The sequence below is a fragment of the Muntiacus reevesi genome, chromosome 2 (genome assembly GCF_963930625.1).
Source record: "Muntiacus reevesi chromosome 2, mMunRee1.1, whole genome shotgun sequence".
Classification (NCBI taxonomy): Eukaryota; Metazoa; Chordata; class Mammalia; order Artiodactyla; family Cervidae; genus Muntiacus; species Muntiacus reevesi.
In genome coordinates this window covers 89,813,913-89,885,340 of record NC_089250.1, presented here as the reverse complement: position 1 = coordinate 89,885,340, position 71,428 = coordinate 89,813,913, and the positions used below count along the sequence as shown (strand labels likewise).

Genomic DNA, 71,428 nt, shown 5'->3' with positions numbered 1-71,428 from the left:
TCAGTGGTAAAGAATCCTCCAACCAATGCAGGAGACAAAGGTTTGATCCCTAGGTAAGGAAGATCTCCTGGAGAAGGAAATGGCAGCCCACTCCAGTATTCTTGCCTGGGAAATTCCATGGACAGAGGAGACTGGTGGACTGCAGTCCATGGGGTCTCAAGAGTTGGACGTGACTTAGAAACTGAGCATGCACACACACTGTTATTATCTCCATTTTACAGCTGAGGAATATGAGTCTCTGAGAAGTTAGGCATCTTGCCAGAGTTTCCCTGGCTGGAGCCATGATTACAAGCCCATTCTGTTCAGCTCCAAAGCCCACACTCCTAACCTCCATACCACTCCAGACCCCAGAAGTTTTGTCAAATTTCTACCAAAATTCGAGGGATTCTTTCACAGAACTAAGTCAAACACACCTGATGTTACAAAGTAACTTAAGTGTCTAGTGACTTCCCTGACAAAAGTAATGCTTTTGGTGAGTGAATTGGACCATGATATTGTTTTGATTAGTCTTCAGCTCTCTCCACATAGAAGCTGCCCTGCCTGGGGGCTATAAGCTTCTTGTCCTTGGTGGTGTGTCCTTGCAGCGGCATTGGGTAAATAAAGCTGTCAGAATTTGAAATCACTTCTGCACAACATTCCATAGCTTCTTCTGATCTTATTCCTACCAAGTAACCAACTTACTATTCCATATAGACACTGAACAGTTTACAAACCTTAGGGATTTGTTCCCTGTCTTAATATGGGAGGCTATTGGATTTACAGTGACCACAAGTACATTCTAACACCCCATTGATTCCCTGCCTAAGAGAATATCAACTGGAGAGAATAACACTGTCATGGAGCCATGACTCTGACTGTGGTCAGGAAGAAGAAGCAGGGAGCTCCCCAGAGGGAAGGCAACGCCCAGTACAATTGTGGTCAGATTGAGAGCAAAGATGGAGCCAAAGCTTAGCAGACTAGAAAGGTCAAGCCTTTGGAAGAAAATAGCATCCAGGGATGAAACGGGCAAAACCATGGACTTCTCCAGGTAAGAATACTGGAGTGGGCAGCCATTTCCTTGTCCAGGGGATCTTCCCAACCCAGGGATGGAACCCAGGTCTCCTGCATTGCTTCCTGCATGGGCTACCCTTGTGACTCAGCTGGTAAAGAATCTGCCCACAATGCGGGAACTAAGATCCCACATGCCACAGGGCAACTGAGCCTTTGCCCCATAGTTACTGAAGCCCATGTGTGCGAGAGCTAGTGCACTGCTGAGAGAGAAGTCAACACAATGTGAGGCCCATGCACTACAACGAGAGAGTAGCCTCCACATGCTGCAACCAGAGACGGTCTCTGCTCAGCAGTTAAAACCCAGTGCAGCCAAAAATAAATGCAAATAAAAATTTAAAACTAAAATAATAATAATAAATCAATAAAAATAAAGTATCCAAATAAACAGCAATATTACCTCAGTCTCTTGAATAGGCACATGGGTTAGCCCAATTTTATCTTTCTGAACTCCTTTCTGAAAGGAAAATGCAGAGTAATAATATCGTTAGACTAGAGGGATGTTTTATAGAACCCAAGGACGGGAATATAGCTGGGTCTCAGGAACGTGCCAGGCTGTGGGACACTCAGAGGCACCCCCTCTCTTTGCTGTGTCTGTATTTCTGCTTTATTCTTCACTCTCTGTTTCTGGGCTTTTTCCAGGACAGCTCCTTAACTTGGGTGTTCGAGGCCCATCTAGACTCTTTCTCTGGATTTCAGTTTTAGGACAAAAAGATTCTGATCAGCCTAGTCTAGTCTGGCACCACCCTTGCCGAAGTTTGGGTCAGGTTGTAGTAGCATGGCTGTGAGAACCTACCATGGGAGTTGGGGGCCCCTCCCTCAGTTTTACCATCTCTTAGGCCAGTCTGTGTTGCTGTAAGGATCAGATCAGAGAATATATATGAAAAGGTCCCTTGAAAATGAAAAGCACTACAGTTTTCATGGCTGAAATGTGTAACTGTAAGGAGGTATTGCTTTTGTGGTAAATTAGTTTCCACACATTATAAAGATAACCTGGGTATATAGAGTCTTGTAAACTGGAGTTAATTTGCTTCACCGAGGTTTTATTCTAAACACTTTGCTTGCAAAGGATGCCATGAGAGAGGGGAAGACTTTCCAAGAATGGGTCTTCTGATCTATAGAGTAGATGTTCAGGGCTGGGGGGCAGGGGGAGAGACAGTCAATATTTGGCATCCGAAAAGGTAACACAGGAAACTGCTAAGCACCAGCCAAGGATGTTTGAAGGGGAAAGTGGGTGGGTTTTAAGTTTCCTCTATAGAGTTTATCTTCCGGAAAAGAAGCCAATTGTACACCCTGGAGAGGATGCTTTGTGTTGCTAGAGATAATTGCTCCTCATTAACTTCGCCATAAAGAAGCTTTGGTGTGCAGGGCATAGAGGTGGATGTGACTGCTTTCTTCTCCTTAAATGCTAATTATTGTAGACCAGATGGTTCTTGAGCTGCAGATTTTTATTAAATTTCCTGACTTCTCTTACACTATCAGAAACAAACAAAAGGTAACTTAAAAGTTACCTTTTAAAGTAAAATATATGGTAAGTTTTCATTAAGGATATATTTCAGGGATTGCTATGCTTGAGATCATAGCATCTATTTTTATCTGATACAGTCTTAAATTCCATTCTACTTTATACTTAAGATTCAAAGGGCAAGGCAGATTGACTTTTACCTGTAACTTTCTGTGTTACCCAGAGTAAATTATGTAACTGATTTGTGCTTTTTGAGGAGAAGTAATATCATCTGTCTTGTCTTGAGTGTTTCTGGGACTTTAAGCATAAAAGTCATGCTGGAGCATAAAGTAACTCACAGCAGAGTGTTTTTTCTCTGCCTTGAAGACAGTGTATCATGGAGTTTTAATTATTAATGTGCTGTTCAGATGTGTCCAAATGCTTCCCTTTTAAAACAAAAAGGGCCATGAAAAATGGAGTAACTGGGATGACACTAGAAATTAAATATAGGGCCACTTTTCTGAGACCAGTAAGTAGTTTAGTATTTTTTTAAGAGGGATAATTATCTTTTTTAAATGTATTTTTTTATTTTTGGCTGAGCTGGGTCTTCATTGCCGCACTCAGACTTTTGGCAACCTGGGGCTACTCCCCAGTTGTGTTGAACCGGCTCTCATGGCTTCGGCCTCTCCTGTTGCAGAGCACAGGTTCTCAGCGCCCAGGCTCAGCAGTTGTGCCTCACTGGCTTAGTTACACCGAGGCATGTGCTATCTCTCCAGACCAGGAATCAAACCCAGTGTCCTCTGCATTGGCAGGCAGACTTTTACCCACTCGACCACCAGGGGTAAGTAGTTTAGAACAGAGAAGATGGTTGAGAAGGAAAGAACCAAGTAGGAATAATCAGGTTAAACACTAAGAAGATGAGTAAATAAAGAATTTTAAGAAAAGACGCACATGAACAGGAGAGTGTATGTGCACACACACCCAAAGGAAAAACTCAGTAACCCATTTGAACTTCAGAATTAAACAGAGAAAAGTTCCTTGTATATCTGTTGATATTTTCCACAGGAAAAAAATTATTTCCATCTAAGTTTTTCAGGGAAGGTTAAGGGAATGGATATTGTCAAACTGACAGCCAGTCAGTTGGTCTACAAAAAGGGAAAACTTAGTGAGAGCCAGAAAATAGCAGAGGAAACACACCTGGGAAACAATATAGACACAGACACCACTCTTGAGAAGCTTCTTGTCTCGAGGAGAGAGATATACAAACAAAAACAACAGGCAATGATAGAGATATAAAGAATAAGACAGAATACTTCAGGAGCTTGTTAGAGAGGCACCTAACCCGGAGGGGGCTTTCCTGGTGGCCCATATGGTAATGAATCTGCCTGTAATGTAGGAGACGGGGTTCGGTCCCTGGGTCGGGAAGATCCCCCTGGAGAAGGGAATGGCTACACACTCCAGTATTCTTGCCTGGAGAATCCCATGGACAGAGGAGCCTGGTGGGCTACAGTCCATGGGTCACAAAGAGTCAGACACAACTAAGCGACTAACACTGGACCTGGAGGGTGGGGGAGCCTGGGAAGGCAGAGAGCTGCATGTTTAATGGACCAAGTGAGAAAAGGGAGCATGGACGCCAGTATTCCTGACCTCCCCTAGACTGTCCATCAGTAACTGTGACACAGTTGTGACTTGTGACACAAGTCTTCACTGGCAACTGTGGTTAAAAAGAAAATGCTTTGAACTTGAAGTCAGACCAGTTTTAGATCCACCATTAAAAGCTGTAAGACCTTGAGTGTCCTCATCTCAGTTTCCTTGTCTGTAAAATGGAAATAATAAAATATTTCCATGATTCTAAGTGACTGCAAGATGCACTATCACTTTAATAAGAAATTGTCAAGGTAAGCGTGGACAGAGAAGTATGTGTCAATTGTAATATACTTATTGATTTCAGCAACATTAAAATATAAAACTATATTCATCATAAAATTAAGACAATGTGGTGATTTTCCATACTTGTTGTGAGGATTAAATGAAATTATATACAAGGATATAATTTCCAGACATCACTGGTGGTCCAGTGATGAAGAATCTGCATGCCAATGCAAAGGACACAGATCAGTCCCTGGTCCGGGAAGATTCCACATACCGCAGGGCAACTAAACTTGTGCTCCACCTCTACTGAGGCTATTTTCTGGAGCCCACAAGCTGCAACAAGAGAAGCCACCAAAATGAGAAGCCCGAGCACTACAACTAAAGAAAGCTCATGCAGAGCAACAAAGTCCAGTCTAGTTCTGTTGCTCAGTCATGTCCGACTCTTGGCAACCCCATGGACTGCAGCACGCCAGGCTTCCCTGTCCCTCACCAACTCCCGGAGCTTGATCAAACTCATGTCCATCAAGTCAGTGATACCATCCAATCATCTCCTCCTCTGTCGTCCCCTTCTCTTCCTGCCTTCAACCTTTCCCAGCATCAGGGTCTTTTCCAATAAGTCAACATCAGGTGGCCAAAGTATTATAGATTCAGCTTCAGCATCAGTCCTTCCAATGAATATTCAGGGCTGATTTCCTTTAGGATTGACTGGTTTGATCTCCTTACTGTCAAAGCGACCCTCAAGAGTCTTCTCCAACACCACAGTTCAAAAGCATCAATTCTTTGGTCCTCAGCCTTCTTTATGGTCCAACTCTCACATCCGTACATGACTAGAAAAACTATAAATTTGACTATACGGACCTTTGTGGGCAAAGTGATGTCTCTGCTTTTTGATATGCTATCTTGGTTTGTCATAGCTTTTCTTCCAAGCAGCAAACTTCTTTTAATTTCATGGCTGCAGTCACCATCCGCAGTGATTTTGGAGCCCAGAAAAATAAAGTCAGCCACTGTTTCTATTGTTTCCCCATCTATTTGCCATGAAGTGATGGGACTGGATGCCATGACCTTAATTTTTTGAATATTGAGATTTAAACCAGTTTTTCAACTCTCCTCTTTCACTTTCATCAAGAGGCTCTTCAGTTTTCCTTTACTTTCTGCCATAAGAGTGGTATCATCTGCATATCTGAGGTTATTGATGTTTCTCCCAGCAATCTTGATTCCAGCTTGTGCTTCATCCAGCCCAGTGTTTCTCATGATGTACTCTGCACATAAGTTAAATAAGCAGGGTGACGATATACAGCCTTGATGTACTCCATTTCCTATTTGGAACCAGTGTGTTGCTGCATGTCCAGTTCTAACTGTTGCTTCCTGAGCTGCATACAGGTTTCTCAAGAAGCAGGTCAGGTGGTCTGGTATTCTCATCTCTTTCAGAATTTTCCACAGTTTCTTGTGATCCACACAGTCAAAGGCTTTGGTATAGTCAATAAAGCAGAAATAGTAGTTTTTCTGGAACTCTCTTGCTTTGCAAAGATGGGTTCAATAAAGGACAGAAATGGTATGGACCTACAGAAGCAGAAGATGTTAAGAAGAGGTGGCAAGAATACACAGAAGAACTGTACAAAAAACACCTTCACGACCCAGATAATCAAAATGGTGTGATCACTCACCTAGAACCAGACATCCTGGAATGTGAAGTCAAGTGGGCCTTAGGAAGCATCACTACGAACAAAACTAGTAGAGGTGATGGAATTCTAGTTGAGCTATTTCAAATCCTGAAAGATGATGCTGTGAAAGTGCTTTTCTCAACATGGCAGTGGATTTGGAAAACTCAGCAGTTGCCACAGGACAGGAAAAGATCAGTTTTCATTCCAATCTCAAAGAAAGGCAATGTCAAAGAATGCTCAAACTACCGCACAATTGCACTCATCTCACACACTAGTAAAGTAGTGCTCAAAATTCTCCAAGCCAGGCTTCAGCAATATGTGAACTGTGAACTTCCAGATGTTCAAGCTGGCTTTAGAAAAGGCAGAGGAACCAGAGATCAAATTGCCAATATCCGCTGGATCATCGAAAAAGCAAGAGAGTTCCAGAAAAACATCTATTTCTGCTTTATTGACTATGTCAAAGGCATTGTGTGGATCACAGTAAACTGTGGAAAATTCTGAAAGAGATGGGAATACAAGATCATCTGATCTGTCTCTTGAGAAACCTGTATGCAGGTCAGGAAGCAACAGTTAGAACTGGACATGGAACAACAGACTGGTTCCAAACAGGAAAAGGAATACGTCAAGGCTGTATATTGTCACCCCGCTTATTTAACTTATATGAAGAGTACATCATGAGAAATGCTGGGCTGGAGGAAACACAAGCTGGAATCAAGATTGCTGGGAGAAATATCAATAACCTCAGATATGCAGATGACACCACACTTATGGCAGAAAGTGAAGAGGAACCAAAAAGCCTCTTGATGAAAGTGAAAGAGGAGAGTGAAAAAGTAGCTTAAAACTCAACATTCAGAAAACTAAGATCATGGCATCTGGTCCCATCACTTCATGGGAAACAGATGGAGAAACAGTGGAAACAGTGTCAGACTTTATTTTTTTCTGCTCCAAAATCACTACAGATGTTGACTGCAGCCATGAAATTAAAAGATGCTTACTCCTTGGGAGGAAAGCTATGACCAACCTAGATAGCATATTAAAAAGCAGAGACATTACTTTGTCAACAAAGTTACGTCTAGTCAAAACTATGGTTTTTCCAGTGGTCATGTATGGATGTGAGAGTTGGACAGTGAAGAAAGCTGAATGCTGAAGAGTTGATGCTTTTGAACTGTGGTGATGGAGAAGACTCTTGAGAGTTCCTTGGACAGCAAGGAGATCCAACCAGTCCATCCTAAAGGAGATCAGTCCTGGGTGTTCATTGGAGGGATTGATGCTGAAGCTGAAACTCCAATACTTCGGCCACCTCATGTGAAGAGTTGACTCATTGGGAAAGACCCTGATGCTGGGAAGGATTGGAGACAGGGGGGAAGGGGACGACAGAGGATGAGATGGCTGGATGGCATCACCGGCTTGATGGACATGGGTTTCGGTAGACTGCAGGAGTTGGTGATGGAGAGGGAGGTCTCGTGTGCTGTGATTCATGGGGTCGCAAAGAGTCAGACATGACTGAGCGACTGAACTGAACTGAACTCTGCATATATGTTAAATAAGCAGGGTGAGAATATACAGCCTTGACCTACTTCTTTCCCAATTTGAAAGCAGTCTGTTGTTCCATATCTGGTTCTAACTGTTGCTTCCTGACCTGCATACAGGTTTCACAGGAGGCAGGTCAGGTGGTCTGGTATTCCAACCTCTTGTAGAATTTTCCACAGTTTGCTGTGATCTACACAGTCAAAGGCTTTGGCATAGTCAATAAAACAGAAGTAGAGGATTTCTGGAACTCTCTTGCTTTTTTTATGATCCAGCAGATGTTAGCAATTTGATCTCTGGTTCCTCTGCCTTTTTAAATCCAGCTTGGACATCGGAAAGTTCTCGTTTCACATACTGCTGAAATCTTGGAGGATTTTTTAGCATTATCTTGCTAGCATGTGAGATGAGTACAATTGTGCAGTAGTTTGAACATTCTTTGGCATTGCCCTTCTTTGGGACTGGAATGAAAACCGACCTTTTCCGGTCCTGTGGCCACTGCTGAACTGTCCAAATTTGCTGGCATATTGAGTGCAGCACTTTAACAACTTTATCTTTTAGGATTTGAAGTAGTTCAGCTAGAATTCCATCACCTCCACTAGCTTTGTTTGCACTTATGTTTCCTAAGGCCAACTCTACTTCAAACTCCAGGACGTCTGGCTTTAGGTGAGTGATCATACCATTGTGGTTATCACAGTCATTAAGATCTTTTTTGTATAGTTCTTCTGTGTATTCTTGCCACCTCTTCTTAATATCTTCTGCTTCTGTTATGTCCATACCATTTCTGTCTTTTATTGTGCCCATCTTTGCATGAAATGTTCCCTTGGTATCTCTAATTTTCTTGAAGAGATCTCTAAACTTTCCCATTCTATTGTTTTCCTCTATTTCTTTGCATTGATCGCTAAGGAAGGCTTTCTTATCTCTCCTTGCTATTCTTTGGAACGCTGTATTCAGTTGGGTATATCTCTCCTTTTATTCTTTGCCTCTCACTTCTCTTCTTTTCTCAGCTATTTGTAAGGCTTCCTCAGACAATCATTTTGCCTTTTTGCATTTCTTTTCTTGGTGATGGTTTTGATCACTGTCTTCTGTACAATATTTCAAACCTCCGTCCATAGTTCTTCAGGCACTCTGTTTATCAGAACTAATCCCTTGAATCTATTTGTCACTTCCACTGTATAATTGTATGGGGTTTCATTTAGGTACCTGAATGGCCTAGTGGTTTTCCCTACTTTCTTCAATTTAAGTCTGAATTTTGCAATATTCAAATGCTCAAATAGTCAAATGTTCATGATCTGAGCCACAGTCAGCTCCAGGTCTTGTTTTTGCTGACTGTATAAAGCTTCTCCATCTTCTCCATTCATTATATCAAAGAATATAATCAATCTGATTTCAGTATTGACCATCTGGTGGTGTTCATGTATAGAGTCATCGCTTATGTTTATAGAAGCAGGTATTCACTATGACCAGTGTGTTCTCTTGGCAAAACTGTTAGACTTTGCCCTGCTTCATGTTGTACTCCAAGGTCAAATTTGCCTGTTACTCCAGGTATCTCTTCCTACTTTTGCATTCCAATCCCTTATGATGAGAAGGACATCTTTTTTTGATGTTAGTTCTACAAGATCTTATAGGTCTTCATAGAACCATTCAACTTCAGCATCTTCAGCAATAGTGGTTGGGTCGTGTGTGTGTGTGTGTGTGCTAATTCGCTTCGGTCATATCCGACTCTTTGCGACCTCATGGATTATAACCTGCCAGGGTCCCCTGTCCATGGGATTCTCCAGGCAGGAATATTGGAGTGCCCTGCCCTCCTCCAGGGGATCTTTCTGACCCAGAGATCAAACCCACATCTCTTACGTCTTCTGCATTGGCAGGCAGGTTCTTTACCACTAGCACCACCTGGGAAGCCCAGTGGTTGGGACCTAGACTTGGATTACTGTGATACTGAATGGTTTGCCTTGGAAGCAACCCGAGATCATTCTGTCATTTTTTAGATTGCACCCAAGTACAGCATTTCAGACCCTTTTGTTGACTGTGAGGGCTACTCCATCTGTTCTAAGGAATTTTTGTCCACAGTAGTAGATATAATGGTCATCTGAATTAAATTTTCCCATTCCAGTCCATTTTAGCTCACTGATTCCTAAAATGTAGATATTCACATCTCCTGTTTGACCACTTCCAATTCACCTTGATTCATGGACCTAACATTCCAGGTTCCTACGCAATATTATTCTTTACAGCATTGGAGTTTAGTTTGACCACCAGATGCATCCACAACTGAGGGTTACTTCTGCTTTGGCTCAGACTCTTCACTCCTTCTGGAGCTTCTTCTCTGCTCTTCTTCAGTAGCATATTGAGCACCTACTGACCTGGGGAGTTCAACTTTCAGTGTCCTATCTTTTTGCCTTTTCATACTGTTCACGGGGTTCTCAAGGCAAGAATACTGAAGCAGTTTGCCATTCTCTCCTCCAGTGGACCACATTTTGTCAGAACTCTCCACCATGACCTGCACGGCATGATTCATAGTTTCATTCACTTAGGCAAAGCTGTGATCCACCCAGCGCAGCCAAAAATAAATAAATAAACAAAAATTTTAAATTTTAATTATATAATTTCACATTGTACTGTGAACTAAATATGTACATTACTGAAAATTCATATATTGAAATCCTAACTATCATCATAATATATTTGGAAGAGGGGCCTTTCGGAGGCAATTAGGTCATGAGGGTAGCTCCCTTGTGAGTGGAATTAGTGCCTTTGTAAGAAGAGATATGAGAACTTTCTCTGCTCTCCCCTTCTCCATGTAAGGATCCATAAAGAAGGCAGCTGTCTGGCATCGAGGGGGGGTATCTTCACCAGACATCAGATCTGCCAGTGCTTTGATCATTGACTTCTCAGCCTCTGGAACTGTGAGCAGTAAATTCAGTTGTTTAAACCACTCAGTCTATGACTTTTTTTATAGTAGACTTAACAGTCGAGGACATACTGTCAAGTGCTACAGTGGAAATATTATTATTTTCCTCACCATCTAAATGAGGCCCAGATTTTGACTTGAAATGGATATGCCATTCAATCTTGGGATCAAATGTCTTCATGAGAGTAATTTTTATTAAGGAAGATATATCATTCTTTTTTAAAATTTTTATTTATTTATTGGGGCTTCCCAGGTGATGCTAGTCATAAAGAATCCATTTGCCAGTGCAGGAAACACAGGTTCAACCCCTGGGTCAGGAAGGTCTCTGGAGGAGGAAATGGCAACCCACTCCAGTATTCTTCCTGAAAGAAATCCTACAGGGTAGCAAAGAGCTGGACATGACTGAGCACCACTCACTTGATTATTTGGGCTACACTATTGAGTCTTCGGTGGTAAGCATGGGCATTCTCTAGTGAGTGGGAGCTACTCAGGCTTCTCACTGCGGTGGCTTTTCGTGTTGCAAAGCACAAACTCTAGGCAAGTGGGCTTCAGTAGTTGCGCTTGCTGGCTCAGTAGGTGTGGCACATGTGCTTTGCTGCCCTGAGGCATGTGGGATCTTCCTGGACCAGGGACTGAACGCATGGCCCCTGCATTGGCAGGCAGATTCTTAACCACTGAACCACCGGGTAAGCTCTATCATTCTTCTTCTTGTTGTTGTTTAGTGACTAAGTTGTGTCTGACTCTGGGATTCCAGTCTTAACAACTATCAATAACATACAGAGACTTTTAGAACCAATGAATTCTATCCTTAAATTTTACATAGAAAAAAACTGAGGATCAGAGAAGTGAGATTATTTTTCTATATATGTATGGTACGTGACTCGAGACAGAAAGAGGACTTTTATAGTGATGCTGACAACTATTAGTGACTATGGTTATGTGCAGTAAGCTATTGGAACCATCGTGTAACCCCAGCTCCTACATAGCAGCTGAAGGATGCCAATCCCCACAGTGAGCAATGCCTCAGCAACAGCTGTACAAGGTTAAGCTGATTTAGATCATGGGATTGAGGGAATGGAAGGGGGCAGGTGGGAAGGGGGCAGGTGGGAAGGGGGCAGGTGGAGAATTCTTCACTTCCTTCCCATGGAAAACAAAATCATGCTCAGTTTGAGTGACAGAGTTACTGGAATTTAGTCCTGATCAGGCATATTTCCATTCCCCTTCAAGAGCTCCCAGTGCTCAGCCTGCCCCCCCCCAAGCAGTTTGCCTTGGTCTGAAAATGACAAAGCAGAGCGTGTCTTTCAGACATATGCACTGGCTGGGGATGGAGGGGGGCGGTTGGCAGGCAGGCCTGTTCACAGTAGAACCATAAGAGATTATTATTTCCTTTGTAGTCACCAGGTTGCTGAGATGGGCTGGGGTGAGTGACGATACTGTTAGCATCACAACAAATGCATCTTTGAATGATTCAATCACATAAGCTACCTACACCTAAACGCCCCACCCGAATCCCCCCACCCCACCCCACAGCAGTAGTAACACTATAACAACTTTCTTGAAGGCTTATCAAAGTATTGCAGGCAAGATGCAGCACATGGTGACTTTTTTATAGAAGGCAGATTAAAACAGGGGGGTCACCGTGCCCCATCTGGGGAGACTGACGCCTGGTTGAATCCTCCTAAGCTCCCTGCAGCTGAGAATTCCACTCAGGCCTTTTAACTCTGTGTTGCTCTGTGCGCTCCTCGCTGCGGGCCAGCTCTTCAACCTTAAGACAAACTGGAAGCTGGCTGTTCAACAGTGGCCAAAGCTGAACTGAAGAGTCACGGGATTTTAGAGCAGGCAGTAAGATATGCAATCTGTATTTAGGACAATTTCGTTTAGTTCTCTCTTACCATTCTCCTTGACAGATGCAGGCTCAGAGACTAGGAAAGCATAAGTAGACTGCTCAGGGTGGCAGCCACTGGTCAGGGAAGGAGATTCTCACCTGGGATCCTGACTCGGAGAGTTCCGTCAGGAGAACGTCAGCACGCCTCTCCCACGGGGGTCTACCTGCGCCGCCCCCAACCCCTTATCCCAGGCACCGGTCTCCCCAGGTGGCGGCGTTCTCCCGCGGCCGCCCCGCCCCCGTGGGCGCGCTCCCCGCCCGGTGACTGGCAGATACCGAGGCTCCCCGCCCGGCGCTGCGGCGCCTCTCCTGCCTTTGTTTGGAGCGCGGGAGAACCCGAGAACAGGGGGAGGCGTGACTTCAATATTCTCGTCGTTTTTAAACAAGCGATTTCCTAATTTGTGTCTGTTTCAGGCCAGCGTGAAGCGTCGGTAGGCAGAGCCGGCTGCGCCGCGAACACTTGCTCCTGCCAGCCCCTAGTCCCCGCGTTCCCCGGGGCCTCCCCGCCCATCCTTCCCGGCGGCGGAGAGACAACAGCTACGCAGACGAGCAGCCTGGCCGCGGGTGGGAGGCTCTCCTCGCGGCTGGCTGGCACAATGTGGAGATTTTTTCATTCATAAAACTAGCAGCTATGCTCGCTGCCTTCCCGCCTGCCCCTCGCCGCCCCCTCGGCGGCAGGGTAGGCCCGGGTCCGGGGAATGGGTTCCGAGGGCCAGCGAGCATAGGTGGCTCGTCTTCGCGTTTCGCCAGGAAGTCCCATTTCATAAATTTAGTGCGGGGTCCTCTCTCTATTAGACAACTAACATCGATCGCGCAGGAGCCCTCTCGATTGAAGAGACAAGACGGCTTGTGATTCGATCCATAAATAAAACCTCACCCTTTGACTCCAGGTTGTCCGACATCTTGCTGCTGCATTTTTCGGTCTGTCAGATTTAGGAAGCGACTGTCAGCCGTGCTATCGCTGCATTTGTAAACAACTGGCTTTCTAGGACCCTGTTTTTACCCTTTTATGGTGGCGGGTGGGAGTAAGGGGGAATGGGCAGGGGAGATGATGGCAGGAACGGGACGGGACGGGTCGTCGTACTAATTCAAGATGCAATTTCCATCCGAATAATAGATTGTTATTAACAATGATCCTCTCTGCGAACCCTTAAAATTGTCCCTTGCCTCCCCTAGCAGCAAGAGGCGAGCCCTCATTCGCCGAGCAGACTCCGCCTCCCTCCTCCTCCCCTTCTCCCCATCACTACTCTCGGCTCTGGAAATTACAACTCCTGTGCGCGCGGCGTCGGGAGGAGGCTGCGCGGGGAGGGAGACGAGAGGGGATTCCCGAGCCAGCCGGGCGCTCGCCCTCCGCCCGCTGGTTGCAGCGTCGCGCGGCCAAGGTCAGAGGCGCCGCAGGAGCAGAGGCTGCGAACCGAAGCGGCGGGTCAATCCTGCCCTCGGGGAGAGAGAGCCCCAGGGCGCGCTCGGCGGGCTACAGCAGCGGCCGGAGAGGGAGGTGAGAGAAGGTCTCCAGGTCGGCTCGGCCGCCGGAGGTAGTCGCTGGCGCGGAGACCCGGCAGGTGGAGGCCGCTGGGACCAGAGAAGCTCGAGAGGCACCTTTGGTTCCCGGGCGCTGTCCGTCGCCTCGTGGTGCTGAACCCAGCCCCAAGGCCAAGCTGCCTGCTCGCCCGCCTTCTCACAGATCTCCCGGACTAGGGGCGGGGCGAGGGCAAAGGGGGTCCCTGGACAGCTGCCCACTGGAACCTGGAACCGAGGGGCTGAAACAGGAGAGCTAGCGATCCGCAACCCAGCAGCTGGTCCTGATGTGGAGAGGAGACGCCCGCTGCTGCCGGCGGCGGCGCTAATGCTGACTCATCACCTAAAGCATCTCGCAGGCCACGGCGAGGGCAGCCGAACAGCCCCGGACTCTGGCCGCAGGTTGAAGCCTCTGGTGCAGGAGCCTCGCGGGCAGGAGGTGAGAACCCTCTTTTACCTCTTTCTCCTCACCTAATCGTCTATGGGCGGTGGCCCCAGGACACAGAGAGGGGCGTGCCCACGGGTTGCAAAGTAATCTTGCCCGTGTGATGCTCCCTCCTCCCATCTCATTGGTGCTAACCTCACTTATTCTGCTCTGCCCGTCTCCGGAGCTTGGGCCATTCCACCTTCCACCCTGAGCAGTTCTCCGCCGGCGCAGCGATGGAGGAGGAGCTGAAGTGCCCTGTGTGCGGCTCTCTGTTTCGGGAGCCCATCATCTTGCCGTGTTCCCACAATGTCTGCCTGCCTTGTGCTCGTACCATCGCGGTGCAGACCCCGGACGGCGAGCAACACCTGCCCCCGCCGCTTCTGCACTCTCGGGGCTCGGCGCTGTCCGCAAGCGCCGCCGCCGCGCCCCCTCTAGACCAGGAGGCGGCTGCGGGCCCGGCGTGCAGCGGCGCGGGCGGAAGCGCAGCTGGCGGCCTGGGCGGCGGTGCGGGAGGCGGCAGCGACCACGCGGACAAGCTGAGCTTGTACAGTGAGACAGACAGCGGTTATGGCTCTTACACCCCGAGCCTCAAGTCCCCAAACGGGGTTCGCGTGCTGCCCATGGTGCCGGCGCCTCCCGGCTCCTCCGCCGCCGCTGCTCGGGGCGCCGCCTGCTCCTCGCTGTCCTCGTCCTCAAGCTCCATCACGTGTCCGCAGTGCCACCGCAGCGCCTCCCTGGACCACCGCGGCCTGCGCGGCTTCCAGCGCAACCGACTGCTGGAAGCTATCGTGCAGCGGTATCAGCAGGGCCGCGGGGCGGCGCCTGGGGCGTCCGCAGCGGCGGCGGTGGCCATCTGCCAGTTGTGCGACCGCACCCCGCCGGAGCCGGCCGCTACGCTCTGCGAGCAGTGTGACGTGCTCTACTGCGCTGCCTGCCAGCTCAAGTGCCATCCATCCCGGGGACCCTTCGCTAAGCATCGCCTGGTGCAGCCGCCGCCGCCGCCCGCGCCCGCCGAGGTCGCCTCCGGGTCCCCGGGCGCTGTCCAGGGCGCCTCCAGCGGAAGTGGCGGCTGCAAGAGCCCTGGAGCCACCGCAGCCGGAGCGGCAGGGGGCAGCACCGCCCGCAAGTACCCTACTTGCCCCGAACACGAAATGGAGAACTACAGCATGTACTGCTTAAGCTGCCGAACCCCGGTGTGCTATCTGTGTCTGGAGGAAGGCCGGCACAGCAAGCACGAGGTGAAGCCGCTGGGGGCCATGTGGAAACAGCACAAGGTGAGCGCCCGCCGGGCGGGGCACGCGGACCACGGGTGCAAAGAAAAGGGTGCCCCCTCCCGTTGGCTAAATGAACTCCAAGTACTCTGAGCTGGTGTTGGAAATGGGAAGGGAATGGAAAGATGACATACTAGGTCCCCTCCCCCTTGAGGCTGTTTTGAATCTCCCCAAAAGTCATCCAGAATGCAGAAGCAGATGGCAGGACTCTTTCACTCCCAAAGTTGACTAATAAGTTACATTGATGACCCCTCTGGATTTATGGCACCTGGATTTATAGAGAGACTTTCTCTTACTGGGACTCTGGGTGATGGAAGTGTGGCAGAGTTGCAGAGTAAGCTCTTAGGAAGACAGCGAGGCACACTCATCTTCAGGCTGCTTTAAGCCATCTTCCCAGGGACTTGCCTGGGGATGCCACCTCCCTAGTGGGAAGGAACAGCCTCTAACAGGCAACTCGCATACACTTGTGGCTGCCAATGTATCTTCATATCTGACACAGAAGGAGAAAAGCCTTCAAAATCAGGTGAGGCCCTTGATCAGATCCCAAGGCATGAGTGAGGTCAGTTTTCCTAACAAACATTCACCTTAATTTCCTAATCAAAGGCCAGACTGAGCAACTGGACTCACTGATAAGGTCAGTGATCCATCCAGGTTCCTTGTTCAAAGATTCCAACTGCAAATTTGTATGTTTATCATTCAACGTCCTCTTTCCAGTAAACTCTTGCCCCGCAGAGAAGCAGGAGGTCTCCAAAGAGCCCAACAGGAAGTATGTATTCTGATAGAGGGGAAAAACCCAGGGAAATAGGGCAACTTGCCGTGGTTCTCTCTTCATATCATCCAACTGGAAACAGACAGAAAGGAGAGCACGGGTGGGAGAGAAGAAGGGGCCAACCGTTTATGCTAAGGTTTATTACATACAGTTGCTATACAATTTCTGCTACGGTGTGCCAGTTATTTCTGTCACTCAACATTTTCAAAGAGAAAAAATGAGGAACACTTCAGAAATCCACCTTGGAGAGAGAAATCTGCATTATAGGCCAGAAAAGAGAAATCTGGAGTAAAATCTCTAATTCTAGAGCAGTGATTCTCATTTGGGAACAATTTCACTCTCCTTCTAGGACATTGCCAATGTCTGGAGACAGGTTTGGTTGTCACACTTAGGAATTTGCTCCTGGCATCTGGGTTAGAGGCCAAGAAGCTGCTAAATAGCCTATAGTGCACAGACAACCTCCATCAAAACAGTAACCCATAAAAATATCAATGCTGTCTGTGGACTTGAAAATATTCACAACCTAAAAGTTGAGAGTTATGTTTTATTCAGTGGAAATTTTTAGGACTTCATGTCCAGGAGGCAGCAGCTCAAGAAACCCTGAGAGAACTGCTCCAAGGAGGTGATGGGAGGAGCCAGGTTATACAGAAATTTTGCAAACAAGTGCAAGTCTGGATATCAAAAGATTATCATTAATTAAAGAAAACCAGATAACCCAAGTTGAGGAATTTAGGGCTTTTCTATATATATAGAAAGATGCAAGAGTCTGGGCTCACTGAAATCATTCCTTTGATATGCACCTAGCTATTGGGGGCCAATTTCCTGTGTTTTCTTCACATCCTTAGTTTCCTCAGGGCTCACCATAGGGAGTGGTTGCAGTGATGGCTACTAGATAGCTGGTATTCTTTCCTTTCTGAGTCCCCTCGGAGTTCACCAGCTCACCATCCATGGTGGCTGCAGTTGCTGGTGACTGTGACATCTTTGTGCGTTGAAGTATTCTATTTCTCATGTCTCTGAGAGAAACCATGTTGTAAGTTACACAGACCTAGATCCAACTCTCAGGATTTGTAATTCACTTGCTATAAACATTTAGGCACAATTTTAAACCCACTGAATAATGTCTAACTCAGATAATTGTTGTTAGGTTAAGTATAACACTGTATGTTTACCCTCTAGCACAGTACCTAACTCACAGTAACCAATATATTATTATTATTATTATTATTATGGGCTTCCCTAGTGGCTCAGATGGTTAAGAATCTGCTTGCAATGCAGGAGACCCAGGTTCAGTCCCTGGCTTGTGAAGATCCCCTGGAGAAGGGAATGGCTACCCACTCCAGTATTCTTGCCTGGAGAATTCCAAGGAGGAGTCTGACAGTCTACAATCCATGGGGTCACAAAGAGTCAGACATGGCTGGCCGAATTATAGTCCTAATCTTTAAAAGCCCTAAACTTGCAGAAAGCTACAGGGCAACAGCATAAAGCTCTTATTTTGACCACAGTGACTTGGTAATCTGGAGAAAACACAAACTGGTAGCATGTTGAGTCCTAAAATAGCTTTGAGCTAAATGAGAATGTCCGCTCCAGTGAGTTGTCGTTCGTGTGACATTTTGTTGCATATCACTTCACGATGATTGTAGCTGCCTTGCTTATTTTATCTTTCAAGTGAAGAGACATTGTTTTACAAATAAAGAAATCTTCTGCAAAGAGGTTGTAATCAATTATCAAGACAAGGTTCACATTCAGATTTACAAGCTGGTAAATTTTCACAGCTTAGATAGCTAGAACTAATTTCGGATGTTGCCACCCAAATTTTTGGCTTAGTGTAGAGTGGAAACCAAAATGAGTTGAGGTGAATCTGCAATCTTAAAAGATTAAGTCTCTTATCTGGAAAAGTGAGTTGGATAACAAGCAATGGTTTCAAGAACCAAGATCATGCAGGGGAAACACTGGTCATCTTGATTTGGTGTCAACAGCAGTTTTACAACATTCCTATCTGAAGAAATATGAAAAGAATACATGATATTTGCTCAATAGAGTGGAACAGTTATCTGTAGAAAACACACCTATGCAGAATCTAAGTGTCTCAATTTAATATCACGTCTTCAGGGAGCTAAGACATACTCCTAGGTAAAGAAAGAATTCTATGAGATACTTTTGTGAAAACTTCTTTTCAAGAATGAGAAGAAGTCCTGCCATTCTCTTTCACCAGGTGCTGTTTTTCTATGGAACGGTAAATCATTACGGGCTCCTTATCATCTCACTAGGGGTTGGAAATCTAAAGAAAAGATAACAGAGGGAGCCCTGGTGGAAACTTTGATCTTACTTTGTGAGAAGGCATCTAGACCACCATTTTGAGCTGTGAAGGTGGCTACTTTTGTTTGTTTGTTTTTAAGATTATTTTTATCATGTGGAGCATTTTTTAAGTCATTATTTGTTACAATATTGCTTCTGTTTTATGTTTTGGTTTTTTGGCCCTGAGGCACATGGGATCCCTGACCAGGGATCAAACCCCATGCTCTGGAAGGCACAGTCTTAATCACTGGACTGCCAGGAAAGTCCCTAGAGGACTACTTTTGAAAGATACACTCAATTTCACACCCCCACCATGGCTGTTTGAGTTCTTTAGTAAAGCTTATTAAAGTCTCTGGATTTTGTTGTCATCGTCGTCGCTGTCATAGTCTGAAAATCCCAGGAGCCATGACGATCTTGGTACACTACCAGAACTAGAATCAGGACAGAAATATTTCTCTAATATCCCTTTGACTAGAGAAGCCTTAATCAAAGCTTTAATTCCTCTCTAGTGTGACTGGAGCTTGCCATCTAATTAGTGATTCTTAGGCAAAGAGACATGTAAGTGACACTGAAATCTATTTTGAAACAAGGTCGATTATCACCTCTCAAAAACAGTGTAAACACTTCAGGTCTTGGTCAAACACATTTTTAAATGATTCTCCAGGAAAAGGCTTAATCATTTCAAAGAATCTGATGTGAAGAAGCAACACAGTGCGAAAGATAGGACAAAGAAGGGAGGCTTTCCATGACAGCGTCTGTCTTTTGGCTATTGGGTGGAATTCTAATTCTCCTGAAACTAGGCGAGGGTCACTGTGGGATGGATGAACCTCTTGCTAGTGCGACATGTCGCAGAATATCAGCAGCCACTGTGATTCCTGCTGAGGGCAGGACTCTGAATTAAAATGGGTACAAGCTGATTCTTGAACTGAGGTAGGGACTGCTGGATAAGCCCTTCTTCAGAAGTCCTTTGAGAACCATGGACAAGAGAGGAGAATCAAAAAACTCTCATTGTACCCCAGGACTACTGTTCCCAAGGAGTCAGCATTTCACAAGAGCAAAGGAGACAGTAAGGTCTGAAAATCACAGGAAAGACAGGACTTTAGGTTACTGCCGTGTTCCAAGGATCTGCCAGGCTCCTCAGCAGCCTGGTCCTACCTTGTTTTTACAGAAGAGATAAAGAATGGGATTTAAACTTTAAAGCCTCAGAGGAAAGACTTTCTCCATTAAAAGATAACACATAAATGACAAAAGCAGAACATGTAATCATAATTGTATGTGATCATAAATATATTTATTAGAATATTTGTAGTACATTATAACACAGGGAACAAATGCTCTTTGTTAAGCATTAGAATTACAGGTGTAGAGATGTAGAAATTAAATATCATCCCCAAATTTCAATTTGCTGAGAAAAACAAATTTTAACATTTTGGAGTTTTTTTCTTCTAGAATTCTATTATATATTTATTTTATAATTGTCTTTTTTTTTTCTTTAGCAATACAATATGAATATCTTTCCTGTCAATTAATGTACATCATTTTGGACGGCTGCATGTTATTCCATTGTAAGGATGTATCCACACCCTTATGCTGGACTTTATCTACGTGTTTTCAGTCTTTTGCTGATAGGAACATTTTTCAAGTTAAATCTATGCCTATATCCTTAATAATCACTTTAAGTTAAATTTCTAAACATGGAGCTGGTATATCAAAGGAGATATGGCTTTCAGACATCTGATTAATGTTACCAAATTGCTTTCCATAAAGTTCATACCTATCTTTCCTCCCAATAGCAAAATTATATTAAAAATTTTAAATTCATGTTGACAAGGACCATGGAGGAAAACAATTAGATGGATTGTCTTGTTTCTAGTAACCATTGTTTGCTATTTTCATTACATTATTATTAGAACTATTTTTAAAGAGGATCACAGTATCTAGATTTTTATAACTACCTGTCTGCCCTCAAAAACTGGTTTAATATGCATAACTATTGCTTAAATATGTGCATGTGTGCTAAGTCACTTCAGTAGTGCCCAACTTTGTAACCCTACGGACCATAGCCCACGAGGCTCCTCTGTCCATGGGATTCTCCAGGCAAGAATACTGGAGTGGATTGCCATGTCCTCCTCCAAGGGATCTTCCCAACCCAGGGGTCAAACCCGAGCCTCTTAGGTCTCCTGCATCAGCAGGCAGATTCTTTTCCAGTAGCACCACCTATCCCCTCTTGAATTAAGGCCCATGAAAAGATCAAGTCTTCAGGGCCCATCTAAGGCATTTTTGAGTGGGATTGAAAGGGGGGAAAGAGATTTAGGTAAATAGAAGTGTTTGGCAAAAATCTTCTGGGAGGTCTGAAGTTTCCAGCTTTCTGGCTAATTACTGCAAGCTGAGAGTTACTTAACAGAAATCTCTCAGGGCTGTCAGAGCATGTAGCATGGAAATATATACAATCTGAGTGGAAACGTGGATTGTTTGAAATGTTGAATCTTTCACCAACTCTGGAGCTCTGGGAAATAAATTGCATAGGCTGGCTTCTGTTCCACCAGTCCCAGACTAGCTAAGAACCAATGGCAAAACTGCTTAGACACCTGGGAACACTAGCTGACTCTGATAAGCAGAGGCTGCATCATCTTCTGAAACCACCCTCTGTGTTAACATCACCACTGTCTTTAAAGCTACCAGGGCTGTAGCCTGCCTCATGCTTGGATTTAATTCTAGGCAGGTCAGTAATTCAGGAACAGCTACTAGAAAGAACCCCTGTGTTACAAGCTTTGAAGTATCTTCTTTCCTCATCTTTCCATACATCTGAAAAACAAAAAGTGTGTTTGAGAAAAAGCAAGAATCCATAAACTTGAATTGCTTTCTCTTCTCTTTGAAGGCTATTTATGGAGGATAGGGGTTCAGGAGAATTGGGAAGGACCTTAGAGACTGTGGAAGGACAACCCCAGATTACTACAGAAGAATGTGTTTCCTGGTGTAGTACTTGTGGTCGCTCCATGGCTAAGGTATTCTATTTTCAGCCTGCAGTGGGATGTCCTGTATCTGGATCTATATTGGTGGAGACAGGAGCTTGCTTGTAGATGCCAGTGAGATAGATTGTTTTAGAAAGGAGAGATCTCCTAATCTCTGAGACGGATTAGAGGGGCTGACATGCTGGCATACCGCCTGTTTCTGTAAGTAAAGTTTTCCTAGGACACAGCCATCCTCATTTGCTTACATTCTGCCCGTGGCTTCTTTGGGCTTTGGTTGCTTTTGGTAGAGTTAGGTGGTTGCAACCAGAGATCTTTAGCCTGCAAAGCCAAAAATATTTACTGTCTGGCTCTTTGGGGGAGGGGGGAGTGCCAGCTTCTAGACTCGGACCTCGTGACTCCAAGAGTGGTCTGCAGAGCAGCAGCGGCACTGGGAGCTTGCTGGATATGTGGAATCTTGAGACCCGCCTCAGCCACTGACTCATGATTTGAATTCAGCAACATCCCTAGTCGATCCAGACAGATGTTAAAGTTTGAGAAGCCCTGATGGGAATACTTTGGGGGCTCAAGGGTGCTGGGCCCAACGCCCTGTGCACATCATCTGAGAAGCAGTGTGAAGGGGACTCTAGGGGGGCTGAGAGGTTTGAACCAGAGTTTGAACCCTGGGAATCTTCAAACTCATCAGATTCTGGGTGTTAGGAGGGAGGCACTGTGGTGCTCAAAAACCACCTGAGCCAGAGATAGGCAGGAAGCTCTGAGGGTAGTGGTGCTGTCTGAGCCCTCCCCAGCCAGAGCATAGGTATCTTGTGAGAAGGGAACTTCAGACAGATGCTCTTCACTGCTTTCCCGGTCTGAACAGAAACACTGCTGTTTGTGTATCTGGGTTTCCTTTGGGTTTGTGTCTCAGTCCTTCTATAAAGAAGCAAAGAGGGTGCTTTATCCACTCTTTAGGCAGTTTTGAAGGGCCTGCTCAAAGATTGAGGGAGGTTGGAACTCTCAGAACCATGAAACCCAAAGGAGCAGGAGAAAATACAGGCAGATATTGTGGGGCTCTCATGAATTCACTCCTCCCTGCTTAGAATTTCCATTTTCCAGGGTAGGCTGTTTCCTAGCAGAGATCGTAACTCCAGCCTCCTTTGCAGATGAGGAACAGCAAGGTTGAGGGGATTGTCACAATTGCACAGCAATTTGTGAACTGATTCTGTAAAATGATGATCAAGTTTCCTCCTTTGTCCCTTTCGATTGACTACAAAAATGTAACAGAATACTTTGTGTATCTGAACAAAAACAGGTGGCCTATGGCATCCCCTAAAGAGTCATTAGGAATGGGAAAAAATAAAGGGTTGGCAGACACCCAATCTAGAAAGTGGAGCAGCGCGTGGGGCACAACCCCGCCCTCATTTGACTGCAATGGGTTACAGAAAAGGGAGATAAAAGGGTGAGAAGGAGACAGTGCATCTTCTTTAGAACAAATAGGATAAAAGAATTTGAGTGCTGGAGGAAATTTAAAAGATCAAATAGCTCTGTCTCTTCATTTTTGATGTGGCTACGGAAGGAAGAAGTGGTTTGCAGGAAAGAGAGAATAGGGAAGGATCCACAAGAGACAGGAACTGGTGAGGTGGAGGAGTCTAAATGACAGGTATAAGAGACTGGAATCTGGACCCCTCCAGCACTCATCCAGCAGGAGAATCTGGGCCTTGGTCACATGGCATCTGAAAAACATGTCCAGACGGTGTATCGTTTTAAAAAATAGGTCAAGGTTGTGTTAGGAAATTTAGGCAAATAATTTTACTTGTCCAGTCTCCAAATTCTTCCTTATAATTTGATATCTATATATTCTTGGTGATATCTATAAAACCATAAAACCAATAAAATATGAATAATCAGAAATGACAGTCCTCTTTGAAGCAGAGAATTGTGGCTAACATCACTCCGTAAGTCATGTGTCATCAAATGTCTGGCTACCTCTCAGCCGAGCTGTGTACCCACATGACTAAAAGTCACCTCTAGCACTCACTGAGGATAACTTAAAAGTTGATGACACCTCTTGACCTGTAATTCCTTCCTCTGAACCTAAGCCACTAATACGTATTTATTCTTCAAATGACCTAATTGCTTATTCAATCAACACTGAAATCTTCAATGCCGGCATCATGCCAGGGACCACTGTTAGCACCAAGGCCATGGAAGGGCATGTTTTTTCCTCCCAAGAGCAGAGATCTAGTCACAGGAGAGAGAAAATCAACATGTGCATAAACAAGTAAATACACTGGATAAATTTCTGATAACAATAAATACTACGATGGAAGTAAAAAATGTGATAAAAGGCAGTTAGGCAGACTTGTTCATGGGGAAAGTTGGAAAAAGCAAGATTTGAAGACTGGCTGAGAAGTAACCAGCCCAGCACAGTTCTGAAGACAGCTCACTTCACAGGGAAAGCAAGACCCAAGAACCTTTAGAGTACATGAAAAAGTGGGTAAGTGGCAGGAGCAGATACAGACAGGATCCAGAAGGTGTGGGGAACATATGTGATTTTATGTTAAATGTAAAGGGAGATGATTGGGGGACTTTAAGCTGAGGAGTGATGTTTATTTTTTTAAAGATTTTTCTTACTGCAGTTGGAAAATGTGTGGTAGGGGGATGAGGAAGGAAGACCACTTAGAGGCAATGGGAGTCACTTGGACCATAAATATGGACTTGAACTAGGAGGAAGGCAGCAGAAATGGGGAGAAGTTATTTTTGTTTGTTTGTACTTGGTCTTCATTGCTGCGCATGGGCTGTCTCTAGTTGTGATGAGCAGGGGCTCCTCTCTAGTTGTGGCGTGCAGGCTTCTCATTGTGGCGGCTTCTCTTGTTGTGGAGCACAGGCTCTAAGAGCATGGCCTCTAGGAGCATGGGCTTCAGTAGTTGAGGTGCAGTGGGCTTAGCAGTTGTGGTGCATGGGCTTAGTTGCCCCACAGCAAGTGGAATCTTCCCTGACTAGGGATCGAACCTATGTCCCCTGCATTGGCAGGTAGATTCTTAACCACTGGACCACCAGGAAAGTCCAGAAATGGAGAGAAGTTTATGCATTCATATGCTGCTTGGAAAAGATCCTGTTACTGGGAAAGATTGAAGGCAGGAAGAGAAGGGGATGACCAGAGGATGAGATGGTTGGATGGCATCATTGACTTGATGGACATAAGTTTGAGCAAGCTCTGGGAGATGGTGAAGGACAGGAAAGCCAGGCGTGCTACAGTCCGTGGGGTTGCAAAGAGTCGGACATATCTGAGTGACTGAACGGAATGCTGCTTAGTATTCTCTGAGCTTCTTTGATTCATGGTTTGATGTCTTTTACTATTTTTGGAAAATTCTCATCTATTATCTTCAGATTATTCATTTGCTCTGCTCTCTGCCTCTCTCTCTTACTGCTGATATTCCAATTACATGTATGTTACACTGTTTGATATTGTTCCACAGTTCTTGAATGCTCTGTTCTTTTCCCTTTAATCATTCTTTTTGTCTCTGTGTTACAGTTTCATTAGTTTCTATTGATCTCTCTTTAAGTTCGCTGATTCTTTCCTAGGCTGTGTCAAGTCAACAGATGAGTCCCTTTTCATCTTTCCTCTGCATCTTCTCAGTTGTCCTGCCTTTCCCCAGCTGTAGGAAGCCTTGAATGACCTGGACCCATGGCTGTCTCCTGCACCTTCTCCAGGAGGATTGGTGTTTTTCTTTTCCCTGTGTCCAGTCCTGTGGGGTCTGCACTTTGCTTGGGGTGGTAGGGGAAAGGGACAGGTTTTGCTGTTTGTCCCCAGTGGCTTAAGGTTTTTATTTGGAAGGAGATAAGGGTCCTGGTAGGGCTTTGTATTTTCCTGTGGTGACTGTCACGTCTCTCCTTCAAGTCAGCTCTGAACTACAGATGTCTCCCTTTTAAAATCTAATAGATCCTTTAGATTATGCAAATAGTCAGATTTCACTTTTCTTTTTGGTTGCCAAAATGCTTAGAGCCAAATATTTGGTGTGTACACAATAGATACAATTTGGTGTGAAATCTATGTTATAAATTTTGAACCTCATTTCCAGCTCCATTTTATTCTGCATCCTTTGTTTCTCTTTAAATAATGCAATCTTGAATTCTATAAACCCTTGAAAGCTGTCTTAAATCCCCTTTGAACTAAATAGATTAACAAATAATCAAGCAAGTGGCTTGCTTGAATAAAGCAAAAAAGGAAAGGAAACTTCAGAAAATATTGTTAAGAAAGTCCTCTACTTTTGAACAGTGCCCAGTCACTGTTACAAAAGCAAAGTACTGTTTTAAAATGTTCAGAACAAGAAATAGGGACCCTCCCAGACACTGGGATGCATGACTGCTCCTTTCTCCCTCTTAGTCCCTTACAATAAAGAAACTCCAGAATGACTATGCCTGGTCTTGACTGCAGGATCATTCGTCCTGTTTTACAACTTTCCTGTGAATATTACCACATATCTCAGCTTGTTTGGAGGGTGTGATTATCACCTCTCAAATTGGCTTCCTGTACAAGTATTTGCAGCTTATTCCTGATGAATATTTGTCTTCCACGTAGTTCAGCAGGGTTCCACTCCTGTAGCTTGTTTGGAGGGGCAGATGCTCAGAGGGGAGGTCAGGGCCCATTAAGGCCAGAAGACCTCACTGAGGGGCTGTCAGGAACATGAGAGATTTGAGATTTTAGCCTGTGTCCAAGCTCACACATGCATTTGCCACAGTTCACGGATGTGGACAGGAGGCGTGAAACTCCTGGGTGAGAATTGAAGACACTTTATTACTCACAGCAGTAGCAACAGAGTATCAGCATGTTTGTGCCATTTCCGTGAGCCCAGTTCCCCCAAGGTAATGTGAAGATAGCCAGATGACATCGGCACACACAGTAAATTGCCTTACAGAAGAGAAACATGAGCTTAGGGAAGCTGGATCTTTGGTAAAAGGCATTAGGCACAGGACTCTCTGCTCCAGAGGGAGACAGTAAGTCCAGTTTCCGAGGTGGTTGTCTATGCAGACATCCTTGGAAGGACCGCTTAGGACAAAGAGCGATCAGTGCCTCACTGACAGCACTCAAAGAGACACAAGACAGCAAAATTATCTTCCAACAGGAAGATTAAATCAAAATTCAGGTAGTTCCTCAAGTGATCTCTGCTTGTATGCGTTGTGGATAACTTCTCCAAGCTCCTCTGGTTCTCAGAACTCCTTGTTTCACTCGGGGTGCACAAACTTCAAGGTTTTTCTGGGTGCTGTGATGGTGATGCTGGTAGTGAAGGTGGTGACGATGGTGGTGGAATGTCTGTGGTGCGGTCATGAGTATGAGTATAGTTAGGGTGACTTTCATTCCTGGGTGCATTTGTGTCTCCCCCAGCATGGGAGGACAAACACCATCTCACGGCTTCGTATTACGCAGATGAAACACTCCATTGGATAGGCATTCACTGGGCACCTACATAACCCACAGGCTGTGCTGAGGGTTGTGGATACCCTTGAAACAGGCTACAGGGAGCTCACAGTCAACTGGAGGAGAGGATAATTTTACTCCCGTGTAATATTTGTACAACTGATATTAAAAAGTGGAATAAGTGCCATATTTGTCATGTGAATAAACTGATGAGAGAAAAGAGGGGGAAAGGCAGTTAATTTTGCCTGGAGATTGGGAAGGGGAAGGGTAGCAAGTGGGAGATTGAGGAGAAAATGGTGTTTGAGTTGCAGTCATGAATGTTGAGTAGGAGTTTTTTCAGCAGGGAAAGAAAAAGTGAAAGTGTTAGTCGCGTCTGATTCTTTGCATCCCCATGGACTGTAGCCCTCCAGGCGCCTCAGTCCCTGAAATTCTCCAGGCAAGATTACTGGAGTGGGTCACCATGCCCTTCTCCAGGGGATCCTCCCTACCCAGGGATCAAAAGGAGAGACTTAAATATACAACATTGTCTGAGGTGTTAAGAAAGATATTGAAAGCCAAGTTCCTACTTTCAAACGCCAGGGATGAACATATATTCACACACGAGGGACACTGACAGCTATGACACCACTTCTGATAAAAGTGACGGAATTTAAATTACCCACACAGCATCTGAGACTCAGAAAACGTTCTGGATCTTGAGACAGTGGTGAGAGAATGATGGAATAAGTGAATTCCAGAAGCGGCATTTAAGGGGATAGCCTAAGAAAGATTAGCTGTTGGCTTCATTTAAATTTCAGTGAAGACTAGAGATAGCCTGGCTATAATTCTTCTGAAGATTCTTGTAAATTTTCATTTTTTCCCCTGGGTTGTTGTATTTGTCCAGTTTGCTAGTAAAACCTGGCAGCAAAAAACTTTTGAACATCTCAGTTCACTTTGCGGAGTTAAGAGGAGAGAGGGGGCGAAAAAAAGAAGTGAGGAAACCGAGAGAAAAGACTTGCAGGAGCAAGGTGGCAGTGAAAGGAACTTGGGAAAAGGTTGATAAAGGAGTGGATTTTGCACTGGTCATTAGTTTTAGTTTTTTAGACGGACAGAAGGGCCCGTCTCTTCACTTGCGCTCAAGAAGTCAAGAACAGCGCCAGAACACAGATGTGTCATTGTGTTCAGTCACTGAGTCATGCGGACTTTTTGTGACCCCGTGGACTGTGGCCCACCAGGCTCCTCCGCCCATGGGATTCTCCAGGCAAGAATATGAGAGCAGGTTTCCATTTCCTACTACAGGGGGTCTTCCCAACCTAGGGATCAAACCCGAGTTTCTTGTGTCTCCTGCATTGGCAGACGGGTTCTTTACCACTAGTGCCACCTGGGGAGCCCAGAGTGCAGATAATTGGCACTAAACCCTAAGTGTACATGGGTGCAGAGCAGAGTCAGATCAACAGCAGATGGCAGGGTAGGCTGCATGGAGGGGATTGGAGCTGAGTTGGGTTTCAGTGTTGGGAGGATTTGGAGATGTGAAAGGAAGGAGGAATCCAAATGGAAAGGAGAGTGTTCTCTTTTTTTATATAATTTGACCATGGATAGTGAAAGTCTCTCAGTCATGTCCAACTCTTTGTGACCCTATGGACTGTAACCTGCCAGGCTCCTTTGTCCATGGGATTCTTCAGGCAAAAATACTGGAGTGGGTTGCCATTCCCTGTTCCAGGGGATCTTCCCGACCCAGGGATCAAACCTGGGTCTCCTGCTTGTGGGCAGATTCTTTACTGTCTGAGCCTCCAGGGAAGCCCGACCATGAATAGAAAACTCTAAGATAAGTCCTCATCAGACATGATTGTCCCCAAGACCATTCTATTATGGTTGCCAGTGACTTTGCCAGTCATTGGCCTGATCCCAATGAAGAGGTAGTTTGCGTTATAGGTGATTTAAAACAAACAAACAAAACTCACCTGGCTTTGCCCTGCGAATGGCCTTAGTACAAGGACAAAGTCGGAATTCCGGCCAAGGGGTTTGTGCACCCGCCATCCTGTCCCAGGCTGGTATGCCACCACTGGAACGTGATCTGAATTACTCTTCAGTCTCTGGCCCTTCTTCAGGCAAGCACAAGCTTGCTGTGCCCTGGTCTACTTGTCTACCAGCTGGGTTTTCTCAGAGTCTCCAGGACGCTCATTCTCATGTGCTAAACAGCTTTAAATGTAAAATCCCACCTAACTGGACTTTTCTTATTTACACCTGTCAGTGCTATTTTGTGGGTGACAGAGACTTACCAGTTCTCTTTATTTAATCAACTTTATACATCACATACATGGGCTTCCCAGCTGGCTCAGTGGGTAAAGAATCCACCCACAGTGCAGGAGACACAGAAGATGCGGGTTTGATTGCTGGGTCAGGAAGATCCCCTGGAGAAGGAAATGACAACACACTCCAGTATTCCAAGAACAGCACAGCCTGGCAGGCTACAGTCCATGGGGTCACAAAGAGTTGAAAACAGCTTAGCAACTCAGTTCACTTCAGTCACTCAGTCGTGTCCGACTCTTTGCGACCCCATGGACTGCAGCACACCAGGCCTCCCTGTCCATCACCAACTCCCAGAGCCTACTCAAACTCATGTCCATTGAGTTGGTGATGCCATCCAACCATCTCGTCCTCTGTCGTCCTCTTCTCCTTCTGCCTTCAATCTTTCCCAGCATCAGGATCTTTTCAAATGAGTCAGTTCTTTGCATAGTGGCCAAAGTATTGGAATTTCAGCTTCAGCATCAGTTCTTTCAATGAATATTCAGAACTGGTTTCCTTTAGGAAATTTCCTGGTTGGCTCTCCATGAAGTCCAAGGGACTCTCAAGAGTCTTCTCCAACACCACAGTTCAAAAGTATCAATTCTTTGGCACTCAGCTTTCTTTATAGTGCAACTCTCACATCCATACATGATTACTAGAAAGACCACAGCCTTGACTAGATGGACCTTTGTTGGCAAAGTAATGTCTCTGATTTGAACAACAACAATATATCACTCGCATGAACAATGCTGTATTTGGGACATCTTGGCAGCAAGGGCTGTGTCTTGCTCCTTTTGTACCCCCAGTACCCAGAAGAGAAGCTGGCACCCAGGAGGCCACAGAAACATCTATTTAATATGTGAATGGTGACTCAACACCAAAATGTGTTCTAATATCAACACAGTAAATGACTGTTTCAATGGGGTCCCTTTTAGCTTCATGGTGACTCTTGAAACAGTGTGATTCATGCAGGAGGGGCAGTCCAGGCAACAGTGTGGAAATGAGGGCAGGAAAAATTATGCATTTTTCTTGGCTCCGATGGAGAGAGCCATTTGCATTCATTAGCATGGCACACCCCTCCCCCATTATATTTGCTAGTGGTTTTGGAAACAATCCATTGATCTCGTGGGATGACAGAAGCTAGCTAGAAATGTGGATGAGACGTTTCCCAAATGTTAGTTCTTACATTTTGTCCAGAGAACAGATTGAGTCTGTTTACTAGACTGTCATTCCTGAACTCTTTAGTGCTCCAGAAGTAGCAGAAACAGAATAAATAAAGTTTGTTGTGTTTTTTTTTATATTTTTTCTTTTTAAAATTGTATTTATTTACTTATTTTTGGCTGCACTGGGTCTTCACTGCTGCATGCGGGTTTTCTCTAGTTGCAGCAAGTGGGGACTGCTCTCTAGTTGCAGTACATGTACTTCTCACTGCAGTGGCTTCTCCTGTGGAGCATGGGCTCTAGAGCATGAGGGCCTCAGCAGTTGCAGCTCACAGGTTGTAGAGCTCAGGCTCAGTATTTGTAGCCCACAGGCTTAGTCGCCCCAAAGCATATGGTTTCTTCCCAGACCAGGGATTGAAAACAAGTCCCCTGCATTGGCAGGCAGATTCTTAACCTCTAGACCCCCAGGAAAGCCATGAAGTTTTGTTTTAGAGATAACTATCCTAAAACTCTACCACTTTCCAGGGAATGAGATCATGCATTTTAAGCAGTACATACCTCACAGTAAGTGCTAGGAAAAGAAGAGCCAATGTCACCATCATGATCATGATCATTGTGAGTGTCAAGGTCAAACACAGTGGGTAAGAGGGGACCGTTTCAAGACCCAAGATCTTGCAGAGGTCTGAGAAGCAGCCATCACCCTAATGACACAGTTATCCCTTGGTGGGGCCTTTTCACCACACTACATGAATGGGTGCTAGAGAGATGATCTATTCTAGTACTGCCTGGACCAACCTTCTGGTCCTCACTGACTGAGGGAAGGATATGGGTTGAAATCAAAAGCTCTGGGTTCAGTTTAGAGCTGTGTCTTGAGATAAGTTTCTTAAAGTCTCTCAGCTTCAGTTTTCACACTTGAAAGGTGTGAGGACGAAGTGAGATGAAGTAAAGGTACCCATGGGGACTGTGGGGTGCTCAGTCCACTGTAGCCCCTGCTTCTTTCCCGAAGGTACAAGCAACTTGGCCATGTCCCCTCTTCTCCAAAAAACTTAAAGCCCATGTTATGGTCTAGAGAGAGAGTATGTGTAGTATGATTCCATTCAGTGATTATTTAGGCTTCCCTGGTGATTCCGATGGTAAAGAATCTACCTGCAATGCAGGAGACCCAAGTTTGATCCCTGGGTCAGGAAGATCCCCTGGAGAAGGGAATAGAAACCAACTCCAGTAGTCTTGCCTGGAGAATCCCACTGACAGAGGAGCCTGGCGGGCTACCAACAGTCCATAGGGTAGCAAAAGGTCAGACATGACTGAAGCTACTTAGCATGCATGTTAGAATAGGGGGAAATATACTAGTTTGCTAGGGCTACCATAACAAATTATCACAAACTGGATGGCTTAACACAGCCAAAATTTCTTGTCTCACAGCTCAGGAGACTGGAAGTCAGAGATCAGAGTGTCACAGGACCAGGGTCCCTCTGAAGGCTCTGGGAAGGGTTGATCCAGGCCTCTCTCCCGACTTCAGGCAGCTCCTTGACATGTGGCTGCGTAACTCCAATCTTCCTGCTGTGGGTCTGTGTCCAGATTCCCCATTTTCTTTTTTAATTAGTTGATTAATTAATTTTGGACTGCACTGGGTCTTCATTGCTGTGCATGGGCTTTCTCTAGTTGTGGGGGGCTGCTCTTTGTTGCAGTGCTCAAGCGTCTCACTGCAGTGCTTCTCTTATTGGGGAGCATGGGCTCTAGATCGAGGGATCAGTGGTTGTGGCACATGGGCTTAGTGGCCTGGAACATGTGAAATCTTCCCATACCAGGGACTGAACCTGTGTCCTCTGCATTGGCAGGCAGATTCTTAACCACTGGACCACCAGGGAAATCTTCCCTTTTCTAAAGATTTCAGCTCTATGGGATAAGGGGCCACGATACCCCACTACGACCTCATCTTAACTGAGTACACTTGCAGTGACCCTCTGTATCACATTTGGTGGCATTGAGGATCAGGACAGTGAAAACCTGTTTTAAGTTACTAACCAGGCAGAGGGAGCCAGTTGTCTCCTCATGAAAAAAAGTGGAAGTGTTAGTCACTAAGTAGTGTCCGACTCTTTGCAACCCCATGGACTATAGTGCACCAGGCTCCTCTGTCCATGGAATTCTCCAGGCAAGAATACTGGAGTGGGTTGTCATTTCCTCCTCCAGGGGATCTTCCTGACCCAGGGATCAAACCTTGCATTACAGGCAAATTCTTTACCATCTGAGCCACCAGGGAAGTTGTCTCCTCATACCCCATAAAAATATTTGGTCAGGGAGAATTTGAATTATTTTCTAGCAGAGACTAGGCACATTAAGGCAAGTGGGAGTTCAGATCCTTGTGGTGGGTCAGGGGGAATGAAGGCTTTGAGGTGGGAGAGGGGCTGTGGGTGTTCGGTGGCAGTGAGGACCCTGTAGACTCTGGACAGGAGCGAGGTGCAGGAGAGAAGGGCTTTCAAGGGGAGCCGCGTCATCCTTGTGGCTTTCCTCTGAGCCTTCGTGATGATCACCAAAATTGATCATATTGAAAATATTAGCCATCCAGGGTTATCATAAGCAATGGTATTGTTGCGTCAAGACACTGTTCTGAAGTTTAAATGTCCTAAGTCAGGACATCTAGGGAAAGAGCATGTGACTGTTTTCAGTTGTAAAATTGCTTAACTGCTCAGGGTAGAAATTTCAAGTGAGACCTTAGTAACATGAATTTTTTAGTGAAAATAACCCTATTGTTTTTTCAGTTACATAAGATGATACTCATTTTTAAATATTTAGGCAATACAGACAAGATGCAAAGAAAAATGTGAGAATTCATGTGTACTCTTAAAATTCTTACATGTATGATACACTCACATATATATAATGACCTTAATAGTGACCACATAAGCCACATACATAATTACATACATATGTATGCAACATATGTAAATGTTTAATAAATGAAATCTTCTTACATGTGCATTTGGTACAATGTTTTTCTTTCCACTAAACAATTTTTACAGTGATTGTTCTATGTTAATATAGAAATATGTTCCCCTTTTAATGGATGCTGAGTATTTGTGTATATTGATGAGGCATCGTTGATTTAATCATTACGCCTGGATATTTAAGGTTGTGTATGAATTTTTACTATTTTGAAATTTTATTTATTTATCTTTGGCTGGGTCTGCATGGCTGTCTCACTACAGTGGCTTCTCTTGTTGTGAAGCTCAGGCTCTAGGGAGTGAGGGCTTCAGTAGTTGCAGCTCACAGGCTCTAGAGCTCAGCTCAGTAATTGTGGCACATGGTCTTAATTGCCCCAAAGCACATGGAATCTTCCCGGATCAGAGATTGAACCTGTGTCCCTTGTATTGGTAGGTAGGTTCTTAACCGCTGGACCACCAGGGAAGCCCTGAGAGTCTGTTTTAGACACAACTATCCTAAAACTCTACGCTTGCCAGGGAATGAGATCATGCACTCGAACTTCAGTAGTTGCAGTGCGTGGGCTCAATAGTTGCAGCACAAGGTTTAGTGGCCCTGAGGCAGGTGGGATCTTCCCAGACCAGGGGTCAAACCCACGCCCCTGTATAACCACTGAACCACCAGGGAAGCCCTGAGCTGAGTTTTGGATGACAAGGGTGGGCGCTGGCAAAACAAGAGGGAGACCACATCAGACAGTGTACAGGGATGCATGACGGAGCAAGACAGAGCAGCCAGGCAGGTGTGCTAAGGTCGTCTCCGTCTGGCTGCTGGCCTTGCCTGTTAACTCCAACATGAACTGACAAGCCTATGTCCCTAGGGGGATATAGAATTTCCAATTAATCTGGGTCTGCTTTCTGCACACATGAGCTCTTGAGGGTCGTTTGGCACTAAACGACCCTCTTACCAGAATAGGAAGTGACTGTGTGCCCAGGGGTACATGTAGAGATGTAGCGAGTCCCCATCAGGCCTGCCTCTTCTTATCTTTGACCTCACCAGCATTAAGGCCTAGCCAAGGAAGTTTGGTTGGTGGCTCTGACAAATCAGTGTTGGCAGCTTGAAGCTACCTGTTGACACGTTGAACTGCTCCCCCTGAACGCCTGGGGCAGGAGCTCATCGAGAACTCCTAAGCTGTCAGCATTTTGGGGAGTTGGACTCTGAAGCTGAGCTGTGGTTGGGAAGGAGAAACAGTTCCCACCATGCCCATCTCCACAGGGACTGAACTTACCCAAGTACAGCATGAATCACTGATTGCAGCATAGCTATCTTTGTGTTTGTTTGACCTCCCAGCCAGTTAGACTGACTTGTTGTGAGCAAAGGAAACCAACTATGGCTCAGTTGGACTGAAGAAGATTTATTGGAGGAATTACACTTTTTCCTAAGCACTCACAGAATCCAAGGGAACTTTGAGAGCCAGATTCAAAGTCACGACAGGGACTACCCACAGCACTGCATGTGCCCTCCACGCTGGCAAGCAGCCGTTCACTTAAGCCCACAGCAGCATCATAAGGTTCCTACTGCCACTATCCCCCTTTATACGGTGGAGGAAAACAAGAGCAGGAAGAGATTAAACAATTCACCCAAGGACTCAGAGGCTGTGAGTTGGAATCCATACCTGGCATGTTGATTCCAAAGTCTTCCTCAAGACCTAAGACACGGGAGCTACAAGAATGGTCTACTTGCAGGAGTCTGGTCAGGGGACTTCTGCAAGTAGAACTGCAATTCTCAATCTCCTTAGCACTGGGGACTGGTTTTGAGGAAGACAATTTTCCCATGAATCGGGGTCAGGAAGGATAGTTTCTGGATGATTCAAGCACATACATTTCTCATGCACTTCATTGTTGTTCAGTCTGTAAGTTGTGCCCAACTCCTTGTGGCCCCATGGACTGCAGCATGCCAGGCTTCTCTGTCCTTCACTGTCTCAGAGCTTGCACAAATTCATGGCCATTAAATTGGTGATGCTGTCTAGCCATCTCATCCTCTGCTGCCTCCATCTCCTTTTGCCTTCAGTCTTTTCCAGCATCAGGATCTTTTCCAATGAGTCAGCTGTTTGTATCAGGTGGCCAAAGTATTAGAGCTGCAGCGTCAGTCCCTCCAATGAATATTCAGGGTTGATTTCCTTTAGGATTAACTGGTTTGATCTCCTTGCTGTCTAAGGGACTCTTAAGAGTCTTCTCCAGTACCACAATTCAAAAGCTTCAATTCTTTGGTGCTCAGCCTTTTTTATGGTCTAACTCTCACATCTGTACGTTACTGGAAAAAACCATACCTCTGACTAGAGGGACCTTTGGTGGCAAAGTGGTGTCTATGCTTTCTAACATGCTGTCTAGTTTTGTCATAGTTTTTCTTCCAAGGAGCAAGCATCTTTTAATTTCGTGGCTTCTGTCACCAGCTGCAGTGATTTTGGAGCTCAAGAAAAGAAAATCTGTCACTGTTTCCACTTTTACCCCTTCTATTTACCATGACGTGATGGGGCCAGATACCATGACTGTAGTGTTTTTAATCTTGAGTTTCAAACCAGCTTTTTCACTCTCCTCTCTCACTTTCATCAAGAGACTCTTTAGTTCCTCTTCACTTTCTGCCATCAGGGTAGTATCATCTGCATATTTGAGGTTGTTAGTATTTCTCCTGGCAATCTTGATTCCAGCTTGTGATTCATCCAGCCCAGCATTTTGCATCATGTACTCTGCATATAAGTTAAATAAGCAGGGTGATAATATACAGTCTTGATGTACTCCTTTCCCAATTTTGAACCAGTCAGTTGTCCATGTACAACTGTTATAATTGTTATATAAGTTATAATTGTTGCTTCTTGACCCTCATACAGGTTTCTCAGGAGGCAGGCCAGGTGGTCTGGTATTCTCATCTCCTTAGAAATTTTCTACAGTTTGTAGTGATCTACACAGTCAAAGGCTTTCGTGTACCTAATGAAGCAGAAATAGATGGTTTTCTGGAATTTCCTTGCTTTCTCTATGACCCAACAAATGCTGGCAATTTGATCTCTGGTTCCTCTGCCTTTTCTAAAACCAGCTTGTACCTCTGGGAGTTCATAGTTTGCATACTTCTGAAGCCTAGCTTGAAGGATTTTGAGCATAACCTTCCTAGCTCAAGGTTAGCTTGATTGTTAGATGATTATACAGTGGAGATAATGAATAGATTCAAGGGATTAGACCTGGTAGACAGAGTGCCTGAAGAACTATGCATGAAGGTTCATAGACTTGTGCAGGAGGCAGTGACCAAAACCATCCCCAAGAAAAAGAAATGCAAGAAGGCAAAGTGGTTGTCTAAGGAGGCTTTACAAGTACCTGAAGAAAGAAGAGAAGTGAAAAGCAAGGGATAAAGGGAAAGATACCCAACTGAATGCAGAGTTCCAGAGAATAGCAAGGAGAGATAAGAAAGCCTTCTTAAATGAACAATGCAAAAAAAAAAAAAAAAAAAAAAGAACTGAAAAGCAATATGAATGGGAAAGACTAGAGATATCTTCAAGAAAATTGGAGATATCAAGGGAACGTTTCATGGAAGGATGGGCACATTAAAGGATAGAAATGGTATGGATCTAAAAGAAGCAGAAGATATTAAGAAGAGGTGACAAGAATACACAGAAGAACTATACAAGAAAAGATCTTAATGATGCGAATGTGAAATGAGTGCAATTGTGTGATAGTTTGAACATTCTTTGGCATTGCCCTTCTTTGGGGTTGGAATGAAAACACCTTTTCCAGTCATGTGGCCACTGCTGAGTTTTCCAAATTTACTGATATACTGAGTGCAGCACTTTAACATCATCATCATCTAGGATTTTAAATAGCTCAGCAGAAATTCCATCACCTCCACTAGCTTTGTTCATTGTAATGCTTCCTAAGACCCATTTGACTTCACATTCCAGGATGTCCCTCTCTAGGTGAGTCACCACACCATTGTGGTTATTCAGGTCATTAAGACCTTTTCTTGTATAGCTCATCTGTGTATTCTTGTCACCTCTTCTTAATATCTTCTGCTTCTGTTAGGTCCATACCATTCCTAACCTCTATTGTCCCCATCCTCCCATGAAACATTCCCTTGATATCTCCAATGTTCTTGAAGATATCTCTAGTCTTTCCCATTCATATTGCCTTTCAATTTTTTGTCTATTCTCTGGAACTCTGCATTCAGTTGGGTATATCTTTTCCTTTATACCTTGCCTTTCACTTCTCTTCTTTCCTCAGACAACCACTTTGCCTTCTTGCATTTCTTTTTCTTGGGGATGGTTTTGGTCACTGCCTCCTGCACAAGTCTATGAACCTCTGTGCATAGTTCTTCAGGCACTCTGTCTACCAGATCTAATCCCTTGAATCTATTCATCACCTCCACAGTATAATCATAAGGGATTTTATTTAGGCCATACCTGAATGGCCTACTGCTTTTTCCTACTTTCTTCAATTTTAAGTTTGAATTTTGCAATATGGAGTTCATGATCTGAGCCACAGTCAGCTCCAGGTCTTGCTTTTGCTGACTGTATAGAGCCTTTCCATCTTTGGCTGCAAATAATATAATCAATCTGATTTCAGTATTGCCCATCTGGTGATGTCCATGTGTAGAGTCGTCTCTTGTGTTGTTGGAAGAGGGTGTTTGCTATGACCAGTGTGTTCTCTTGACAAAACTCTGCTAACCTTTGCCCTGCTTCACTTTTTACTCCAAGGCCAAATTTACCTATTGTTCCAGGTATTTCTTGACTTCCTACTTTTGTATCCCAATCCCCTAAGATGAAAGGATATCTTTTTTGTGTGTGTTAGTTCTAGAGGGTCTTGTAGGTCTTCATATAACCAGTTAACTTCAGCTTCTTTGGCATCAGTAGTTGGGGCATCGACTTGGATTACTGTGTAGTTTAATGGTTTGCCTTGGAAATGAACTGTGGTCGTTCTGTCATTTTTGAGATTGCACCTAAGTACTGCATTTCAGACTCTTTAGTTGACTATAAAGGCTACTCCATTTCTTCTATGGCATTCTTGTCCACAGTAGTAGATCATATTCATCTGAATTAAATTCTCCCATTCCAGTCCATTCTACTTCATTGATTCCTAAGATGTCGATGTTTGCTCTTGCCGTCTCCTGTTTGATCACTTCTAATTTACCTTGATTCATGAACCTAACATTCCAAGTTCTATGTAATACTGTTTTTTACAGCAACAGACTTTCACCACCAGACACAGCCACAACTGAGCATGGTTTCCTCTTTGGGTTTTTCACTTGATTCTTTCTGGGGCTATTAGTAATAACCCTCTGTTCTTCCCCCGTAGTATATTGGACACCTTCTGACTTGGCGAGGGGGCTCATCGTCTGGCGGCATATCTTTTTGCTTTTTCATACTATTCATGGGGTTCTCGAGGGAAGAATACTGAAGTGGGTTGCCATTTCCTCCTCCAGTGAACTATGTTTTGTCAGAACTCTTCACTATGACTTGTCCATCTGGGAGGGGTGCTTACATGGCATGGCTCATAGCTTCACTGAGTTGCAGAAGCCCCTTTGCCACAACAAGGCTATTATCCAGGCAGAGGCTTGTGCACTTTATTTCTATTATTATTACATCAGCTCCACCTCAGATCAGTCAGTTCAGTCCAGTCGCTCAGTTGTGTCCAACTCTTTGTGACCCCATGGACTGCAGCACGCCAGGCTTCCCTGTCCATCACCACCTCCTGGAGCTTGCTCAAACTTATGTCCATTGAGTCAGTGATGCCACCTCAGATCATCAGGCATTAGATGATGATGGGGCCGCTGCTACAGAGCAAATGCCTGTATTTCTACACTTCTTGGTCTATTTGCTCAATTTTGAACTCCAAGGAGCTGGCACATTCCCAACTAGAACAGGGCATGTGACTGCCCTTTGTTGGGTGATGGCAGTAGTACTGGGGTCATGATTCCAGTCCTACCATGTGGGACCTGGTAGGGAAAGAGGCAATTTCTCAAAGCAAAATAAAAGTGCCATTAGGAAGGACAGCAGATGGCCAACAGCAGGAAGCAGCGCTGCCTGCCACAGTCCCGTTATGCTCAGAACCACCGTCACTAGACTGCCAGCCCCTGAGCCCAGGGCTCCCCATGCAGGCTCTCTCTGAAATCCTGAGATAGCTCTTGGAGAGCGTATCATTACCCCCATTCCAATGTGAGGACACAAAGTTTCACAAAAAAAACCTGGTCACATAAAATGAGAGTTTGAGTTCAGATCCTGACTCCAAAGTCCAGTTCTGGGGTCCCTGGGTGGATACAGCAGGGCTTCCAGCTACATGGCTGGCAGATCCGGGAGCTTAGTCCACTCTCCAGCCTGGTTAGTGTGGGGCTGAGCCGTGAGCTGAGCTTCTGGGGAGCAGAGCCCCCATCACTGCCTCTGGTCCACCAAGGCCTCAGTGGCTGGCTCGAGGTGGGGCTGCGGACAGTGTCAAACCAGCCACCGTGTAGTTGCATTACATCCTATCCTGACCATCTCCCCTGTTGTCAGGATTCACATGTTCATAGTCTGAAACCTCTGTGAAGAAGGAGCCTTCCATTCCCGGAACCACCGGCATCCCGCCCACCCATTATGGAGGGACTTAGGGAGGAAAAGAAAGGAAAGTCTGAGAGTGAGGTGGAGAAGGGGTGGCACAAAAAGTCACAAAAAGAGGGCAGGGCTTGACTGCCAGTGCCCAGGGCCAAGAGGGGGCTTTGTGCCCCAGAAACAGCGGGTTCAGAGTGGCCACAGGGATGTTTTAATTAAGCCCAATTGGAGAGGACTGAGACACAAGGAGTACCTGGGGGCAGCTTATCAGACAGAATCCGGGACAGAATCCACTCACTGACCGGTCTCTGTACGGCACATTCTAGGTGCGCAGCGCCCTGCCGCCCGCATGGAGGAGCACAGGACGGCCTGCGGGGCAGCGGGAGCTGGGCCCGGGGATGCCAGGGGGGCTGATGCACTTCCCAAGGACTTCCCATCTCACAGAGAGGGAGACACACCCCGGGAGGAGGTCCAAGGACACATCCTCTTTGGGGAGGGAAGCAAAAGATCTATAGGGGGCGTTTAGGAGCCATGTCTGGATCCTTGGTGTCTAACTTCCTGCACTTCTACCAGGTAATCCTGATATCAGAGAACAAACACCTCGTTTAAAAGGCGGCAACTTAGGGGCTTCTCCAGAGACTGTGGCAAACATGAGAATTATCTCTGAGGCTGTGTGAACTAAAAGTATAAATAGGTCCTAGCAGGGTAATTTTGGTAATTCATGTCTTAGTCTGTTTGGGCTTCTTTAACCATACCGTATAGTCAAGGCAAACTGGAACTGGTCAAACAGGAGATGGCAAGAGTTAATGTCGACGTTTCAGGAGTCAGCGAACTAAAATGGGCTGGAAGGGGTGAATTTAACTCAGATGACCATTATACCTACTACTGTGGGCAAGAATCCATTTGAAGAAATGGGGTAGCCATCATAGTCAACAAAAGAGTCCGAAATGCAGTACTTGGATGCAATCTCAAAAACGACAGAATGATCTCTGTTCATTTCCAAGGCAAATCATTCAATATCATGGTAATCCAAGTCTATGCCCTGACCAGTAATGCTGAAGAAGCTGAAGTTGAACAGTTCTATGAAGACGTACAAGACCTTCTAGAACTAACATCCAAAAAAGATGTCCTTTTCATTATAGGGGCCTGGAATGCAAAAGTAGAAAGTCAAGAAACACCTGTAGTAACAGGCAAATTTGGCCTTGGAGTATGAAATGAAGCAGGGCAAAGGCTAATACAGTTTTGCCAAGAGAACACACTGGTCATAGCAAACACCCTCTTCCAACAACACAAGAGAAGACTCTACACATGGACATCACCAGATGATCAACACCGAAATCAGATTGATTATATTCTTTGCAGCCAAAGATGCAGAAGCTCTATACAGTCAGCAAAAACAAGACTGGGAGCTGACTGTGGCTCAGATCATGAACTCCCTATTGCCAAATTCAGACTTAAATTGAAGAAAGTAGGGAAAACCACTAGACCATTCAGGTATGACTTAAATCAAATTCCTTACAATTATACAGTAGAAGTGACAAATAGATTTAAGGGACAAGATCTGATAGACAGAGTGCCTGAAGAACTATGGACAGACGTTCATGACATTGTACAGGAGGCAGTGATCAAGACCATCCCCAAGAAAAAGAAATGGAAAAAAACTAAATGGCTGTCTGAGGAGGCCTTACAAATAGCTGTGAAAAGAAGAGAAGCCAAAAACAAACGAGAAAAGGAAAAATATTCCCATTTGAATGCAGAGTTCCAAAGAAGAGCAAGGAGAGATAAGAAAGCTGTCCTCAGTGATCAATGCAAAGAAATAGAGGAAAACAATAGAATGGGAAAGACTAGAGATCTCTTTGGGAAAATTAGAGATACCAAGGGAACATTTCATGCAAAGATGGGCTCAATAAAGGACAGAAATGGTATGGACCTAACAGAAGCAGAAGATATTAAGAAGTGGCAAGAGTACACAGAAGAACTGTACAAAAAAGATCTTCACAACCCAGATAATCACAATGGTGTGATCACTCACCTAGAACCAGACATCCTGGAATGTGAAGTCAAGTGGGCCTTAGGAAGCATCACAACGAACAAAGCTAGTGGAGGTGATGGAATTCCAGTGGAGCTATTTCAAATCCTGAAAGACGATGCTGTGAAAGTGCTGCACTCAATATGCCAGCAACTTTGGAAAACTCAGCCATGGGCACAGGACTGGGAAAGGTCAGTTTTCATTCCAATCCCAAAGAAAGGCAATGCCAAAGAATGCTCAAACTACCACACAATTGCACTCATCTCACATGCTAGTAAAGTAATACTCAAAATTCTCCAAGCCAGGCTTCAACAGTACGTGAACTGTGCACTTCCAGATGTTCAAGCTGGCTTTAGAAAAGGCAGAGGAACCAGAGATCAAATTGCCAACACTTCTGGATCATCAAAAAAGCAACAGAGTTCCAGAAAAACATCTGTTTCTGCTTTATTGACTACGCCAAAGCCTTTGACTGTGTGGATCACAGTAAACTGTGGAAAATTCTGAAAGAGATGGGAATACCAGACCATCTGACCTGTCTCTTGAGAAACCTGTATGCAGGTCAGGAAGCAACAGTTAGAACTGGACATAGAACAACAGACTGGTTCCAAATAGGAAAAGGAGTACATCAAGGCTGTATATTATCACCCTGCTTGTTTAACTTATATGCAGAATACATCATGAGAAATGCTGGGCTGGATGAAACACAAGCTGGAATCAAGATTGCCAGGAGAAATATCAATAACCTCAGATACACAGATAACACCACACTTATGGCAGAAAATGAGGAACTAAAGAGTCTCTTGATGAAAGTGAAAGAGGAGAGTGAAAAAGTTGACTTAAAACTCAACATTCAGAAAACTAAGATCATGGCATCCAGTCCCATCACTTCATGGCAAATAGATGGGGAAACAGTGGAAACCATGGCAGACTTCATTTTTTGAGGTCCAAAATCACTGCAGATGGTGACTGCAGCCATGAAATTAAAAGCAGCTTACTCCTTGGGAGGAAAGTTATGACCAACCTAGACAACATATTAAAAAGCAGAGACATTACTTTGCCAACAAAGGTCTGTCTCTTCAAGGCTATTGTTTTTCCAATAGTCATATGTGGATGTGAGAGTTGGACTATAAAGAAAGCTGAGTGCTGAAGAATTGATGCTTTTGAACTGTGGTGTTAGAGAAGACTCTTGAGAGTCCCTTGGACTGCGAGATCCAACCAGTCCATCCTAAAGGAAATCAGCCCTGAATATTCATTGGAAGGACTGATGTTGAAGCTGAAACTCCAATACTTTAGCCACCTGATGCAAAGAGCTGACTCATTTGAAAAGACCCTGATTCTGGAAAGATTGAAGGCAGGAGGAATAGGGGACGATAGAGGATGAGATGTTTGGATGGCATCACCGACTCAATGGACATGAGTTTGCGTAAACTCCAGGAGTTGGTGGTGGACAGGGAGACCTGGCGTGCTAAAGTCCATGGGGTCACAAAGAGTCGGACACAACTGAGCAACTGAACTGAACAGGCTGGGTGGCTTAAACAACAGAGATTTATCTCTCACAGTTCTGAAGCCTAGACCTTGTTGTGTCTTTATATGGCCTTTTCCTCAGTTCATGTTGGAGGAGAGAGTTAAGATCTTTTCTTTAAAGGACACTAATCCCATCATAGGGGCTCCACCCTCAAAACCTAATCGCTTTCCAAAGTTCCCATCTCCTAATACCTCCATACCAGAGGTTAAGGCCTCAATATATGGATTTTGGGAAGACACAAACATTCAGTCCATAGCAACCCATATGTGATAGAGCCAGATCAAACAATTTAGAGGACTTTGGGGGACTTCCTTGGTGGTCCAGCAATTAAGAATGCACCTGCCATTGCAGGGGACATGGGTTTGATCCCTGGTCCGGGAAGGTCCCACATGCTGTGGAACAACTAAACCCATGTGCCACAACTACTGAACCCACCGTGTTGCATCTACTGCAGCCTGAGCACCTAGAGTCCGTGCTCTACAACAAGAGAAGCCACTGCAGTGAGAAGCCTGCTCACCAGAACCAGAGTAGCCCCCACTCTCCACAACGAGAGAAAATCCTGTACAGTAATGAAGACCCAGCACAGCCAAAAATAGATAAATAAATAAATTCTTTTTAGTTTACAGGTTTCTTTTAAGAAAGTAATAGCATCAATAATCTAAAAGGATAGTTATCATTATTAATTAGGATGATTAAATATTTTAAACAGTGATATTATTAGTAAAGTTCCCATGAGAACAATAGTTAAATTATTTTACAATTTACACTTTCAAAGGAATACAAAGTTATTATTTTAAAAGAACTGATGTAAGTTTAACAAATTAGAAAAATTTGCACAAAAAATTAGACTGTTTAAATCAGTTCAGCACTTCTTACAACCCAGAAATCAAACTGAAAACATCCTGTTAGATAAGTATCAGTGCATTATTATGTCCCAAATATTAACTAAAGAACATTTAAAATGTCCCATTTTGGTGTGATCAGGTTTAAAAAGTAGCAAAAGAGGATTTGGGGAAAGTTCGAATTATATTTCTAAGTATAATAGTGCAAACTCATATGAGGAGAGGACCCACTATAACAGAGAGATGAAGAATCTTTCTGAGACACACAGCTAACAAACGACAGAGCCAAGATTTGGCTATATGCCCCAGAGTCCTCTTGCTTAATGCATTGTGGTAGTCGCTCAGTCGTATCTGACTCTTTGTGACCCCATGGACTATAGCCCACCAGGCTTTTCTAACCATGGAATTCTCCAGGCGAGAATCCTGGAGTGGGTAGACGTTTCCTTCTCCAGGGGATCTTTCCAACCCAGGGATCAAACCTAAGTCTCCTGCATTGCAGGCAGATTCTTTACCATCTTAGCCACCAGGGAAACCAGCTTAATGCATTATGAGGCCCTATAACGCCATCTAGAAGGAGGAGAGGGGTGGAGGCAGAAAACTACGCTATGCACCTAGAAGCTACTCCTTCAGGCTGCAGGGAAAGACATGATGCTAGGCCAGGAAGCAGGTGGTTTGGCCCTGTTGGAAATCCTGACATTTTTAAGCTGTCCGTCTAAACTCAGAGACTCTACAGCAAAGTAATTCTAACCTTTAAGAAATAGGAAGGCATAAAATACAATGTTTGATTCAACTTAAAAGTCTATTCAGTCATTTAAAAATACTTATCTTCTGTCTGGATATTTCCTTTCTTTCCAAGAGTATCGTATGGCCACAGAGACTGAACAACCCATTCTCATTTCGCAGATGGCAGGGTCTTCCTCTGACTGTGGCGTTCTCCAGGATACTGGAGTAGATTGCCCTTCTGTTCTCCAGGGAATCTTCCCAGCTCAGGGATCAAATCTGGGTCTCCTGTATTGCAGACAGAGTCTTCACCATCTGAGCCACCAGGGAAGCCCTTCTCTAGGACCAGAAGAACACAGTTTTCCGTGTCCCCTGCTGGCCCCCTAGACAGTCCTTGTGGAAAAGAAGAAGGGCGTGTCTCAAAAAACTGCAGCCAAATACGATATGCTATGAACCAGTAACACGTTGCCAATAAGTAATGTGTCCCTTGAGAAATGGTTTCCACCTTTGCCACCCAATCCCTGGTTCCTTTGCCAGTAGAACAACCAGGGCCAGTTCCCACAGTGCTGTCACCTGGGCAAGGAGAGCTGACTTGTGGTCCCACCACATGGGAAGGAACTGAGGTCAAGAAAGGTGTTAACACAATGTGTGCTTGTTGGGTCAGGACGTCCTTGGAGGGGGACCAGCTCTCACATGGGAGTCCGGGCTCTTCCTTCAGGCCTTTGCTGCACCCTGCTGGGCTGGGGTCAGAGGCAAGTCTGATGAGCCTGGAGCAGTGTAAAGTGAGCTGTGAGTTCATTCCCCTTTCAGCTGGGTGTCTGTCTAAAGCCACCGGAACCTTTCAAAAAATCACTTGTTCTGGGCTCCTTGCCAAGCTCCCGGATCTATTTGCCAAGTAGGAAGCAGGTCGAGAGCAGGGCTGGGCTGCGGGGAGACCGGAGCTGGTGGGGGCAGATCCATGCTGGCTCCAGTTTCCCGGGTGGAAGGAGGGGGACACTCACTAATGCGGCTTCTTGTGGACAAGTGTGTTGCCTGTGGATCTACAGGGATCTGTCTTGGTTAGCATCTCCTTCTAGAGGAGCAATTGCTTTGCTTTCTATTCAGCCAGTGAGTAGTTTTTGAGCCCCTATTTTGTGCCTGTCTAGAAAGACAAAGACAATGTCCCCACCATGAAGGAGTGCATAGGTTCCCAGGAATGGGCCTCTCCTTGAGGAGAGAAGGGGTGCAGCCTCCAAGGGCCCTCTTCTTGCAGTGAGTGGGGTAGGGAGGGAGGCACCCCTTTTCTGGACACAGATGATGAGTCTCAGTGACGCTGACCTCTCCAGCTCCTTCTGAGTGAAGTTATCAGAGACAGGCTGAGCTGCTAAGGATGAGTGCAAAGATCTGTGCTGCCCAGGACAGCAGCCACTGGCCACACATGGTGGCTGAAAACTTTAAGTAAAATTGCAAGGGCTCAGAGCAGAGGCAGGACACTCTGCTATTCTTATGATCTCTATTGGATAGTCTTCCTGCATAGATAATTGCACCAGAATTGCAATTCTGAGGAGAGACACACAGCAAACAAACCTGTGTTGGGCAGTAATGAACATTAGGAAGAAGAATAAAGCAGGGCAAGTGGAGAGGCCTCTCGGACAGATCATATTTGAGCAGAGACCTAAAGACAGTGGAGAGTGGGTATGACCCAGCTTTTCTGGCCCCATTTTTCTCTCTGCCCTCAGCTTTTTAATTTTAATTTGAATTTTTAATTCAAATTTTTAATTTGAAACATGAGAGTACCGTTAAAAATCAAGGGCATCAGGAGGTTTCCCTGGTGGTCCAGTGGTTAAGACTCCACACTTCCACTGTAGGGGATATGGGTTCAATCCTTGCTTGGGGAACTAAGATCCCACAGGCTGCAGGGCATGATCAAAATATAGATAAATAAAATTTAAAAGCAAAGGGCATCAGTCTATTCAATAGTGAAGTTTTGAAGACAAATTCGATTATGTGGGCATTTGTTTCATTGAAAAGAAGCCTGAGGCTAAAGGCTATAGATTTGACACCAGCCTGCAGCTCTGCCTTTGGGTCCCAGTAACAGATCAGAGTAAGGAGTCTCAATTGCTAAGGGGGCCACCACCATCCCTTCTACATGATGACTGGGGACCCTCCATCCACATGGCTCAAGCTCATTTCCAGGTCTCTTTCCTACTCACCCCTCTTAGGCCAAAAGGCAACTGTGTACACATGAGGTGGGCAGAGTGTGGCCTGGCACCTGGGGTGCCCACACATTGGCATCTGAGTACCCTACCGATGGGCGTAGAGCTTCTGTGGGAAGAGTGCGGGCCAGACCCGGTCAAGTCTATACTTGCTTCTTGTCCTGGGTCCTGTCAGCCCCAACCAGTTAGCTGAATGCTGCTTACTTCTATCCAGCTTTGGGGTGCAGACAGTTGAGTGCAGGTCAACCAACACTTTATTGCTAGAAAAACAAGCCCATGTTGCAGAGACCGGGCATTGATAGGGATCCCTCCACAGAGGACAGCTCTTGGTTATACCCTGTTATAAACATAGCTTTCAGGGTAAAGGGCAGACCAAATGCCTTTAACACCTAATTTTCCTTTTCAACCTGTAATATCTTTTAGGCCCAGCTGTCTCAGGCCTTAAATGGAGTTTCCGATAAGGCAAAAGAAGCAAAGGAGTTTTTGGTTCAGCTGAAGAACATTCTGCAGCAGATCCAGGTGAGCCGAGACCCCACCTCTCTGCAGAAGGGATGTGAGACACGGCTGAGGAAAGGGAAGACCCCTGGCAGCCCTTCTCAGTGTTGAAGATGGGGAGGCCCAACTGCTCCCTGCACAGCCTCAGATGTCCCAGACACTACACACCCAAACCACCGGCACCCATGAGCCATCCGATAGGAAAGGGATCTTGCTTGAACTCAGAAAGAATCATAGAAAGAGAACCAGGCAGAAATAATGCATGGCCATACAGTGCTACCAGTGTCCATAAACAGTGCTGACATACCAAATGCATCATAATATAAAAGCATCAGTTACTAAATAAATGTGTTTACTGAGCACCCATGCTGTGTCACGTACAAGCCCGACACAGATCAATACACTGCAGTCTGTGGCCCCGGGAGCTCTGTCTGTCAGGGAGAGAGTGTATAAATGCACGCAGGGAGGAACTTTCACAGAGATCATGAACGTCCTGGTGTCTGGGTGGGAAAGGGGGGCCGAGGGCACTGAATTCTAAACCAGCTGATAGAAGCCGTCTTTCCTAATAAGGTAAAGCATAGAATTTAGCCACCAGACGTTTCCTTCCCTGTTTCTGATGTTTCGGGACACCAGCTGTATCCATTTGGTAGGGTTGCTATAACAAAGCGTCATAGACTGAGTGGCTTCAGCCCCAATAACCTATTTCCTCACAGTTACGGAGGCTAGAAGTTCAGGATGCAGGCGTGGGCAGGGGTGGCTCCTCCTGAGGGCTGTCTCCTGGGCTGGCAGACAGCCACCACCTCCCTGCGTCCGCAGGCGGCCCTCCCTCTGTGCCTGCCTGTGTCCTCATCTCCTCTTCTAAGGACGTAGTCATGTTGGATCAGAGCCCAGCCTAGGGACCTCGTTTAAGTTACTTCTTTCAAGGCCGTTTCTCCAAACACAGTCTTGTTCTCAGGTCATGGGGGTTTGGACTTCCTCCTAGGAACTTGGGGCAGGGGTGGGAGAAAATACATTAGTCCATGACACGAGGTCTGAATCCAGGCTGCTCTGAGAGGTACTGAAGGATTCTTTTTCACAACTGAGAAAGACAGATCCTACAGCCAGAGCACTGGGTTTTGTTTGTTTTACTGTTTCCCGAGAATGAAAAGTGAACATATGTTCTAGAAATTTTGAAAAGTAGAAAATAGCAGACAAAAGTAACAGAAGTTCACCAATATCTCACCCCTTTAAGTGGCCACCCCACTATTTTGACACGCTATTCCACTAGTGTGCACACACACACACACACACAGAGTATACAATTATGCTGCACACACTTGCTGCTTTTTCTCTTAAGTCCCTCATGAGTGTTTCCCACGACACTGAAAACCCTCACAAACCCGCATGGCTCAGGTGACGTTGAATATTCGTTCCAGCCTCTGACATGCTGAGGCTCACACGCACGGTCTCTGGTCTAGGAGCAGGACCCGCCTGCTGACGCGGCTGTGTCTCTAGCACCGGCCACGTCTCTGCGTGCCTGCTCCCTAAAGCCCTCTGCGTCCCACAGGAGAATGGCCTGGACTACGAGGCCTGCCTGGTGGCTCAGTGCGATGCGCTGGTCGATGCTCTGACCCGGCAGAAAGCCAAGCTGCTCACCAAGGTCACCAAAGAGAGGGAGCACAAGCTGAAGGTGGGTCCCCTCACAGCCTCCCTGCCCAGGGTGGGGGACCACGCGGTGTAGACACGGGGTCAGTGTTAGTTGAGGGTATGAATGAATGAACGAGTGAGGGGAGGAAGCACTGAGCAGGTTCCCTGGGACCTAAGCACCCTCGTGTCACTTTGTCTGCAATAATCGCCATGCCTACTCTCCCTCCAAAGCGGGGACCAGACACCTGAATCCTGCTGCTTTCAGTCAGAAGTCCCCCCTCTCCCATCTGCTGGGCCCCTGCTTTCGGTGGAAGACACACACCCTGCTCTCGTCTTGCAGAGCAGAGATGGCCTCGTTGGATGACGAGGGCTGGGCTCAGGGCCCCGGCTTGGCCCCTCCGTCAGGTTCTCTGGCGTCTGGTGCTCGCGAGGTCAGTGCGGTGGCCAGTGACCACCGTGGAAAGGCAAGACTTCCCCTCATTCGGGACCAGGCCCCTGGTCCAGGCAGCTGCCCTGTGAACACCCTGCCTTGATGAAAATGACTCACTTCATGGTCTAGCCTCGATCTACTTCATAGAAATTTCCCAACTGAACCAGAAATATTACTGAAGGGCAAGAAGGAACGTGTGTTGGGGATGGTCCATGGTTTACCTGCAAAGCAGTTGAGCCCCTCAGTGACCACCCAGCAAGCGAGAGTGGGGGGCATGAACCGGTCACTTGGAAGAGTTCAGATTGTGTGCATTCTCTGCTTTTTATCCAGAGTTCAGGGAGTTTGCTCTGTTGGGTGTGGCAGCCTTGCTTATGGGGGAGTGTGTCCAATTACACCCCTGTAACGAGGGCACGTGGAGCTCAGGAACAGAGCAGCAGCAGGAGAGGGTACGAGGGAGTCGAGAACAGTGCTGCCTCCCACTGCGGCTGGGTAGTTACCAGGGGTCCTTCTCATGGCAGATGGTTTGGGACCAGATCAATCACTGCACGCTGAAGCTGCGCCAGTCCACGGGGCTGATGGAGTACTGCCTGGAGGTGATCAAGGAGAACGACCCCGCCGGGTTCCTGCAGGTGAGCGGGCTGGTCCTTCCTCCAACTCCATGGCCACGTCCCAAACTAGCCAAGGTTCTAGGAAAGTCCCTCCCCGTGGCTTGCTGTTGAGCAGACTCTCCTGTGCTCAGTGATTCCAGAATACATGAAATCTCATCTTGGCTGTTCTCACAAGCTCTGACCTGGCTCTGGGTCATCATTAAATGAGGAGGTCAAACATCACAGTCCCTAGGCCTGCAATGCCACGCTCTCATGGCTCGACTTCCTGGAACACCAGTGCAACATTTTCCCCACAGATGAAAGAAAACAGTCTTTTCCAGTCAAGCTGGAAAGATTGCACTGGAAGATGTGAGTTAGCAGAATCCACATGACCCCCAGTAGACAGAGTCCCACAGGTCTGGACAGAATACCATAGCCCAGAAAGCCCAGGATGCCTTGCTGGGCAACCCCTAGCAGCCAGGCTAATCCGGGTCACGAGCAACTCTTGGAAATACTTCTGTGACTCAAACAAAAGCTCAGTCCTCTGTCTGTGGGGAAAATGATGATTGGTCCCCAGGAAGGGTGCACAGTCATCATAGCTCTACAGGGACACGTGCAAATGTTCTGAATGAGCAAGACTTTCTCCAACAGAGAACAGAGCTGTGGGTTTGATACGGTGAAAGTTTGGAGCAGAAGCTGCAGAACAACATGGAAGAAAGACAGTGGGGGGGGGAGGGGGCGGCCCAGGACTGGGGCGAAGGAGATGCTTTTAAATGCTAGGACAAACCATTAGTGAGTTTCACTTTGCAAAGTGCGGGATCTAGCAAAAGTTGAATATGTAGAGTGTTTCTGTATATTTTCAAAGTATCATTTGCTTCCAGACGAACTTAGTTACTTAACAGAAAGAGACTCACAGACTTAGAAAGTGAACCAGTGGTTGCTGGGGGGAATGGATAGCTTACGGAATTTGGCAGGTTCATGGACACACTGCTATATACAAAATGGATAACCACCAAGGACCTACTGTCAAGCACAGGGAACGCTGCTCAGTATTACGTGGCAGTCTGGATGGGAGGGGGGTTTGTGGGAGAATGGATACATGTGTATGTATGGCTGAGTCCCTTGGCTGTTCACTTGAAACTATCACAAAATTGTTAATAGGCTATACCCCAATACCAAATGAGAAGTTCAAAAAAATAAATGAAAAGTATCATTTGCTTTACAAAAGTGTTTAGCCTAAAACAGCAAGTGCTTCTTTATAGGGAACATGACCTACCTGTGAAGATGATTTAAACAATATAATGCATTTTTATTTACCCCCAAGTCATACCGGCATGGGTCCTGTCATCTCTGCCAGGGTTTGAGAGGGCATGCTTAACACAGCCACCCCAGCACCCTGAGCCCATGCAGATGAAGCCCCTACCCTTTCCTCACCACCTGCTGTGCTATTTTTCCTTTGCATGTGGAAACCCTAAACTCTGTGCTTCCTTTAAGATCTCAGATGCCCTGATCAAGCGTGTCCAGGTGTCTCAAGAGCAGTGGGTCAAAGGAGCCCTGGAGCCCAAAGTGTCTGCGGAGTTTGAGCTGACCTTGGACAGCGAACCGCTGTTGCAGGCCATCCACCAGCTGGACTTCATTCAGATGAAATGTAGGGGTGAGCCGTGGTTGGCCCAGTTCAGTTGATGCTTCTTCTGGAAGAGGCATCCACTCTGCAGGGCAGCTCATGCATCGGAAGACGTGTGACCCTGGTGGGACACAGATCGGGAGGGGGGGCCTTCTGTGGCACAGACCTGGGTTCAGGTCCCAGTTCAGTGCCCCTGAGCTGGGTGACCCTGTGGGTGGCCCCCAGCGTGAGTCACAGTTTTCCCACGTATGAAAGAGGATCATCTATTCATTCAGAGACACCTATCGAGTGTTCGTCACCTGCCAGGCACCATCCTAGCTGTTCAGGACACAGTCGTGAACAACTCCACAGACTCCCTCACAAGACTGAGCTAGCATTCTAGAGAAGGAGATAGGCAATGATACAGCAGGGGGTGTGATATAACCTGATGGTGGCAGGTGTGACCGACAAGGTACTTTCTGAGAAGTGACAGCGTTAGTCGCTCAGTCATGTCTGACGCTTTGTCACCCCATGGACTGTAGCCTGCCAGGCTCCTCTGTCCATGAAATTCTCCAGGCAAGAATACTGGAGTAGGTAACCACTCCCTTCTCCAGGGGATCTTCCCAATCAGGGATCAAACCTGAGTCTCCTGCATTACAAGCTGATTCTTTACCATCTGAGCCACCAGGGAAGCCACTTTTTGAGAAGAAGGCATTAGTATGGGGGTTGTATTTCGAGGTGAGAAGGAAAGAGATGCAATATAAAGGAAGAAGTTTCCAGGAGCCAGAGGGCAGGTATAAGTTTGCTGTGTTCCAAGAAGAGTGAGATCAGAGGTGACAGCAGAGTGGAGAAGGTGGTGGGTGGCAGAGGTGAGTTCAGAGAGCCAGGGGGACACAGGCTATGGGTTAAGAAAAGGTTGCATAACTTTCCCCAGGTTACAAAATTAGCATGTGAGGTCACCCTGCCTCTCCAGAGACATTAAGGGTACATTCAGGGGAGGGAATAAAACTCTTTGGGGGTTTATTTTTTTAACCAATATATCAAAGAGCTGAGCACCACACCTACAGAAGCTGTGAACTCAGGAAAATGCTCACTTGCAAAGTATGTGGCCATTTTTAAACCGAAGACATCCAGTCTCTGTGCTCACTCCCACACTCAGTTTGCACCTGAGGTGAGGTTTGGAAATACCATCTGCCCCAGGTATGAATGAGGTGTGATTCTGGGAGCAGAATAAGCCTGGTCTGGAAAGTGGGGGTGCTGAAAGAGGCTGCTTGGAGCAGCTCCTGACAGGCTGGGGAGGTGGGATTCATAGAGGAAGTGGGAAAGAGAAAAGCAGTACCCAGGGATGGAGAGAGGACTCCTCCACACTGATAACCCAGGGTCCTGGGGCCAGTCTGCATGGAGCAGCCCTGAGACCACATCCATAACAGTGCTCACACCCCACTAAACTGTCCACCAAAATGTGGAAGATGGTGCCCTAACATCTGGAGCCAAATGGAAATCTGTAGTTTTTTAAAAAACTCATGTTGCAGTGTTCCCTTGGAAAAATGTCAGCATGGATTATGCATGCATGCATGCTAAATTGCTTCACTTGTGTCCACCTCTTTGCAACCGTATGGACCGTAGCCCCTCTGTCCATGGGATTCTCCAGGCAAGAATACTGGAGTGGGTTGCCGTGTCCTCCTCCAGGGGAACTTCCCAACGCAGGGATCGAACCCAAGTCTCTTATGTCTCCTGCATTGGCAGGCAACTTCTTTATCACTAACGTTACCTGGGAAGCCCCAGCATGGACTATATTTATTTCTAAAATCTCTGGAGCCTGAACACAACTAGAGAATAAAAAGATACTCCCAAGCTCACCTTGATAGAACTGATGATTCACTTGACTTGAATCCCTAATTCCATGGGTAGACTGTCCCATACTCTAAGACTGCCTCACCTTCCGGGATTTAATTCCCTAGGCCTTTAAAACGCTCCCAAAGGTTTCAATGTCTCTTTGTCTTTTGCCTGTCCCTCGCCCCCAACCACAACTTCATGGGTCCCAGGTGTGAGCTGCACGTGACTCCACGCAGAGGGTCTGGAGAGGCCTTGCTGTGCTGGGAGGCACATGGGGTCAGGCTCTGCTGCAAGTCCTGGGGAGCCGCTCCCGGGCCAGTGACGCTCAGTGGGCTGGTGGGGAGCGGACACCTTGTCCTCAGGGCTCCAGACTCAGAGGGGCGGCGGCAACTGCCGTGTCTCTGCGTCTGTCCCGGCCTCAAATCCCAGGACCCCTCCCAGGCTAGGAGGCGCGCGGAGTGTGCATACAAGCGGCGGGGAGTGACGTGGCGGTGGCCTTTCCTCTGGGGTGGGGCGGGCGCGCAGCTGTCCCCGCGGTGGTGGCCTCTCCTCTGGGGTGGGGCGGGCGCGCAGCTGTCCCCGCGGTGGTGGCCTCTCCTCTGGGGTGGGGCGGGCACGCAGCCGTCCCCGCGCCCTGCAGGGTCTGCGCACTGAAGCCCGCCCTTCCCCTCCCAGTGCCGCCCGTGCCCCTGTTGCAGCTGGAGAAGTGCTGCACCCGGAACAACAGCGTCACGCTGGCCTGGAGGACGCCGCCCTTCACCCACAGCCCGGTGGACGGCTACATCCTGGAGCTGGACGACGGCGACGGGGGGCAGTTCCGGGTGAGGCCTGCTGCCTGCTGCGGAGGGTGGGGGGCGAGGCTCGCACTGTCCCAGCCTCCGGCTCAGTCCGTGTGGCGGCCCCTAACTCTGATACCACTAACGGGGGCGTCAGCCCCAAGGACGCGGGACTCGGGGGCCTGGGCTCATGGGACACATGTGGGGTTTCTCTACCGAGAGCTGCGTCTGGGCAGGCAGAGAAAGTTCAGGATGGCTTTTCTGTGAAGACTGACTCAGGTCGGAGGCCAAGGCAGAGCTCAGAAAAGGTGTCCCCCACACAGACCCACTTCCCAGTTGAACCAGCCTTATCTAGTCAACACCATCCCACACATCCCCCCAAGCAGACTCTTAATCCCTCAGTGTTCCCACACAACGGCCCTGCCCGGTTGACTAATTAGCTCATCTGGCAAGGTGATCTGCCTGGGAAGACACATGAGGAACGGTTGTAGGGTTTGGGTGATGATCTACGCTCAAGTCCCCAGTGATGGAATACATGGGGAGAGTAAAGAGCCTTAGTGAGTCAGAAATGCATTTCCAATCTCACCCTGTGGTAGGAGCCGGACAGCACCCCACCCCAACCTAGACCCCAGCAGAGCTCTACCTTGAGACTCACAGTGGAGTTCAGACTCCTGTCCGGCAATTTGGTTGACTCCAGGGAGCACAAACGCTGGCTCTTCTTAGAGCGCCACCTTTCTGTCCACGAGAGACTAAAGACTCATTCTAACAAACCAGAGCCATCCCAACAGCTCTCATACTTCTCCTCCTGGAAGTCGTGCCTTCAAGGAATCTGACCAGAGTCAGTATCCCTTTTGTTTCCCTCAAAGGGATTTGTGCCTGTGTCTTTTCATTTTTTTGCTTTATGGATGCCAGACTTGTAGTACTCCATGAGGAAACATTGAGTCCCTGGGAATATGGGCTCTTTGGGGAAGAGAGAGGCTGAGGTCACAATGGTCAGGAAGAGCAGGTCATACACTGGGTCCCGAACCCCAGCCATTCCGGTCATGCAAATAAGCGAGGAACTGACAGAGTTCCTTCACTAACCAGAAACCAGGAAGAGAGTTTATGCTTTTGAAATGGGATGGAAGAGGATGTTAAAAGAAGCAGCCAGTACTTCCCTGGTAGTCAGTGGTTAGGAATCTGTAGGGGACACGGGTGTGACCCCTGGTTGGGGAGCTAGATCCCACATGCTGAGGAGCAGCTAAGGCGGCGAGCCACAACGGAAGATCCCGTGTGCCACAACTGAGACCCAGTGAGACCAAATAAGTAAGTAAATAAATATTTACCAAAAAAAGAAGAAGCCACAGAGCCCAGTGGCTTCTCCCCTTTGAGACATGACCACGGACAAGCTGGAGCCAAGGGCTCGAGTTTCTGAGGGACAGTGTGTTATGGTGGGAAAAGCGTGGACTTAATGCAGACAGACCTGGATTTGAACGCTGGCTTCTAAATGGATTGACTGTGATCTTGGGCAAGTTTTCTCCTCTCCCTGAGTGTCCTTGTGAGTAAAACATAAAAAATAATAGCAATGTCCCAGGGTTGTGTAAGGATTAAGATGCCTTATACAATAATAGCTGGCACACAACTACTATTATCAGTAACTTGAAAAAATAAGTGAAGAGTGATCAAGCAGGAATAGCGTTTTATAACTGTGTTTGTTCATGGCTGTGCCGGGTCTTCCTTTCTGCACGGGCTTTCTCTAGCTGTGGTCCACCGGCTCTCATTGCAGTGGCTGCTCTTGGTGCAGAGCACACGCTCGGGGCATGTGGGCTTGGTAGTTGCAACACGTGGGCTCTAGAGCTCAGGTTCAGTAACTGCGGCACACAGGTTTAGTTGTTCCACGACATGTGAGATCTTCCCAGACCAGTGATCGGACTCATGTTTGCTACATTGTCAGGTGAATTCTTCATCACTGAGGCCAAGGGAAGCCCAGGAATGATGTTTTATGTGATGACAAAAGTGAGGTGTAAGGCTACGTATTTGGGAGCAGTTAATGGGACAAATTAAGTTTGAAGTAAATGTTCTAGAAAAGGACCTTTGGGGTCCTGTGCAGAAATGCCCCCCCCTCTGGGAAACCAGGAGAAAAGCAGCTCCAGTAGGCCCAAAGAGTTGGAAGGTGCCAGCCTCAGCAGTGGAAGAGGCTGGAGGAGGTGGAGTGGGCCTCTCACTCCAGAAGTGGCCGAATCAACTTGAACCACCTGTGCTTGACCACACCCTTCTTCCGTCTGCTTTTTCCCATCATGTGTGATGATGCTTCCTTTTCAAATACTGTTTATTTTGTCTACTTCGATGCTTAGCTCATGTTTTCTAACTTAAATTACCATTGAAAACCGATGATCTCCTCTTGCTCCAAACTGTTTTGTGCACCCCCATCTTTGGGGTCCAGAATACTATCCATGAGAACCACCCTCTGAGGAGGCAGGACGTTCTCAGGCAGCATCATAGCTACTGCACTCCATACCTTCACAGCAGAGGGGCCCATCAGCCACCAGTAAGGGTTTGTGTTAAACTTGGACGTGGTCTGAAACCCAGCCACCACTCATCCCAAATCTCCTTATTAATAGCACTCTCGGGTAATGGAAATAAAAGCAAAAATAAACAAATGGGACCTAATTAAACTTAAAAGCTTTTACACAACAAACGAAACTATAAGCAAGGTAAAAAGACAGCCTTCAGGATGGGAGAAAATAATAGCAAATGAAACAACTGACAAAGAATCTCAAAAATATACAAGCAGCTCATGCAGCTCAATACCAGAAAAATAAGCAACCCAGTCAAAAAATGGACCAAAGAACTAAACAGACATTTCTCCAAAGAAGACATACAGATGGCTAACAAACACATGAAAAGATACTCAACATCACTCATGATCAGAGAAATGCAAATCAAAACCACAATGAGGTACCATCTCATGCCAGTCAGAATGGCTGCTATCCAAAAGTCTACAAAAAAAAAATGCTGGAGAGGGTGTGGAGGAAACAGAACCCTCTTACACTGTTGGTGAGAATGCAAACTAGTACAGCCACTATGGAGAACAGTGTGGAGATTCCTTGAAAAACTGGAAATTGAACTGCCATACAACCCATCAATCCCACTGCTGGGCATACACACCAAGGAAACCAGATCTGAAAGAGACACGTGTACCCCAATGTTCATCGCAGCACTGTTTACAATAGCCAGGACATGGAAGCAACCTAGATGTCTATCAGCAGACGACTGGATAAGAAAGCTGTGGTACATATACACAGTGGAGTATTACTCAGCCATTAAAAAGAATTCATTTGAACATTACAGTATACTAACACATATATACGGAATTTAGAAAGATGGTAACAATGGCCCTATATGCAGGGCAGAAGAAGAGACGCAGAAGTACAGAACAGACTTTTGAACTCTGTGGGAGAAGGGGAGGGTGGGAAGTTTCGAAAGAACAGCATGTATCAAGTGCTCGGGCCTGTTGGGCTGGGAAGATCCAGAGGAATCGGGTGGAGAGGGAGGTGGGATGGGAGACCGGGATGGGGAATTCGTGTAACTCTATGGCTGATTCACATCAATGTATAACAAAACCCACTGAAAAATAAAAAAATTAAAAAAAAAAAAAAAAAAAAAAAAAAGAATTCATTTGAGTCAGATATAATGAGATGGATGAAACTGGAGCCTATTCTGTTCAGTTCAGCTGCTCAGTCATGTCAAACTCTTTGTGACCCCATGGACTGCAGGATGGCAGGCTTCCCTCTCCATCACCAACTCCCGGAGTTTACTCAAACTCATGTCCATTTGAGTCAGTGATGCCATCCAACCATCTCATCCTCTGTCGTCCCCTTCTCCTCCCACCTTCAAACTTTCCCAGCATCAGGGTCTTTTCAAATGAGTCAGCTCTTCCCATCAGGTGGCCAAAGTATTGGAGTTTCACCTTCAGCATCAGTCCCTCCAATGAACACCCAGGACTGATTTCCTTTAGGATGGACTGGTTGGATCTCCTTGCAGTCCAAGGGACTCTCAAGAGTCTTCTCCAACTCCACAGTTCAAAAGCATCAATTCTTCGGTGCTCAGCTTTCTTTATAGTCCAACTCTCACATCCATACATGACCACTGGAAAAGCCATAGCCTTGACTAGTCAGACTTCTGTCGGCTAAGTAATGTCTTTGCTTTTTAACATGATGCCTAGGATGATCATAACTTTTCTTCCAAGAAGTAAGCGTCTTTTAATTTCATGGCTGCAGTCACCATCTACTTTGATTTTGGAGCCCCCAAAAATAAAGTTTGCCACTGTTTCCACTGTTTCCCCATCTATTTGCCATGAAGTGATAGGACCGGATGCCATGATCTTAGTTTTCTGAATGTTGAGGGGTTTTTTTCCATTTATTTTTATTCGTTGGAGGCTAATTACTTTACAATCTTGTAGTGGTTTTTGTTATACATTGACATGAATAAGCCATGGATTTACATGTGTTCCCCATCCCGATCCCCCCTCCGGCCTCCCTCTCCATCCCATCCCTCTGGGTCTTCCCAGTGCACCAGCGCTGAGCACCAGTCTCTTGCATCCAACCTGGGCTGGTGATCTGTTTCACCCTTGATAGTATACTTGTTTCAATGCTGTTCTCTCTGAATATCCTACCCTAGCCTTCTCCCACAGAGTCTAAAAGTCTATTCTGTACATCTGTGTTTCTTTTTCTGTTTTGCATATAGGGTTATCATTACCATCTTTTAAAATTCCATATATATGCGTTAGTATATTGTATTGGTCTTTATCTTTCTGGCTTACTTCACTCTGTATAATGGGCTCCAGTTTCATCCATCTCATTATATCTGACTCAAATGAATTCTTTTTAATGGCTGAGTAATATTCCATAGTGTATATGTACCACAGCTTTCTTATCCATTTGTCTGCTGATGGGCATCTAGATTGTTTCCATGTCCTGGCTATTGTAAACAGTGCTGCGATGAACATTGGGGTACACATGTCTCTTTCAGATCTGGTTTCCTTGGTGTGTATGCCCAACAGTGGGATTGCTGGGTCATATGGCAGTTCAATTTCCAGTTTTTTAAGGAATCTCCACACTGTTCTCCATAGTGGCTGTACTAGTTTGCATTCCCACCAACAGTGTAAGAGGGTCCCCTTTTCTCCACACCCTCTCAGCATTTATTGCTTATAGACTTTTGGATAGCAGCCATTCTGACTGGCGTGTAATTGAATGTTGAGTTTTAAGCCAACTTTTTCACTCTCCTCTTTCACTTTCATCAAGAGGCTCTTTAGTTCTTCTTCACTTTTTGCCATAAGGGTGGTGTCATCTGCATAGGTTATGGATATTTCTCCCAGCAATCTTGCTTCCAGCTTTTGCTTCATCCAGCCCAGCATTTCTCATGAAGTAATCTGTATATAAGTTAAATAAACAGGGTGACAATATACAGCCTTGACATGCCCTTTCCAAATTTGGAACCAGTTTGTTGTTCCATGTCCAGTTCTAACTGTTGCTTCTTGACCTGCATACACATTTCTCAAGAGGCAGATCAGGTGGTCTGGTATTCCCATCTCTTGATGAATTTTCCACAGTTTGTTGTGATCCACACAGTCAAAGGCTTTGGCATAGTCAATAAAGCAGAAATAGATGTTTTTCTGGAACTCTCTTGCTTTTTCTATGATCCAGCGAATGTTGGCAATTTGATCTCTGGTTCCTCTGCCTTTTCTAAACCCAGCTTGAACATCTGGAAGTTCACGGTTCATGTATTGTTGAAGCCTGGCTTGGAGAACTTTGAGTGTTACTTAGATAGTGTGTGAAATGAGTGCAACTGTGCAGTAGTTTGAGCATTCTTTGGCATTGCCCTTCTTTGGGACTGGAATGAAAACTGACCTTTTCCAGTCCTGTGGCCACTGCTGAGTTTTCCAAATTTGCTGGCATAATGAGTGCAGCACTTTCACAGCATCATCTTTTAGGATTTGGAATAGCTCACCTGGAATTCCATCACCTTCACTAGTTTTGTTTGTAGTGATGCTTCCTAAAGCCCACTTGACTTCACATTCTAGGATGTCTGGTTCTAGGTGAATGATCACACCATAATGGTTATCTGGGTCATGAAGATCTTTTTTGTATAGTTCTTCTGTGTACTCTTGCTACTTCTTCTTAATATCTTCTGCTTCTGTTAGGTTCATACCATTTCTGTCCTTTATTGAGCCCATCTTTGCATGAAATGTTCCCTTGGTATCTCTAATTTTCTTAATGAGATCTCTAGTCTTTCCCATTCTATTGGTTTCCTCTATTTCTTTGTACTGATCATTGAGGAAGACTTTCTTATCTCTCCTCGTATTCAAATGGGAATATCGTTCCTTTTTTCCTTTGCCTTTCGCTTGTCTTCTTTTCACAGCTATTTGTAAGGCCTCCTTGGACAACCATTTTGCCTTTTTACATTTCTTTTTCTTGGGGATGGTCTTGATCACTGCCTCCTGTACAAAGTCATATACCTCCATCCACAGTTCTTCAGGCACTCTGTCTATCAGACCTAATCCCTTGAATCTATTTGTCACTTCTACTGTATAATTATAAGGAATTTGATTTAGGTCATACCTGAATGGTCTAGTGATTTTCCCTACTTTCTTCAATTTAAGTCTGAATTTGGCAATAAGGAGTTCATGATCTGAGCCAAAGTCAGCTCCCGGTCTTGTTTTTGCTGACTGTATAGAGCTTCTACATCTTTGGCTGCAAAGAATATAATCAATCTGATTTCGGTGTTGACCATCTGGTAATGTCCATGTATAGAGTCATCTCTTGTGTTGTTGGAAGAGGGTGTTTGCTATGACCAGTGTGTTCTCTTGGCCAAACTCTATTAGCCTTTGCCCTGCTTCATTCTGTACCTCAAGGCCAAATTTGCCTGTTACTCCAGGTATTTCTTGACTTCCTACTTTTGCATTCTAGTGCCCTATAATGAAAAGGACATCTCTTTTGGGTGTCAGTTCTAGAGTTCTTGTGGCTCTTCATAGAACCATTCAACTTCAGCTTCTTCAGCGTTACTGGTTGGTGCTTATTATACAGCGTGAAATAAGTTAGAAAGAGAAATACCATACACCCTTATGGCAGAAAGTGAAGAAGAACTAAAGAGCCTCTTGATGAAAGTGAAAGAGGAGAGTGAAAAAGTTGGTTTAAAACTCAACATTCAGAAAACTAAGATCATGGCATCTAGTCCCATCACTTCATGGCAAATAGATGGGGAAACAATGGAAACAGTGACAAATTTTATTTCGGGGGGCTCCAAAATCAATGTAGATGATGATTGAAGTCATGAAATTAAAAGATGCTTGCTCCTTGGAAGAAAAGTTGTGACCAACCTAGACAGCTCATTAAAAAGCAGAAGCATTACTTTGCCAACAAAGGTCTGTGTAATCAAGGCTATGGTTTTTCTAGTAGTCGTGTGTGGATGTGAGAGTTGGACTATAAAGAAAGCTGAGCACCGAAGAATTGATGCTTTTGAACTGTGGTGTTGGAGAAGACTCTTGAGAGTCCCTTGGACTGCAAGGAGATCCAACCAGTCCATCCTAAAGGAGATCAGTCCTGGGTGTTCATTGGAGGGACTGATGCTGAAGGTGAAACTCCAATACTTTGGTCACCTGATGGGAAGAGCTGACTCATTTGAAAGACCCTGATGCTGGGAAAGTTCGAAGGTGGGAGGAGAAAGGGACCACAGAGGATGAGATGACTGGATGGCATCACTGTCTTAATGGACATGAGTTTGAGTAAACTCTGGAAGTTGGTGATGAACAGGGAGGCCTGGTGTACTGCAGTCCATGGGGTCTCAAAGAGTGGGACACAACTGAGCAACTGAACTGAACTGAACTGAGTGCAAAAATATAGAGTTTAGAAAGATGATAATGATGACCCTGTATGCAAGACAGCAAAAGAGACACAGATATAAAGAACAAACTTTTGCAATCTGTGGGAGAAGACAAGGCGGGGGGCGGGATGATTTGAGAGAATAGCACTGAAGCACGTATATTTCCGTATGTGAAATAGATGACCAGTCCAAGTTCGATGCATGAAATAGGGCACTCAAAGCTGGTGCCCTGGGACAACCCAGAGGGATGGGATGGGGAGGGAGGGGGGAAGGGAGTTCAGGACGGGGGACACATGTACATCCACGGTTGATTCATGTCAGTGTATGGCAAAAATCACCACAATAGTGTAAAGTAATTAGCCTCCAATTAAAATTAATTAATTAATTAAAAAAATAGCACTCTTAGGATGATAGCACTTTCCATGCAACATGTGGCTAAGAGAAATTTTCCTAACGGGGGCACCTGATGAGCGGTCTGTGTCTCTTCCAGGAGGTGTATGTTGGCAAGGAGACCCTGTGCACCATTGACGGCCTTCACTTCAACAGCACATACAACGCCAGGGTCAAGGCTTTCAACTCCTCCGGCGTCGGGCCCTACAGTAAGACTGTGGTCCTGCAGACGTCCGACGGTGAGCACTGGGGTGTCTCAGGGGAAATAGATTCAGTCCCAGCCCACGTATCAGATGGGCGGACAGATGGACAGGGAAAATCTGTGAGTTGCTGGTGAGGGAGGCATCAAGGCTAAAGGAAAGAGGTGGCAGGTGGGTGAGTCCATCTTGTCCAGCCCTGTCCCTGATCCACTCACCTTGCTTTCTGCCCGCTCGTCACAAAGGATGGAGACATTCTTTCACCCCACTTGCTGGACCTGGAAAGTGCCACTAGAGCTTGAGAGGCACAGGGAGACTATAGTCCCTGTGTAATCTCACTTCCAAGGGGCCAAGAGTGGGTGAGATGTCCCAGAGAAGAGCAGGCAGGTGGCTACCAGGAGGAACTTGCCCCTCGAGCACCCGGTACAAGAGCTGAGATCTGAGTGCTGCAGACCTTGCTGTGTCCTGTCAGGTTTCAGGCAATCAGAGCACATCCACATTCCACTGGATTTTGATCATGTGAATCCTAAGCGTCGAGGGGTGATGTAGGGTCTGGTCTGCTGCACCGAACATGCACCTGTCAGGCCTCAGGGGTCCCTGGAGGGTACCAGCCCTGTGTTACTGTCAACATTTGTCCCAGGGCTTCCCTGATGGCTCAGCAGATAAAGAATCCACCTGCAATGCATGAGACACAAGAGATGCAGGTTCGATCCCTGGGTCAGGAAGATTGCCTGGAGGGAGGGTATGGCAACGGGCTCCAGTGTTCTTGCCTGGAGAATCCCATGGACAGAGGAGCCTGGCGGGCTACAGTTCATATGGTCACAAAGAGTCGGACATGACTGAGCGACTACCACTTTCACTTATCCCAGCCCATCCTCTGGCTGCCCTGAGGAGCACAGGACAGCCTGAACCGTTCCCCAGCGATGGGCAGATGGTACTGTCCCCGGGGTGGGCTCCCCAGCTGTGTGCCCCTAGAAGCCCTCACCTGCCAGTGGGCTATGGGTGGAGGCTGGAGCGCGGGGGCTTTGCTGACCACACTTCACCTCTCTGCCTCTCGAGTCTCTCTCCATGATGCAGGGCTGGATGTCTATCCTCACTCCTAATAGTGCGTGAGTGCTGTAGAAACCAAGATTGATTCCATGAGAGCATGTAGATGGGGCCTGGATGTCTGTGTACTTGGCCCAGCTGGGGTCATGGGATTGGGCACTTGGATGAACAGAGGAGAGAGCGTGATGTGTATGAGCATGCGTGCGTGAATTGAGCAGGGAAGAACATGCAACGCCCTGTGTCCACTTCGTGAGAGATGCCAGTGAGTCTGTCTCCGAGCCCAGGTCAGAGGCTGCCAGCAAACTCACCCCAACCCTGCCCCTCTTGCCTGCCCCTTCCTTTCCAGTGGCCTGGTTCACGTTTGACCCCAACTCTGGGCACCGGGACATCATTTTGTCCAACGACAACCAGACAGCCACATGCAGCAGCTATGACGACCGAGTGGTGCTGGGCACGGCGGCCTTCTCCAAGGGCGCACACTACTGGGAGCTGCACGTGGATCGGTACGACAACCACCCGGACCCCGCCTTCGGGGTGGCCCGGGCCAGCGTGGCCAAGGACATGATGCTGGGCAAGGACGACAAGGCGTGGGCCATGTACGTGGACAACAACCGCAGCTGGTTCATGCACTGCAACTCTCACACCAACAGGTGCGCCCCACTGCCGACAGGAGGCCTGGGGTCTGCGTCCTCCTGCTCTCCCCAAGCTCGTCAGACGCAGTGGGGGGCAGTGTTCTCAGCCACTTTGGTGTCCGGTTCCCAGGGAGACGTGACCGCTGGCCTGCCGCCCAGATGGGAGCAAACAGAGTGTGGCGCTGGTGGTTGTGCAGGCCGCTCAGAAGCCCCGAGGCCAGGCTCACCAGCTCTGGGCTCCGGGTCTCCTCCAGGCTCGGCTCCACTTCCCTCCTCTCCCGTCAACCCAGAGTCACCACGGAACCCCCCACACAACCGCAGGGCCTTGAAACAGGCAGGCAGGGGGTGCAGCGCCCTCGGGGCACTCACTGCGCCGGCTTTGACCTGGGCAACCCTGACCTGGGCAGCCCTAGCACGGCCTTGCCCTGAGGCTGGCCTGGGAGAGTGGGGTCACCCGGCCAGACTCAGGAAACTCGGAGCCTGGGGGAGACCTTGGCCCCAGTACTGGAGGGTTGTGGCCCTCCAAGCCACCTCCTCGCTGTGGGGTCTTATTCCCGGTGTGCTGAGAGCTGTCACCCCTGCTGGGAGAGGCGAGAGGCCCTGAGGAACCAGCCTCCCTGGATTGCAGCGCTGGGCCGGGTCAACTCCAGGGGCTCTCAGAGCTCCAGACCCACCTCAGTGCTCCTGCAGGTGGCCCCAGGAGTCCTGGCCTGGGACAGGGACTTGCCGGAGGGTCCCCAGGGGCTGAAGGCAGATGGGACCCCTACCCTCAGCCTTTTCAGCAGCTGTGACCCCCTCTCCACAGGCCTGGGGTGACAGCAGGCAGCTCCTCCCCGGGGGCTGGGTGGCCTGGCCCTGCACCTGCCCGGCCGTCTGCTCACAGGCCACCTGGGGACCGGGTCCAGGCCCCCAGCGCCCTCTCTGCTTGCTCAGGCCAAGCAGGAGCCTAGACACCCTGGGTGGGAGTGCCAACAAGGAGCATCTATCAAGAGCCTACTTTGTTCCCGAGATCAGACGAGATCGGGTGCGTTCAGGGTGGTATGGCCATAGACAAGCCTACTTTGTTCCATGGGAAGCAGCTGGCTTATGGGATTTCGTTTGTGCCTCAGGAAAGTTCGATTGTTATCGCAGATTATGAGATCAGGGCTTAAGGTTAACGTCCAAGTCTTGGGGCTAATTGGACATGGTGTCAGTGTTTAGCTCAGGACCCAGGCTCCAGTTCCAGGGGAAGGGTGGAGAGGGGGCTGGGCTGGGCCAGGAGACCGAGGGAAGTGCTGGGTCGGCCTCCGTCCAGTGCCTCAGGCGGGTCCTTGCTGCCACCAGTTGCTCAGTGTCTCAGCAGCACCCCAGGCCCTGGCAGGTCCCAGCCCCACCAGCAGCGTCCCGCCCCGGGGCCTGCCCTGCCCTCTGATGACACCCGCCCAGCACTCCTGTCGCTTCCCATGCTCTCAGCCCACCATCAGCTGACCGGCTCGTTCCCCATCAGGAGAGGACAAAAATGGTTTTCTGATCAGAGCAGAGCCGCCTGTGTCAAGGCCGACCTCAGTTAAGGGAGGGGAGAGTCTAACGGACTCAGCCCGCCCACCCCCGGGAAGCAGACAGGTGAGGGTGCTGCCCACCCAGAGACTCGCCCCTCCCCGTGGATGCAAATCCAAACCACCATGAGATGCAGTCACAGCATTCACCACAAGGGTCCCGGTTTTGGTCCTTTGCTCTACGGCAGGTCCTGGGGGATGACTGGCTCCCTGCCCACTGCGGGCACTGTGTTTCCAGTCGAGGGGGTCCCCGGCAGCCTTCAGCTGACCCTCCTGTCCTCACGTCCACCCTGGCTTCTCTCCCCAGGACGGAAGGCGGTGTGTGCAAGGGGGCCACCGTGGGTGTGCTGCTGGACCTGAATAAGCACACTCTGACCTTCTTCATCAATGGGCAGCAGCAGGGCCCCACGGCCTTCAGCCACGTGGACGGGGTCTTCATGCCAGCCCTCAGCCTCAACCGCAACGTTCAGGTACCTTGCACCCTCTGGGCCAGGGCCCCCTGCTAGCCCCCACCCCCGCTGCCCATGGGCCGCCAAGGTGTGCTCGACAAAGAGGGCTCTAAAGAAGCCAATGGCATGCTGCCCGGCCAGGGGCTTACCGACCGCCCACCCGGGCCTCGCCTGGAGACAGTTTCCTCCAGCGTGATAAATCCTTTCTTGGCCCCTTGAAAGCAGCAGAGGCTCTAAGGTGGCTGTTGGTGGACAAGCACGGGGACGGAGGGGCAGTGAGGGTGCGGGAGATGGGCAAGTCCTGGCTACACGCTCTGGGAAAGCTGCCAGACCAGAAAGCCGGTGTCTCCTGCCCTGCCCGGCCCTGGTAGCCAGGTGTGTGCTGGGCCTCACGTGGCTTTCCTCCAAGAGGAGGGTGAGTTGGGGAGAGACCACGCCTAAGGGTTTACCCCCATCCCATCCCTGCCCCTCTGGTTCCCTCAGAAAGCCAGCATCCTCCCAATGCCGAGTCCAGTCCTGGGGCCACCTGCTCAAGTGTGAAGGACAGGCAGGAGCGTGGAGTGATGCGCAGGCGGTGTGCCAGCCTTTGTTTCCACACACGGCTCCTCCCCGGGAAGTATGGGGCTGGAGGCAAAGCTCTGCTTCGAGGTGTCCACCAACTCTGAGTATTATCCCTCAGTGACTGATCTGTGGGGTGGCGCAGTGGTAAAGAATCCACCTGCCAATGTGGGAGATGTAGGTTCAATCCCTGGGTTGGGAAGATCCCCTGGAGAAGAGAGCAGCCCACTCCAATATTCTTGCCTGGGGAATCCCCATGGTCAGAGGAGCCTGGCGGGCTACCCAGTCCCTGGTGTCGCAAAGAGTCAGACACGACAGAAGGAACTTAGCATCCACTCACGCGCAAATCAATCAATGCATGTGTGTGCTCGGTCTCTGACCTGTGTCTGACTCCTTGAGACTCTATGGAATATAATCTGCCAGGCCCCTCTGTCCATGGGGAGTCTCCTGGCAAGGATAGTGGAGTGGCTTGCCATGCCCTTCTCCAGGGGATCTTCCCAACCCAGGGATCGAACCCACATCTCATATGTCTCCTGCATTGGCAGATGGGTTCTTTACCACTAGTCCCACCTGGGAAGCTCTTGATTGATTTGTACCTCCGCTCATTTGCTAAAGAGCTCTGAGGCAGCCTGAAGTATGGACTGTTCTTACGCAGGGTTAAGAAAACAAATGTAGGAAAGGAAAGAGGGCCATGGAAAGAAAGCAGAAACAAATACAAACCCTGAGCCCAAGTCCTCCTGCAGCAAAGAACCTCAGCCTTGCCGAGGCTCCTGGCGGCTGGGGCAGCGTGGGAAGCAGGCAGTACGCGGTTCTCACCGTGAGGAAAGAGGCAAAGACCAGCTCCTCGGAGCGAGCTTCTGGGCCTGATGGTAGTGATGCCGAGCATGATAAACAGCAGATTCCACAACACAGAGAACCTGGGCTGCTGCCCGTGGTGATCCTGGAGCAGAGGCCATTGCACTGCTGCTGAGCTGTGGGCGTTGAGGGTTCACGGGGGCTGCTCTGCCCCCGATCACCACGTCTTCTTTTCCAGGTCACCCTGCACACGGGACTGGAAGTGCCAACGAACCTGGGGCGGCCAAAGCTGTCAGGCAACTAGCCTGCCAGGCCCTGCTCTGCGTGGCCATCCCTCACTGCACTCACATAGCCCCCGAGGGAGCACAGCCACATCCCGGGTGCAACCCAGCAGCCGCTGAGCATCTTAGAGACACGCTTTCCTTGAGGGACAGAGAATGTCTGAGGCCAGGCTCACTGAGGCCGCAGAGGGTGGTGAACGTGGGTGCTTCCTGTCGTTCCAATGGGCATTACAGACACGAAGAAGGACGTTTGTCAAGACAGCAAGGAAGTATTCGGGGTTTCATCTGGTTTCCTGCCTTCTGTTTTCGATGCTTGTCTTTTGCAGGGGGCAGGGAGGGGGGCAAGGGGAGAGCAGACCCTGTGACGAGCATCCTGAGAGCAGGAGTCGGGGTCAAATCTTTGCTGGATGCACTGCTTCAGAGAACAAAGGGTGCTGGCTTCCATCTCTGCCAGGATGTGTCATCCTTTAGGTTTTCAGTTCTGGCATATCCGGTGTCTGGCATATTATGCCACTTGCAGACGAAGCCAGGATGCACAGAGAGGGGCGTTAATTATTCATCTTGCTCTTTGCCTCTCCCATTGAACTGTTGAGAACTTTTTCAAACGTTTCCTTAGGTCCTTCACTAATCAACCAGTCTCTCTCTCCCTCCTCACTCCCTCACACGCGCGCGCGTGCGCGCGCACACACACACACACACCAGTCTGCTAAAATTCATTCGCTCAGTTCTTAAACACAAAATCCTGGAATCTGCATCACTGTGTGCTGAGTCTCCACCTGGTGATGGCTCTTTTCGGGAGCTGGCTCCTGCAGAAGTCAGCCGCAAACTCAAGTTACTCTTCCGAGCTGCAAGGCTCTCAGACTCATGAGACGGGAGGCCCTGGGGAAGCCTCTTATACCCAGTCCACCTTCCCTTTGAGACCATCCACGGCCACCATGAGAGCATCGTGAGAACAAGGAGTGGCCCAATGGCAGGGCGGGCAGGATTCTGCAGGAGGCAGGAAACAGTGGACACTACCATGTTCCCGGCCTCCCCCCTTCCTCAGTGTGAGGGGTCCACGTGGCCGCGGTGGGGCTCCGGAGTGAGCCCGCCCCTCCCTGCTGGGAACCCAACCTTCTCCCTGGAGTCCGCCTCTCGAAAAGAGTCTGCTCCGGGGTCTGAGCCCAGCTGCACCCTTCTGCTCTCCCCATCTCTTCTTCCTTGTTGCCTGCCACCTCCCTCTCCAACTGGTAGTAAGCCTTTCTCTCTCCTTTTTAAAAGAATATATTTTATCAAGCATTATTTTTGAGGTCGAGGAGTAACTTGTCTATTTGCTGGCTTGCATTTTTATAAAACTTAGCCCGTAAACCGGCACCGACTGTGTCTACTTGGCCCTACCTGCTCGTTTAGACACTGCACTTGCTTTCCGAGTCAGCCCGGCCAGCGCTGTGCAGATCCTACTAGCCTCTATTCAGCAGATCCGACAATCCTACCTCAAGCCCCTGCTCCCAGACGAAGACTGCCGACCCAACTGCGTCCACCAAGGTGGCCAGGGAGACTGGCTGCCCACGTCTGCAGGAGCCCCCTGGTGCTGTCTAAGCCTCTGCTGCCCAGGTCCTGGCAGCCATCCACTCAGTCGAGGTCCAGCCTCCTCCTTTTCATTCCGCAGGCGATGGACACGGCCCATCCTCATCCTCGCAGCTGCACATTTCTTCCCCGCTCCCAGGATCCTTTCATCTCACTTCTGGGCCATGGCTCTGGGGGAACTCCCCGTGGAGGGTGGGGAAAGTTCTTGAAGCCTGGAGGCCCCAGAGGAACCCCTGCCTTCCCGGGGCAGGAAGCCGAGGCCGGCAGGTCCAGAAGCATCAGCATTGGGAATGTCTTTGGGGAAAGACAAGCCCAGTGAGCTGGGAGTGAGGTGTGGCGGGGAAGGTGGCGACAGGACGGCCCAGCGGAAGTGGCTCTTCTCAGTGGAGCCTGGGTGAGAGGCTGGGAGCTCCCACCATCGAAGCTGGGTGACCCTGCAGCCCAGGCTCTGCGTCTTCGGGGAGGAGCTCCTTGGGATCAGCCTGCACTTGGCGGCACCCTTGGGAGAGCAGTGTCTGGGTCAGAGGGAGATGGGAAAGGGAGGAGGAAGGCCTCCTGGGGGAGAACATGACTTCCTTCCCAGCAGCAGCAGCAGCAGCCCCAAGGCCCTGTGAGTGCAGGCACAGGTGAGCATCTGCCTTCCGGCTCCTCCGGGGCCAGAAGCAAAGCAGCTGACACCGAGCACCACGCCAGGTGGTCCAACAGCCACTCTCTCGTCCTTGGCACAAAACAACTTCTAGGAACAAGAATGGACCACCGGGAGAAGGCAGGTCCACGTGTTCTTGAGGGACCAGCAGAATGAAGGAGGGACTCAACAACAACTCACGGTTCGTGTTACCCTCTCAAGAAGCCTGGGGTTCAGAGCTACTGCAGGGATTCTCATCTGCCATCGAATTCCTTGTTCCTTTACAATGTGGTGTCATCTCTGTACATAAGGTGGTATCAACATGATGCTTTGGTTGAAGGATAACTTGGTGTTTGTCTATTAAGCAGTTTCAGTGAGAAAGGAATTCAAACTAATTTAAGATGTCAAGTTCCATGTCATTGTAAATAATGCCCCAGCCACATAGTTCTGCAGTTTGTTCTTTACTAGTGAGCAGGTTTGGTCAAAGTGTATGCCTTTCCTTTTAGAATTAATCTCTTTAAAAATGATCCAATAGCAAGTCACTGCATAGCACCCAAGCTTCTAATTCAAAGCAAGGTCAGACATCACACACAACCACTTTCCCGCTCTGTCCTATTTGGGAAAATAACCCCACCTGCCGCACAGAGTAACCAACCTCAAACCTATCAAACTGTACATAGTCTAGGATGAGTCTTCAGCACTGTACCTACTCTGTGGTTTCAACAGCCCCCTCAGGCGGCCCATGGCCCCCTGCCTCTCTGGTGCCCCTGCCCTCTGCCTACCAGAGCACTCTCAGGAAGGGACCAGGATGCAGGATCCGTGTGTACTTCTTCCAGGAATATTTGCATCCACGCCTTAGTTGAAGGGCTTGGTCCCCTGAGAAGGTGCATTTCAGAACAGGTGAGTAGGTTGCTTATAGATGAAGCTGC

General features: G+C 47.3%; 1 protein-coding gene across 3 annotated transcripts; it reads left to right on the top strand.

Moving 5' to 3' along the window:
- The first annotated feature begins 14,525 nt into the window (after nt 1-14,525).
- Nucleotides 14,526-68,331, top strand: TRIM67 (tripartite motif containing 67). Of its 3 annotated transcripts, XM_065919850.1 has the most exons (12): nt 14,526-14,650; nt 14,759-15,275; nt 15,339-15,566; nt 47,635-47,730; nt 49,253-49,375; nt 50,281-50,391; nt 51,844-52,003; nt 54,464-54,609; nt 62,915-63,053; nt 64,405-64,708; nt 66,533-66,695; nt 68,266-68,331. In XM_065919850.1, exons 1-12 carry the CDS (start codon nt 14,526-14,528, stop codon nt 68,329-68,331), a joined length of 2,178 nt encoding a protein of 725 aa, XP_065775922.1. The 3 variants fall into 3 exon arrangements, with proteins under 3 accessions (XP_065775922.1, XP_065775921.1, XP_065775920.1); XM_065919849.1 differs by having other exon boundaries at nt 14,526-15,566; nt 51,844-51,997; XM_065919848.1 differs by having other exon boundaries at nt 14,526-15,566.
- Nucleotides 68,332-71,428: the final 3,097 nt, after the last annotated feature.

Coding starts and splice junctions, on each gene's coding strand:
- TRIM67 (XM_065919848.1), top strand. CDS start 14,526: ATGGAGGAGGAGCTGAAGTGCCCTGTGTGCGGCTCTCTGTTTCGGGAG. Junction 15,567..47,634: donor CCATGTGGAAACAGCACAAG/GTGAGCGCCCGC, acceptor AATATCTTTTAG/GCCCAGCTGTCTCAGGCCTT. Junction 52,004..54,463: donor CATTCAGATGAAATGTAGGG/GTGAGCCGTGGT, acceptor TTCCCCTCCCAG/TGCCGCCCGTGCCCCTGTTG.